The sequence below is a fragment of the Rhinolophus sinicus genome, linkage group LG02, assembly GCF_036562045.2.
Source record: "Rhinolophus sinicus isolate RSC01 linkage group LG02, ASM3656204v1, whole genome shotgun sequence".
Classification (NCBI taxonomy): Eukaryota; Metazoa; Chordata; class Mammalia; order Chiroptera; family Rhinolophidae; genus Rhinolophus; species Rhinolophus sinicus.
This window is the reverse complement of record NC_133752.1, coordinates 191,198,701-191,259,648: the sequence shown is the minus strand read 5'-3', so window position 1 is coordinate 191,259,648 and position 60,948 is coordinate 191,198,701. Positions and strand designations below refer to the sequence as shown.

Here is a 60,948-nt window from a genome sequence, read left to right as displayed (position 1 = left end):
ACACTGCTCACTCAGCATTGTGTCAGTTTGCGGGGGCTGCGTAACAAAGTACCAGAAATGGAGCGGCTTCAACAGCAGAAATGTATGGTCCCATAGTTCAGGAGGTGAGAAGTCCAAGATTCAAGGTGTGAGCAGAGTTGGTTCTTTCTGAGGGCTGTGAGGAAGAATCTATTCCACGCCTCTTTCCTACGTTCGGGTGATTTGCGGGCAATCTTTGGCTTTTCTTGGCTGGTAGAAACATTACCCCGAATTCTGTCTTTACCTTCACGTGGGGTTCTCCCTGTGTGTGTCTGTCTCCAAGTTTCCCCTTTTTATAACGACTTCGGTCATGTTGGATCAGGGCCTATCCTACTCCAGTACGACCTCATCTTAACTAATTATATCCGTAGCAAACTGATTTCCAAATAAGATCACATCCGGAGGGACGGGGGTTAGAACTTCCACATATGAATTTGAGGTGACACTGTTCAACACATCACAACAGCTTTTTTGTTCTGCCAGGAAGGCAGGCAGCCCTTGTCCCTTTGGGAGACACCCGGGCTAGTGCCAGCCCAGTGGCCTCCCTCTGAGTGTCACCTCATTTTGAAAATGCCTTAAGAAGTGGGATGTTGAATAGCTATTTTCTTTCCAAACGAAGGACTTCTGTACAATGTCCAGGTCTGTGAGGCAGACGTCAGACATGTCTTCTTTATGTGCCTTTGCCCACTGCCCAGCAATAGGCCTAGACAGAACATTGTAGGTGTTTAACACAGGTTTGTGTAATGAATAAACCAGGAGTCCCGAGTTCAAATTTCATCAGGGCCTTGGTTTCCGCAAATTGGGCCTACAAAGGGCATTGACGAAAGGGTTGTTGTGAGAAGTGAACGAAATAACCCGTCAAGCACTGGGCATAGCACTGAGCCCATAGTAAGAGCTCTTTGCAGCATCAGCCAGGGCCTGGAAGGCCATTATCCTAAGGCCACTGTGACGTGTGAGGAGGACACAGCTGCCCGCCCCCACCCCCAGCTCCATCCAAACCTTAAATTAAAGAGAGGCAGCTAACATTTTGTAAGTGGGTCCCGTGGACCAGGCACAGCATCTGCAATTTATATCTGTTCCATCTTTTCACCTCCAACAGCCAAGCTTTATCATCCACGTTCCACAGATGGCACGGTGGTAGCTTGGGGACGTGACGCATCTTGCCAGATCACCATCAAATGCAGAGACTGGGATTCTGGCCATATCCTCTGACTCTCCAAGCCCTGGCTGGATCCTTGTCACCTGAGTGTGGTGGGTACACTGAGGCCCGGCCTTCAAGCCTCACCGGCCAGGCCTCCAGGGAGCTTCTCTGTCCCTGGAGAACGAAGGGGCCCAGCGTTGGTATAAAATGCTGATTGCCAGAGAGCATCGAGGCCTTCATCCTGTGTGTGTGAATGTGTCCCTTTGCTGCAGGGACAAGGGTATCCAGGCCACCTGATTGCCTAGTTGATAGAAGGAAGTCTTCTCTCAGTGGCTGGCTGTCCCCCACCCATGGCTCTCTGAGCTCTTGGGGTGATGGCCCTCTTGCCCATGCTTTCAAATGCCTCCCTTTGCATTTTGCTGCCTCCTCATGCCAGCCCCTCCCCTCTGACTGTGGCTGATAGATCGATGACTGGCCAGGCGACAAGTACAGAGGACGTTGATTGTGCAAGAGCTTCTGCATTTCAGACTGTCCAGCTATCAGCCTGCCTGGTCCGGGGGCCTGGGCCGTTTGCCTTTCAAAGGACAGGGAGGGTACAGAGGCAGGGCTTGGGGTGTCTTTGCCCCTGGCCCGCCTGCCATTCCCGCTCCCAACCTAAGCACCTCTTCCTTGGAAAGTTTGCAATGGGGTGTGGGCCAGGGCCTGGGAAAGGGGGAGGTTGGAGGAAGGAGGAAAATTATCTGGGTCTGGGGTGAAGGGGAGTGGGACTAGGTGGGGGTTCTCAGTCCCAGGTTGGGGTAATGCACTTGGGCAGGGGGCAGGGTCCTGGACGGGACTGACCAACAGGGACGTGAAGGAAGATGGTCCCCACCCAGAATCCCTAACCAGCCCACGGGGCACCCTCCTGCCCGGACCCAGCCCTTTTCAGGTCTGGAGATGGCACACACTGTATGTACAGAGCTCGTACCCAGCGCCTCTGTGCATGGACTCTTATTCCTGATGGACACCCCTCAGGACACATGTGGACCCCATATGCCCCCAACACTTGCATACAGCAGCCCCCGTACAAAACATACACAGGAGTATGCACATGAGTGTGTGTGACACACGTGAGGTGATGTCGCACAGGCAGCCTTCCTCACCTTCACTGGCAACTCCGTACACATGCTGACCTAGCCCAGACACATGGCACACACACCTCACACTCCACACACACACACACACACACACACACACACACGTCACAGCACTTGGAGTCTCAGATGTGAAACTTCGGGCCTAATTGTGACAAACACCAATCGGCCTGTGCACAACCAGGAAACCCAACACGTGCTTTGGAGCACGATGGGGTCAGACCCACCGTCTCTACCGCAGCTCTGCTCACTAGCACCGCAATTCACATTTGTGAATTTCCATGTTCTACTTGTTGCCACACTTGTGATTTCCATGTTCTAGTAGTCACATGAAAGAATATGAAACTAAGCAGGTGAAATGAATTTTAACAGTATATTTTATTTAACGCAATCTAGCCAATATGTTACCATTTTAACATGTCACCAACGTAAAAAAATTCTTACTGAGGTATTTGACATTCTTTGTTGGCACCACCTGGGGTGTATCTCAGCCATGCAGCGATACGTCTCAATTCAGACAGACCCCGCCCCAGAGGCTCCAGAGACATGTGGGGCCAGTGGCCATCAAAATGGGCTGCATAGCTCTATAGAATCACGTGGAAATTCAAATAATTTCCAGCTAAACAGAAAATAGCACTCTGCACTCCACTCTCTTCTCTCCTGTCCCCAGAGCACATGACCCAGTCTCCTTTTCTCTCGGGCCACTGGCTGCCCAGGTCTCACCTGTCCAGGTAAGGAGACCCGTGTGAGACCCTGCAGGTACCACACAGGCCCCTCAGCACAGCCCCCAGTCCTTGGCCCCCCACCTCATGCTCTAGAGGACCAGGGGTTGTAACTAGGCAGGAATGTCACCAGGCAACGGGCCTCGGGGGACAGCTCAGATCTCCTGCACCTGCCCGCCAGCCTCCAGGGTACCCACGGGGCAGGGCGGGGAGGGGCCGGCACTGCGTGTCTCTTGCCTCCGGACTGTTTACCTGAGCACAGTCACAGTGCTGTCCTGAAGCGAGCAGCAGGCCCATGGAGCCTGGGGCCACAGGCCACAGAGGACAAGGGCCAGACACTCCCGCCATGGCTCTGGGCCATTGATCCAGCCCCAGCTGGCCGGGTGGAGGTGGGGAGACCTTGTCCTGGACAAACAGAGGCCGTGAGGTCTGCGTGCAGGCCCGGCACCCACTTGCCACTCCCAAAGGTAAGTGGGGGCCTCCAGGACAGGGGAGCAGGATCTATGAATGACCCGGTAACAGTGTCCTCTGAGAACTGGGCCTGGCTCCTTGGAACTTGAGCCGTGTGCCCTGCTCTGAGGCCAGGTCTGCAGGGCCGCCTCTGCCAGAAAGTAACCAGGTGAGCAGGAGGGTCCACGGAGCTGGGGCTGGGGCAGGACAGGGCGGAGTGAGGCCAAGTGTATGGGGAGGTGCGGGGCAGTGGAGGAGCTGTGGGTTCTGAGTGCTGGGAGGCCTGGGTTTAGGTGGGGCCGGTGGACTCTGGGGCAGGGACAAGGCAGGAAAGAAGCCTGATTTGCTGGCCGAGTACCTCCCAGCACTCTGCAGGACTGGACATGCTGCCCCCTCCGTACCCAGGACACGACCTGGGTAGTGTGGTCTGGGAGACAGGCCCAGAGCCCCACACCACACTAAACAGGGGACCTTTAGCTCCCAGGCTCAGAGTTGAATGCAGCTGGCAGTGTGTGTGTGTGGTGTGTATGTGCACAAGTGTTTATGAAGGGGGAGTGTGGATCTATGAATCTGTGTCGCAGATAGGTGTGTGTACCTCTGTAGGTTTCTATCTGTATACATCTGTGTGTGAGTTTGAGTGTGTTTGTGTGTGTAGAAGGGATGCTCACCCCTTCCCCACACCTGGGAACACACAGTCACAGCAGCTCATAGCAAGGATTCACTGTAGGCCCGAATGGCCTCGCTGGAAGCTCCTAGAACAGAGTCCCAGCTCTGCCTACTCTGCCCTGCCCCGGCTGGGTGACCTTGAGTGAGCCATTTCATCTCCCTGGACCTCAGTTTCTCCAATCATTAGGTAGAGACAGCAAGGTAAACATCCCAGACTGATGGAGGCTGAGATGGAATGAGGTTTTCAGTGTTGCCCAGCAGAGGGCTAGCATGGAGGAAGAGGTATAGCCTGGCCCCAGCGAGCTCAGTCCCCAGTGGGCAGCTTGAGACCCCTCCATTGGTCAGAAGAGCAGGAGGGAGTGAGGAACAGGTGCCAGGGTGGGGTCTAAGTGCTCAGATCAGAGGAGAAGCCTCAGGCCCCTATGGCAATTGGGGTCGACCCTTGCAGGGGCTCACTGTCATGGGGACAGAGAAAATGCCTCCAAGGTGAGCTATGCATCGATGGAGATGGCCCAGGAGAGTTCAGGGGCAGTTGCCCCTCCTGGGGCTCTCTGAGAGAGCTTCAGGAGGAGGTGAGAGCTGAGCTGAGGTGTGAGTGGGCCATCTAAAAGCTGGCCAGGTCAGGAGGTAGGCAGCCTAGGAAGAAAGAAGGGCATGGTGGGAAAGCCAAGTGGTAAGCAAGAACTTTCAAGAACCAATCTGCGTAATGATCTTCACCCCAGAGCTGGCAAAGAGCCCTTGATCCATAACAGTTTTCTACCATCTCCGTTATTAGACTTGCTAACTGATAAGTCCAATGTCACTGGGGTGCAACAGGAAGAAGAGGGCGTGGGGAGAAAGGAGGCAGGAGAAGTTGGCCCCGCCACACATGCACACAGCTTGGAGCTGTGTGGGAAGGATCTAGGATCCTAGCATTCATTCATTCAACACGGAGGGAGTACCAGGTCTGCTCTTGGAGCAGGGTACACAGTGGTGAGCAGAATAAAGCTCCTGCTCCTGAGCAGCTTACAACCAGTGAGGAGGTTGGACACGTAAGCATCTCATGCAATTGAGGTCTCAAGAAGTGCTGTGAAAAAAATGGAGAGAAAAAGGGGGTGGTCAGGGAAGGTCTTGCTGCAGAGGTGACATTCAAGCAAAGACTGGGAGGCAGTAAAGGAGCAGATCATGAAGCAAACTGAAGGAAAAGCATTTTGGGAAAGGGAACAGCAGATGCAAAAGGCTATACTTGATATGTTGATAGTCTGGCAAGGAGCTGAGTGGGGGCTGCAGCAGAGGGAGGGAGAGAACAGAAAGATGCGAAAGGACCAAATGACCTAGGCCTTTGTGGGCTGTGAGATGGACTTTGGGCCCTGTTCTAGGTGGATGGGGGCCATGCGAGGCTTGTGAGCAGGGCACGTGGTGAAAAGACTACTCTGACGGTTGTGTAGGAAGGAATCCGATGCTGAGGGTGGCCAGATGGATGACTGGCTATTGCAGGGGTCAAGTTCACAGATGATGTTGACTTAGATGATGGTGGTTAGCCATGGCGGTACCAAGAAAGACTTGGGTTCTGGGGGCATTCGGAAAGTAGAGCCACAGACTTTTCCGATGGACGGGGCCCTTGAAACAATGGGGACACCCTTGTATAACAGTAAAAGATGGAGTAGTGTGGTCATCTTCACACCTGTCAATTGTCACAGTTAGCCATCTCCTGCTGGGCTGTCCACCCCAAGAGGATGGGAAAGGGGTCTCTTATATTCACCAATGTGCCCCCTATGCCCAGCACACAGCCTGGCACAAAGCAAGTGTTCAACACAAATACGGTGGCTGGGTAAGTGAATCTAAGATCCACGGCTCAAGCCTCGTATGTCCTGCTTCCCAGAGGCAGCAAGACGTAGGAGAGAGCACTGCACTGAGAGTCTGGAGACCTAGGGTTCTGTGCATTCATTCCTTCATCAGGCATTCGTTCATGTGGCAAGCCCTGTGGTGGGTCCTACAGGGAATCTGGAGTGATAAAGATACAGGCCTATTTTCTTGTGAGGGAGAGAAATGAAGGCCAAACCAGGAATATTGTTGATCTGACCAAGGGCTGCCCAGGAGAGGAGGTGACTTACTACTTAGGGCCTGGGGACCCATCGCCAGGCAGGTGGCCTTGGAGCCCCCTTTAAGGGTCCCCGCAGTTATTCAAGCAGAGGGTGTGGCTGCACAAAGGTGGAGTCTTGTGGGCCTGCAGGGTGCTACGCATGATGGAAGTTAGGGCTACAGAAGGGGTGGGTAGCAGCCAGGTCAGGGAGGGTCTTGGTGCCATGGTGAGGAGTCAGAGGTGGCTGGTAGCTATTAGCGGATTCTGAGCGGTGACTGGGTGGAGGTGGGCAGGGGGAATGCACTGGGGATAACGTGGAGGTTGTGCCAAAGCAGGAGCTAGGAACCCAGGTAAGAGGCTGCCCTAGGAATCCAGGTGGGAGGCAATGGGGACCCCAGGTGAACAGCACTCCCCATTTGGGCTGTGTCTAACTTGGGTTTCTACACAGTGGGTTTTCTGAAAATGGGCTCCTCTGTGATGCTCAAAGTCCTCACAGATGGATGTGAGGGGCATTTATGAGGGAGGCGAAATCCACGGGGAGCAGGCCTAGTCCTGGGGAGGGAGAAAGGAGGGGAGAGGCCTATTGAGTGGCCTGCCCTGGACTGCTCTTCTCGATGCCTCCTGTAATGGACCTATAACCTTCTCTGAGCCTCAGTTTCCCCCTTAGTACCCTGCTGATGTGTGAGGCAGTAGAGCAGAGAAGGCAGGACATTACTCTGCAGACAAACTGCTTGGCTTTGCAGCCTGGATCTGCTGCTAATCAACTGTGTGACTTTGGCCAAACTGCTCAACCTCTCTGTGCCTCAACTTTTTCACCTGTAAAACGGGGATAACAAATAAGAGAGCTTCCCTCCACAGGGTCTGTATAAGCTTACACGAGACAGTGCATATGCAAAGCACTGGAAATAGTTGAAATAAATGTCAACTATCGTCATTTCCAGTGCCCTTGAGTCCCCAGGACTGTATGAGTCATCTCAAAATAGATCCTTGGTAAGCCAGGTTTAAGGGTAAAACAAGGGTGTGGCCACCTCTGGAGGAGGGAGGGGACTTGGGGGCTGAGAGTGGGTGAGGGGCTGGGCCATCGCTGGGCTTTCCCCAATCTAGCCACCTGCTCAGCTTTCAGAGGACAGCCAGTTTCTCACCAGGGGTTCTGTGGGTACTTTGGGCAGTGGGAGGGCTGTACCACCCCTTGCAGCATATTTACCATCCTTGGCCTGGCCCCACATGTCTGGATGTCCTCTGGAAAGGGGCGTAGGGGAGTTCCATACCCAGTTGAAAATCACCAGCCATCCCTCCCTTCCTTGCATCAGGTGGGGGCCACTCAAGGTGGTTACCAAGGCCGGATGCCAGAGCCCCTTGCCTGGGAACAATGCCAAAGAGTGGCAGGAAGTGAGGAAGCAGGAGGAGGGCAGGGAGCCCCTTGAATCCAGCTGAGATGACTTTGCACATCACTGAGGAGCCCCATTTTGGGAAAATCCACTCTGTGAAAACCCAAGACACAGCCCAAAGGACCCCCCCACACCCACACATCTGGGGATGCATTTCAAAGCCACAGTGGCATTTATGCACTTGGTAAGAGGAGACTACCTTCTCAGTGTTCTGGGATCCTTGCTCAGCTACTGGGTAGGTGGATGGAGGGCCTTCTCTATACGGTGGGAAAACCTGCCTGAGAAGCCAGATAACATTCAAAAGTTGGTTTGGAGGGGTCTGATGCTAGAGCTGCAGACCTGGGGCACGAGAGATAGGTCAATCAGCTATTATGAAATCATGATTTGTTCATTAACAGCTCATTTCCAGGAAGCCGCCCAGAGGAGTGGAAGGAGCCGAGTCAGACACTTGAACAAAACTCCCATGTATCTGCTGTGTGACCTCCAGCGAGTGGCTTAGCCTCTCAGGGCTTTCGTTTTTCTCATCTGTAACATGGGGCTGGTAGTGAGTGCCAGATAGTCAAATCATACTGGAAAAATAAAGCTAGGAAAACCGTGGAGTGAGTTGTTGCTAAAACACTCTGGGCCTCAGTTTCCTCATCTGTACAATGGGTAAAGAAACTTGAACTGTGGTTGGAGATTTTAGAAGATAATATATGTAAAGTGTCCACACCTAGTGGGCCTGAGGAAGAATAACACACAGGGACAATGGTCCCCACATCCCTGGGTGACCAGAGGACTAAATGAATGAGGCGTTAGCTTGTGTAGACCCTAAATGAATATTCGTTTTTGCCTCCTTCCTCTGCCCCGTGAGGCTTTGGGCAGAAGGGGAGATGAGAGAGACAGCAGCCCTTCAACGGCAGGCCCTGGTCCAGCACAGCACTGGCTCAGGTGCTTCTGGGGGAGGGCAGAGCAAGTTGACTGCATCCGTGTTTCCGGAAACTCTGCTATTGGGAACCAGGAGGAACAGAGAGCGTCCCTCAAATGAAGGGAAGCTGAAAGCAAGAGGAGCTAGTTTACAGAGATTGACACCCCATGTTTTCGATTTCCATCTGTGGATACAGTCTCTGGGGTGGGGTTCGGGCACTGAAACCTCCATCTGTCCTCTGACCACAGACAGGCTGGTATGAGGGCAAAGGTAAGGGTTCCAGAGCCACACCAGTCCAGCTCTGCCGCTCGCCCTCCGTGAGCGGCTCAGGGCCCACTTTCAATCACTGCTTATCACCTGGTGGTATGATACTCTTAGTCCAAAAGGCAGGCTGTCTTACTTCTATGCACCGTTGGCATAGGTTCACCGTTCAGCAAAGGCTCCTTTGCAAATGCCAGGCTGTTTCCAACCCTGGTCTGTTTCCCTGCCAGGATGCCTGTGGCTGAGGCCCCGCAGGACACTGGCGGGCTGGGTGACGGAGGTGATGGCGAGGAGGCCGAACCGGAGGGGATGTTCAAGGCCCCTAAGGACTCCAAGAGAAAAGTCCGAGGCTACCTTCGCCTGGCGCCCCTGTGGCTGGCCCTGGTCGTGCTGGCTTCAGGGGGTGTCCTGCTCTGGTATTTCCTAGGTAAACATGGGGGCCTGCCAGAGAGAGCCACCTAGGAAGGACTTGGGGTGGTTGTGGGGGGGGGGGGGCACAGCAGGACAGACCAGGATTGCAGGCTCAGCAATGCCTAGCAACTCACCGTGCGACCTTACGCAAGCACCTCCTTTCTCTCAGTCTCCCTTCCTGTCCTGTGAGAGGGGAGTGCTGCTTCACCTATATTCTAGGTCCTGGGGCTCAGGCCAAGTGCTCCCAGCTGGGGAAGCAGTGTTCTTCCATCACGCACATAAACAAACAAGCCAAAGGAATGTAAACATTGCTTCCACTTGCCTGCAGCCCTCCAGGGTTGCCCCTGGGGATTGGAGCCAGTTGGCTTTGCAGGAGAAGGCCGCATAGTGCTGGTGGCTCTGGCACAATCAGTGCCTCTGCTCACTTGAGCCCCATTTGGGAGCTCTTCTAGGATGGAGACCACAGCTCCATCACCTCTGGGTTTCCAGGGCCCAGCATGAATGGGAATGAAGGGTAGGCAGGACACAGGACTCAGGCATCCAGGGGTATCTACGCTCACAGAGGGCTTTCATACCCCAGGGCACACATGGAATTCAACACACAGTGAAAAGGGGGCCTGGAGTTTCCAGAGCAGCTCAGAGCTTCTGTCTCTGGTCTCACAGTCCTTGATCAGTCCCCGGGAACCCCAGAAGCAACTGACCCACGTTCTGGGTCCATTTGTCCATCGTTCTGGGCATTCATTCATTCATTCAATAAACACGCTTGAGCACCTACTATGTCTTTCTCTAAACTCCATGTACATTGTAGAAGACTCATTCATTCATGACCAAGCACCTCCTCTACGCCAGCTCTGTGTCAGGCTCTGAAGGTAGTCCTGCGTCACCATAAAGCATGGCATGTGCCAAGACAGAGAAAGCTGAGGGGTGGGGGAGGCTTAGCAGGGACAAGTGATCAGAAACTTTCCATGAAACATCTGCAAAAGTTAGATAGTATTCTTGCTGGCTAAATCTCATGGTGGAATTTCAGGCCGATTGAAAGGAACCGGGGACGTACTATGGAGCTGTCATCGGGAGATCCGCCTCGGCTCAGCTCCAGAGGGGGCCCAGGTCGGGTAGTCTGGAACCAGCCTCCAGACAGATGCTGTTAGGAAGCCCATGTCTGACGCAGATCCGCCCGCCATGACTCAGAGTGGATGCTGATTCCGCTCAGAACTGAGCAGCACTGGCGGGTATGGAAGCTGTGCGCATTTCACCACCAGCAGGAAGCTAGTGCCCCAACTAGCATGGGGCGGCCACGGCCTCCTTCAGCTGTGGGATAATTAGTCTTCAGGGTAAACCACAGAGCGTCAGCCTGGAGAGCCAGGAACTCACCTGCCAATTGTCTTTCTTTGCAGATGAGTCTAATTTCTCCTGGTTACGCTCCAGGAGTAAATCACCCCCCAGGGTGTGAGTCCTCCATGGGGCTGAGGACCCAGAGGGTGAGTGCCCCCAAGCCTCAGCTGGGGGAAGCCAATCCCCGCCCCACGAAGGGATTAGGGTAGAGGAGACACTTCAGATGTTTGAACCATTCCTCCCAGCCTGGCCAGGCTGTGCTCTCGGTACCCGGTACTGGGGGAGGAGGTGAATCAGAGATGTGGCCTGCCCAGTCCGAAAGGGGAAATGGACAAGGCTCCGATGATGCTGGAGCAGGATAAACCCAAAGTGAGTGGCAGCATGACCCAGAAAGCGGCCCTGGAGAGGAGAGGGCAGTAACTGGCTTCCCCGAGGCAAATGGGCCCTGGGCACAGGGTCTATTCTTATAGTGGAGTCTTGATGCTGCCCAACTGTATTTCTCTGGCCCTTCCCCTCGCCTGCTTTCCTGGGTGACACTGTTATGCTTTCTTCTCAAACCTATTGCACCCCACCCATTTTGCCACCTGTTTCAATGAGAAACTAGTACTACTCAGAAGAGAAGCCCCACAGATAGTGGCACCACACCCTCCCAGCTGCACCCATGCGCTCTGCCTTCCCAGCCTCCCCAAGGCGAACCATTGCTGCCTCATCTAAAGCCAGCTCTCCCGGGTCCCACCTGGTGGCCGGGCTCCAGCCACGCTCCTTCTATCTTCCAGCGCCATTGTCTGTCAGGTGCGTTCTCATTGCTCCCGCACCCAGTCCCTCTGGGGCCCCCGTTTCTCTGCTCCCCTTTGCAGCAAACTCCTTGAAAGGGCTGTCTCGACATGCTGCTGCCCCCACTTGTGCACCCCTTGTCTCTCTGAAACCCTTTCCAAGCTGGATCCCTGCCCGTCTCCCAGCTCCAGGAGCGCTTGTCAAGGTCACCAATCCTCACTCAGGGGCCAGTTCTCGTCCGCATGGCATTTGACCCATAAGCAGCTCTTGACCCGGTGCTGCACCCACTCTTCCTTGAAACCTTTTCCTCACTTGGCTTCCAGGCGCCCCACTTCACAGTGGCGTCTCCTCCGTGTCCTTTGCCGGTGGAAGACCTCTCCTCTCTCCCTCGGCCCACTTCTCTCAGGGTCTCAGCCAGTACCCTTGACTTTAAATGCCCTCTACAGCCTGATGACTCCCACTTTTGTACTTTTAACCTTGAGCTCCACTTGGTCACGGAGCTGCCCCCACCCCTCCCAGGATGTCTAAGGGTCACCTCAGACCCCCCTGGTTCAACAAGCAACTCTCCACCATTCCCTCCAAACCTGAGCCCCCGCAGCCCAGCGGGGCCATTTCATGCCTCCAATGGCTCCCCCTCATTCCTCTCTTTCTTTTACCCCCCAGCCCCAATTTGCCAGCACACCCGGTCATCTCTGACTCCACAATGTAGCCTGACTCCAACCTCTCCATCACACAGCCTGGTCCCGGCTCCAACGCCTCTCGCCTGGACCACAGCTGGGGCCTCCCGCAGGTTTCCTTGCTTCCGCCCTGGCCTCCTTAGAACCTGTTTTCAATACAGCAGCAAATGAAATCATTTAACTTCTCTGCTTAAAACCCCCACTGCTCCCATCTCACTCAGGTAACACTAAAGTTCTCCCAGGGTCGTGAGGCCCTCCAGGACCTTATCCTCCATCTCATCTCCTGCTTTCCCCTCACTCACTCTTTGCTGTTCCTCAGACACACCAGACAAGCTCCTGCCTCAGGTCAGGGCCTTTGCAGCTGCTACTCCCGCTGCCTGGAGGGCTTTTGCTACAGATTCGTATCCGCATGGCTCATGCCATCACCTTCTCTGGCCTCCATGTTGCAGCCCACCCTCAGGCCTGATTTCCACAGCCCTTACACCTCTGACATGTTGTGTAGAATGTTTGTTATTTATTGTCTGTCTTCCTTGCTAGACTATAAAAACTTAAGGGCAGAGTTATTTCTTTTCCCTCATTGTTTTTATTCTTTATCGTTCATTGTTATACTGGTATATTTCCAAGTGCTCTAGGTCAGTCCCTACACATAGTAGGTTCTCAACAAATATTTTTGAATGAATGAATAAAAGAACGAATGGGGTATAAACCCAGGGCTGTGAATCTATTGCCTTCACATCAGTCAAAACAGTCTTTGCCAAACGGAAATCTGATGACATCATCCTCAATTTTAAACCTTTCGTGGTTTCCCTTGTTCATTGGGGAAAGACCAAAATCCTGTCCTGCTGACGTTCCAGCCTCTTGCTGCCCCTCTTCCTACCTGATTGCTCCTGCCAAGCAGACTTTTAGCCCTGGTCCTCACCACGATCTCTCTGCCTCAGGGCCTTGTGCCCTTCCTTCTGTCCTTAAGGTATTTTCCTCTTTCGAATTTATTCTCTAGTTCGCTTATCTCCATTGGAGGGTCACCTGGCCCAGGCCTATTTCCTTTGTCTTGTCTCCTCAATAGGCCTGGTGCCTGTCCTTGAAAGCCCTCCTCATAGATGGGTCCTACTTTTTTAGTGGTCACTGGAAGAATGCCTGTCTCACCCACCGCTGTCAGTTCCTCATGGGGAGGCACATCTGTCTTGGTTTACGAGTGTAGCCCACATAGTAGGTACTACCTGGACAGCCTGGTGAGTGCAAGGATGCCCACAGGTGCTGACCCATGAACTTGACCTTCTGGGCCACATGGGGGTCCTGGCCTTCATGTCATCAGTGTCCCGGATTGATCACTATGTCAGCTTCTGATTGGAAGCCTCTGGGACGCCATCCATCTGTGGGCCTCTCTCCTCACTAAAATCTTTGGATGATGAGGATAATGATGGCGGCATCTTGAAGGCCCAAGATGCCGGAAGCTGAGCTGAGGGTTTGGGTGGAGGAGAAGGTATGGGGAAGACAGGCGCCTTCGCCATCTGCTCCCTCGTTTAACCTGCTGGTTTCTTCCTGGCCAGGGTACAAGGTAGAGGTGACGGTCAGCCAGGTGTACTCAGGCAGCCTCCGTGTGCTCAATCGCCACTTCTCCCAGGACCTGGCCCACCGGGAGTCCAGTGCCTTCCGCAGTGAAACTGCCAAAGCCCAGAAGATGGTAGGGAAGGATTGCCAAGATGGGAGGGAAGGATTGCCAAGATGGGAGGGAAGGAACGTGGGATGAGAAGGGAGAGGGAGGGGCCTGATGATGTCAAGCCTGGTGGTCAGTCCATCTGGAGGACAAAGTGGGGCCAGAGGCCTGCTCTAGGCACGATGGGCATGGCGTGGTATAGGGTGGTGGGGAAGTTAGCGGACTCTAGCATTCTATGTACTTGGGTTAAATCCTGGTTGTGCCACTTACTAGGAGCCTGCCCTGAGAAAGTTAGGGCCGTGCAAGGATCTGTCAGGGCCCCCCCACATCCCCTCTTCTCCAGGGGAATGCTCACTACACTAGAATGGTCTCCCACGCCAGCACCTCTACCCTCAGGCCACAGGACCGCACCAAACCCCCAGGGCAGGCTGGAAGTGCTGGGAGGTTATCCCCAGGAGCAATGCTCAGCCACGAGAAAGAGAGTGGGTGGATAAACACCCACTGGCCCTTGGGGGGGGCAATTGTGAGGGTGTCCCCATCGTCTCCCAGAGTTGCCTGCTGGGCTGTGCCTCAGTGGCCCACAGCTCTATTCTGCTCCTTCACAGCCGTGTCAGCTGCCCTTTTCCAGTCTGCCTCCCCCCCCCCCCTCCCGTGTTCCCCAGAATCACTTCCACATAAACCACTTGCTTCCCATCCTTGACTCAGGATCTGCTTCAGGGGGACCACCCAAGGCTCCCTTCCCTCCTCTGTAAAGTGGGGTGATGATAACAGTGCCTGTCCACAGGGTTGTTGTGGGCTTGGAATGAGACAGTGTGGACATTATGCTGTTCCAAGTGCTTTACGAAATACAACGCCGCCGTTCCATCCTGCCATCAGCACAATGGTTGACCATGTGCAACCAGCCCGCTGAGCTCCCGTGGCTGGTGGCTATGGGTCAGGTGGGGACTCAGGAGCCGTGTGGGGCTTCTCAGAGTTGAGGAGTGACTTTTGATGAGGAGGACAGAGGTCATGGGTGATCTGATGGAGGCCAGAGCTGGTGGATGAGGTGGGGTTGGGGGACAGTGCCTGAGTGTAGGGGGAGGGGAAAAAGTAGGCGGGGTATGAGGCTTGTTTCCTGGTGAGGCCACTGCCCGCAATGTGACTTCCAGCAAGACTCTACCCCATAGGCTCCTCTGCCTGGAGAAGCTAAAGGCCTCTCAAGGTAGGAGAGGCTTGTGCAGAGTGTCACTGGGGGCTCTCATTTCTCCTCTTTTAGATCAAGGCACTCATCGCCAGCACCAGCCTGGGCACTTACTACAACTCCAGCTCTGTCTACTCCTTTGGGTGAGTCACCTGGTCCCCCCAACCCACCCCTGCTACAACCTCAGACTCAGGGAAGGGGACGGGACACTGTCGGCTTCTGATGCCCACGTTTCTTTTTCTTAATGAGGAAACTGAGGTGTGGAGAGGCAACTTGGCTTCTGCATGTGATTTCTCTTCACTGCGCCTTGTTTCCTCATCTATAGAGTGGGCACAGACGTGTGGTAGGGATTACCTAGACAATGGCTGTGACGTGCTTATCGAGGGCCTGGCACGGCTTAGGTGAAGCCACAGAGGGTTGTTAGTGGAGGGTGGCCCAGCTGTCCCACTCAGGTCTGGTTCTGCCACTTTTGACATTGTCTGTGGCATACAATTTAACCTCTTGTGTCTCAGTTTCCTCACCTGTAAAATGGGCATGATGATAGCACCTGCCTCAGAGGTAGTTAGGTGGCTTTCCTGCGAAGGTGGAGAGCAATGCCTGGGAGGTAGTAAGCACTCAATATGCATGAGCCACAGTGGTTCTCCTCACCATGAAGCAGGGGGCTGGGTAGGGGAGACTGCAGGCCCCGTTCCCAGCCCCTCTCTCTTCTGCCTGCCTTAGGGAAGGCCCTCTCACCTGCTTCTTCTGGTTCATCCTCCAAATCCCTGAGCACCGCCAGCCAGTGCTGAGCCCCGAGGTGGTGCGGGCATTGCTGGTGGAGGAGCTGCTTTCCACAGCCAACAGCTCGGCCCCTGTTCCCTACAGGGCCGAGTATGAGCTGGACCCTGAGGGCCTGGTCATCCTGGGTCAGTACTGGGAAGGGGTAACGTGGGATGGTCTGGCGAGGCCTGGGAATGCTGCCCATCAGGGCTGGGAGGCTCTCAGGGTGGGCCCCCAGGGACCCAGGAGCCAAGACTGGGGGTGGGCCGGGGTGGCGGTGGTGTCAGCATTCAGGGTAAATATCAGACAGGCTGGTTCTGATAGTGTCTTCTATTTTTATTTTCATTTCATTTCATTTTATGTATTTATTTTTTGTCTTCATTTGTTCATTTCCTTTTAACAGAAGCCAGCGTGAAAGACATAGTTGCACTGAATTCCACGCTGGGTACGCTATTTTTGTTTTTTCCTCTCTACTTTTGAGTTGGTCTTTTTCTTGGCCTGGTCAAGTGTCAGGGGGCTACATGGCTTCTCTGGTGGGTGCAGGGAGCACTTTCCTGGAGCCATCCAGGGGGTGCCGTGGGGGACTCCACGAGGGGTCCCGAGCCTTTTTGGGACTTGTGGGGGGAGGGGAGGAGGTGTTGTACATATGTGAACATGTGTATGTGTGTCTTGTGCATAAGTGTGGATGTGTTGCCTGTATGGGGTGTGAGAGTATGACTCTAATTTTCTATCATTGGATTCAATTTGCCCACAAGTTACTGTTTGCACTGATGGTGGGAAATAATCTTGCCAGTTTGAGGTGCATCAGTTACTTTGAATTTAAAACATGGTCTTTGGGAGATATTTCTGTCACATTCAGGGATACCCCGTCCACCTTTTCCTTCCCTTTCTCAGCCAGCCAGGCTAATCTGCCCTCTGCCCCCCACCCCATCCCTTTGCCATATTGCTAGAGTCACCTTGCTTTTCCCCAAGAGGCTCACCTCTGCCTGCTGAGCCCTGGGAAGCAAGGCAGCATCAGGACCACCGTGCTGCAGAATGCCAGGGTGCTTTCCACATCATCTGTGTGACTGGCAGCTCGGAGTTGTGCAGTGCACTACTTGTGCTACTGTACTGTACCCTGCGGTCCTGATCACAAGCCCCGAAATTCTCAGATTCTTCCTATACTACCTAGAATTTCTACCCAGTGATGAGGCTGGGCTGAGGACCTCAGCCCCCTCTCAGTGTGCGAGGCAGTTTAAATGCTGGTTATACCTTCGCTGACCTTCCTCTCCTCCCACCTGGCTGGTCAAATGCTTACTTCCTTGGTGGATGGAGGTCATCGGGTCAAAGTACAATTTTCAAAGAGTTAAAATCATGATTCTCATACACAGACAAAGTGAGCACATGTCAGAGATTTATTTAATTCTAATGAGAGAACCAGTAAGATAGTAAAGCTGGTCCAAAGAGGAACACAAGAAACTGATTTATCTGTCAGCTATCATATCACATCTATCATCTATCTGTCTATCCATCCCTCCACCTTACACTGCATTGGTACACGAGTTGCCCTGACCCTTGGTCTGGGATAGGCCTTTCTTTTGCCCTTGCCTGTGCCTGATGTCCACTTGTCCCCAAGTTTCTGGCAGTTGCTTTGTAATTACACTTATTTTGTTCCATGAATGTCTGAAAACTTTGCTCTCTAGAGCACAGTTTCTAATAAGGCAGGGGTGACAACTCAAATCCTTTAAATAGGCTTTTTGAGCACTTCCTCCATGCCAAGCCCCACCCTGGCGCTGGGGACATCAGATGACTATGTCCCCATCCCTGACCTTGGAGGAGCTCGAGTCCCACGAGGGAGACAGACTCATAAACAGATCTCCCAACACCAAGGACCGGTGCTAGAATAGAGGACCTGGAGGCTGTGGAGACAGAATGGTTCTGCCCCGGGGACAGGGGCTGCAATCCAAAGCAGAGGAAGAAACATGCCTTTAGAAGGAGGAAGGAGGTCTTCCTGACTTGAGTCCTGGAGGCCTTCACGGAGAAGGGGGCAGCAGACTCAGGCATGGGGATTGGTAGGAGTCTGTCAGGTTGAAAAGGGGGAAATGCGTTCTGGGCAGAAGGAACGTCATGAGCAAGGCCAGGTGAGGAGAATGCCCAGGCAGGTTCATTTACTTTCTCCCTGAGACCAGAGCTACCTGGCTTCCCAAAGTTGTTTCTGATTATCAACAGACACCAGCAATGCCTATCCATTTAATTAGACCCCCCCACCCTCCGCCAAAAGTAATGATGAAAATGGCAAAAGCAAAGCATTAGCTTGGTGCAAGATTTAAAAAATACAAATACCTAGAAACAGCCAGGCACCTTTCCCCAGCTGCTGGCCAAGGCAGATATCACAGGCTCGGTCCCTTCCCCTTGCAGATGTCAGAGGTCTCTTCCTGGGGGAGGTCAGCTCCCCACTGGAGTCAGGATGACCAGGGGTCAGGAGGAGGTAGCTGAGCAACAAGCAGCAGTAGCAGAACAGAGCATGTTCATCGCCAGTCCCTTCTGGGTCCACAGACCCAGCCAGAGAAGGAGGTGGGACAGGGATTATTGCGTCCGTTGGCAGAACTGAGTGGCTAAGTGACCGGCCCAGCATCACACAGCTGCTGAGAGATGGTGCTGAGGCTATACAGTGGAGTGTGGACTCCCCGCACACCAGGCTGCCTCCCTCATCTGAGCCTCACTCTCGCATCCCTTCTGCTTCCTGGCAGAACACCCATCCTCCCTGCTTCCTTGTCTTATGATGAGATTTAGATGAGATATTCATGTTCCGTGGGAGAGATTTGTTTGTTCACTTCTGGTCCTTGGTTTTTAAATCCAACACATAGTAGGTGCCCAATAACTATGTTGAATGAGTGAATGAATGAATGAATGAATGAATGGTGTAGGTGGTATTGCTCTGTAAAGCTTATGGATTACATCTAGGAGAGGAGGCAAAGCCTCTGTGGTGTGGTTGCGGGTGGGTATGTTTGTGTGATAGAGGAGGTGTGAAGTAAAGGCAGCCAATGAGATTGGTACAGCTGAGCCTCAAGTGCGGCCAGCTGAAGGGTAACAACTCAGAGGACTTTCACTCCAGCTTCATCTTTTCATCTCTCCTACACCCACCTAAAGAAAAACAGCCATTACATACTGTGTTTCCCCCAAAATAAGACCTAGCCGGACAATCAGCTCTAATATGTCTTTTGGAGCAAAAATTAATATAAGATTAGTATTATATTATATTATACCCAGTCTTATATTATAGTAAAATATAATATTTTATATTTTAATGTCTGCTCCAAAAGACGCATTAGAGCTGATTGTCTGACTAGGTCTTATTTTCAGGGAAACAGGGTATATTGAGCACCTATTGTGTGCAAGGCACTATGCTGAGCACTCAAACGTGCATCACCCCTAAGCTTTGTGACAACCCTGCAAGGGTGGGTTCATTGTCCCCATTCTACAGAGGAGAAAACCAAGGCCCAGAAAAGAGGAGGTGAACTGTCTGTCCCAGGTCTGTAAAATGGGGACAATAGAAACTATTTCATGGAAGCATTAAATGAGACACTGAGTGTACAGCCTTTAGCTCAATTCCAGAATGTCTCAAACACTTGCTAAGTGCAATTGGTTTCATTCTCCTTGTTGTATTATTAGCTAGAGCTCCCTTTTTCTACTTAGGGCTGTCCCCAGGTCCCGCGGGAATACATTCCCTTCTCTCTCCCTGAAATGAACCCTTCCCTCTGCTGCTGGTGTGGCTCAGCTGTCTCACTGGTCTCCAGCGTCCTCAGGGTTGCTCCCAGCAGCCAGAGGAGTGTGACCCAAGCCTGCCCCTGTCCCTGCCCCTGCCCCAGGCCTGCCTAACCTCCCATGGTTCCACAGTTCCCATGGCCACAGGAGAAGGCAGGTCCCCTCCTGGGTGTGACCTCAGCTCTGCCTCCCTTCTGCAGGTTGCCCTCCTGCCTCTATGTACCCTGCCCACCTTGGCCTCCAGTGCTTTGCTCACACTGTGACCCACCCCCCACCCCCACTGGCACTTCTCTGCCCCACAGACCAGGCTTGGAGCCTTCACATCTGAGCTATTACTGAGGGGCTTTGTATCTGTCCATACTGTTCTCAGCACTCCCAGGCAGCAGCTGGACTTTTCTCTGGCACTCGCTTGGCATGGAGAACTCAGTGAGTGCTAAGTGAACAAATGAATGAACCAATGAATGAATGCATGCATGAGGAGATGAGATGAAACGCACAAGAAAACAGACAGATGGGACATAGCACATCTGGGCTGACCCGCATCCAGCTGCTTTCCGCACCCCACCCCTGCCTGGGCGAGGACCTGGTGGGGCTGGCTCCCTCAGATCTATCCCCGCACCTAATAGAGATCAGGGGGCATGTCCCTCTCCCCCCTCCAGGCTGCTACCGTTACAGCTATGTGGGCCAGGACCAGGTCCTCCAGCTGAAGGGGCCCGACTACCTGGCCTCCAGCTGCCTGTGGCACCTGCAGGGCCCAAAGGATCTCATGCTCAAACTCCGGCTCGAGTGGATGCTGGCTGACTGCCGGGACCGGCTGGCCATGTACGATGTGGCCGGGCCCCTGGAGAGGAGGCTCATCACCTCGTGAGTCCCTGGGAAAGTTGGGGGTGGAGGTGGGGGCTTTGGGAAAGGAATGGTGGTGTGGGGTCAAAGGTCACACTCAGCACTCTGAGACCAGGGGCTGTGTGAGGGGCCAGATGTCTGGGAGAGAGTGAGGTTAGCCCAGAGGGAACGGGGGAGGGAAAGCTGGAAATGACTGTGGACTATGGGCAGTCCTGTCTCTTCCCTGAGCCTCAGTTTCCCCATTTGTAACAAAACAGCTGTATTAGATGACCCCTAAGTTCAGCTCTGGAAGGTGCATGACTTGTTAGAAGAATGCTTCAGAGTCAACTTCTAACCCTCACTCTGTTGCTTTCTAGCTGTGTGCCCTAAGGCAAGTCACTTTGCCTCTCACCACCTCAGTTTCCTCACCTATAAAATGGGTACACAATCATGCTTACCTTGCAGGGTTATTGTGAGGATTTAAATCAGGCCCCTCTGTGCCAAGATCCTCACACACAGCAATGCCATTTAGTTGAGGCTGGGTCACAAAGGGCATTGAGTTGCTGAGCAGAGCAATAGGGCTTTAGGGCAAGGGGTATGATGTGGAATGCAGAAGTGACCAGATCAGAGGGCAGGTGGTAGGGCACGGGGAGACCATGCAGGCGTTAGAAATGGCCTTGGTCTCCAGGTCCACAGGGTAGGGAAGGGGTATTGGGCCTACCAGACTCTGTGGGGGGTGGAGGAAGATACTGGGGTCACCAGCCTGCTGCCCTCTCTGTTGTGCTTGGGCTGGGCCAGCTTCCAGGCAGGGGTGGGGATGGGGCCTTCATGTTCAGATCAAGGGCAATCCTCGAGAGTGAGCTGGGGGAAGCTTCTCCCCAGCCCCCTCCCCCAGGGCCTCTCTGAGTCTCCAGGTTGTGAGGCTGCATGCCCTTTGCACACACCCCTGCTGCCCTGTCATGTGGTGACCTTAACCTGGGTGTGTGTGGGCTGGGTTCCTGGAGGGCTCTGGGAAGTGCAGAGAAGCCAGACACTATCTGATTACCGGGCCAAGGAGGGTGGAGACACGTACGGGCTTCCCCTGGGGCTTCTCTGAGTGCCCTCGCCACCCGCACCTCCCTGCTATTGGTGGGGGCCTGGCTGCTGGATCCCTACTCACTGTGGCCCCTGGCCAGGCAGCTCGCTCCACCTCGGACCCAAGGAGAAGGCCTCAAGTGACAGACAAGATTGCACCCCAGAGCGTGAGAGGGAGCTTTAGTGGCGGTGGGAAGACAGAGCAGACCCTTGCCCATCCCTAGCTAACCTCCTGGGCACGATCTGGGCCCTCTGGTTTGTTTCCACGTGTTCCTGGGAGACTGGAGACATTTTAGTTCCAACAAAGCTTTGCTGCCAAGTAAATAAAAGCAAAGAAACCCCCACCATTAAAAGCTGAAGCCCCCATTAAAGGGGACCTCCAGGTGCCTTTTAACCGTACTGTATTATCTCCCACCTCCTGGGGAGATGGGCAGGTGAGGCTGAGGAGGGCGTGGTGTGGAGGGGGAGGTAAAAGCAGGAGGGACAAGACTGGGGAAGCAGTGCCATCTCCCTCCCTGGCAAGAGCCTAGGCCAGAGGCCACAGGAAACACCCCTTTCCAGGACACTTCAGCCCCAGGACCCTCCTAGGGAACTGCCTTGGGATTACTCACTCCACTCTGGTTTTTGAGGCTGTGTTTGGATTTCATGTATGCACTTGCTGGGATGCCTGCTGTGCCCCCATCAGCTTCCACTCCCTCTGGTCAAGTCCATGGCCGATACATTGTAGGTCGGCAGTACCTCACTGCTGGATGGTGGCGTGCCCACTGTGGGAGCAGGGCTATTAGCTTCCCAGCAATTGGTCTACTCATTAGCAAGGGCTCGGAAGATTCTGTCAGAGACAAGGGGTTGTTTGATGGTTAGTGAGAGGTGAGGGGAAGCTGGGAGCACCCCTACCTGAGATGGGTAGACCAGGGGCACCTCCTGGGAGGGGGCACCAGTTGTTGTCACAGGCAGTGCCCAGTGAACTTCTATCTCTGCTGTGAACCTGTAGTGGAGCCTCGGCATGGTTCTGACCCTCAGTTTCCCCACTTAGAAACCAAGCAGTTGACTTTGACAAACTCCTGAGAGCCTTTGCAGGGCTGACATTCCAGACCTCTAAGAGCTGAGAATTCAAAGATACTGTTATTTACTCTGTGCATCCCAGGCACCAAGCCCTGGGTAGAAAACTGGGGTGCCAGACCACACTCCTGCCTTTTGTCTGTCTCAGCCCAGAAAAACCCAGGAGTCAGTGTGTGTCCAGCCAGAGGGTGTGGTCCCCACAGATGCCAGTCAGGTCTCCCTGTGGGCAAGGCTGGGCACTCAGAGGTCACGGGGATTCTGAGGGAGTAGAGGGTTTCTATGGGACTGGAGTCAGCTGGCGTAGTCGAATTGTAAGCGTTAGAAGTCTTGGCAACCTCCTGAGATGCTGGTTTGACCCTTACAAAGCCTCTAGGCAATCCCGTGGGCCAGAGAGGGTCAGAAATTTGTCTGTGAACACACAGCAGGCTGGCAGCACACCTGGATGTACAGATTTCCAGTCCATCCTCTTCTGTTCCTCCCAGATGCCCACCCTTGCCACCTTTCTCTGTCCCCCTAGGGTCTATGGCTGCAGCCGCCAGGAGCCCGTGGTGGAGGTCCTGGCCTCAGGCTCCGTCATGGCAGTGGTCTGGAAGAAGGGCCTGTACAGCTACTACGACCCCTTCGTGCTCTCTGTGCAGTCCGTGGCCTTCCAGGGTGAGGGGGTCGGGAGTCCCTGGGGAGGGGGAGAGCATCGTGGCAGAAACTGAGGGTGCTCCCCTTCAGGCATGCCCTTCACCTTCTTGGCTCTAGTTATGGTGGGATGGGGGAGAGGGAAGGTTCTAGAAGCGCCTCTACATTCCGTTTCCCCCGCCCCACCCCCAACACACACACATTCTTCCTTCCTTTATTCTCAGTCCATTTCCCTCATCTTCTCCTTCGCTCTCCCACATTCCCCATCTCTCCACTCCCTGGCTTGTCTCTCCCTCAATTCTCACTCCTCTCTCTCCTTCATCTCTCTCCTGCCTTCTTTGGTTTTCTTTCCTGGGTTTATTGGTTTTCTTTCCTGAGTTTATTGTTTTCTCCCTCCTCTCATTCTCTTCCCGACCTGGCTCTGTGTCTCCTCTGTGGGCCCCTCCCCACCCCTTTTCCCTCTGTATTGACCCGAGGCTGAGCCTGGAGGGTGGGGTCTGTGGTCAGCAGGCCTGAGAACCTGGGATTCACCCCAGACAATCTTCTCAAACTGAACGTGAACCCACAGATCTCTGTGGAGATGGGTAGGGCGCTCAGGGGAGGCCAATTATACAGCATTTCATGGGAAAGGCTCTCCCCAGGGTGTCCACTGACCCTTCCCCGCCACCACTCTCCTCCAGCTCTGGAACCCCTCCACCACCCCCTCTCTCAGGAAGAGCACACACCTTCACACCCACTGGTTGTCCTCTGGCCTGCTTCCAGAGCTCTGGGTAGGGAGGGTTGTAAACAGGCTGCTATACCCCTTTCCACTCAGTTTCCTCTCCTTCTCCTGGTGTCAACCCCCAAGGTCTCCTGACAGTGGCCCAGGTCCACAGGTGAACCTGCTGGGGTACTGGCTGCCCTCTGGGGGTCCCTGGGGCTAAGAAAGTGACAGAGCTGGCTCAGTTCCATGGGAGTCTCTGACACAGCTCCAGGAGGAAGGGAACAAGAGGTTTTAGGGAACTTGACTCCATGGGGAGGTGGCAGGGCAGCTGGGGACAGCTCCAAATCACTCGCCCTCTCACTTTGTGATTTTAGCTAAGTCACTCCGCTTCTCTGAACCTCATCTTTGAAAAGGGGACTGATTCTCCCTCCCCAACCCCCATAACTAAGGTTGTCACAGTAGTGAAAACACCCAGTAAATGGTCCAGTGCTCTACAGCAAGTGTTAATAGCTAATATTTATTGAGCACTTACTACATGTCAGGCTGTTTGAGTTTAAGCTGCTGTTTAATCTGCTCAACTTCCTATGAGGTATGTAATATTATTGTCCCCATTTTACAGACCAGGTAGCTGAGGCCCAAGGTCACACAGTCACACTCAACCACTAGACTTTACTGCTTAGTAAAGGGTTGGTGGGGTTACACTGCCTCCCTGCTGCTGAGAGGTGCAGTGGGGCGGGGCTGAGGGACCCTATGTAACGGCTGTTCTCTGGGCCCAGCCTGCGAGGTGAACCTGACCCTGGAGAGCCAGCTGGAGCCACAGGGCGTCCTCAGCACACCGTACTTCCCCAGCTACTACTCACCCAGCACCCACTGCTCCTGGCACTTCACGGTGAGCCCTGCACCCTACCCGCCTACCTGCTCTCAGCCCAGAGCACCTCTGGGGACCCTGGCTGGGAGGGGTGCACTGGCCTGCCTCTGCTGAAGCACCCACAAGCTTAGCCTTGCTTCAGATCCCTCCAGGAGGGGGAAGGTGGGTGTGGCCACAGCAATGCCTGTTTGTCAAGTGACTGACAAACTTCAGCCCTGTGTTGGCAGACCTCTTTCTCCCTTTGTTATCCTGGGAGGTGGGGTCAGCAGACCAGCCACAGCCCACGGGCTACCTGGTGACCAGCTCCTCTGTCACAGGTGCCCTCCCTAGACTATGGTTTGGCCCTCTGGTTTGACGCCTACGCACTGCGGAGGCAGAAATACGACCTGCCGTGCACCCAGGGCCAGTGGATGATCCAGAACCGGAGGTACCCACCCTGGAACCCCTTCCTCTCCCCGCAGGTACTCCCCCTGGAAGTCCAAGTCCTGGACCTCAGAGGAGCAGCACAGGAGGAGGGCAGAGGCAGAGCTGCTCAGGCCTGTGGCCCCGCCCTTTGATCTTGTCCCTGTCACCCTCCCATCCTGGCCCCAGCCTCCTTTCCTGCTCCCCATGGGCTCACACTTTTGTCATCAGACACTTTGGATGTTGATTCTAGTTAGAGTGAAATGGTTTCATTTCCTTGGGTGCTGTCATCCCATCTGGTTCCTAATTCTTAAATGAGGTGGTGCGGGAGCCACAGGACCCGGCAGTGCCTTTCCCTAAACCACCCAAGTAGAACTGGAGGCCCCGCTTCCTTTATCCCGCTCTCTGCTCTTGGTCAAAATCAGGTGGCCTCCTGGCTGGAAAACTGCACAGCCAGGGCCAATGATGCTTCTGTTACCCGAATGCTTTTCTTGCCCTTAACCCGACCGGTGACGTTTCTGAGGAAGAAGTGAGTCCCTTGGGGAGATGGGCAGAACACAGTGGGGCCGTGGCTGCAGTTTGATCAGTAGGTCAATGCCCACTGGGGCGGGCAACCTGGGGCTGCTGGGGGTCCCAACAACTGCAAAGGAGTGGGCTGGGCAGGGAGGCAGGGTGATGGAGATGGTGCAGATATGCTGTCCTTTGCCTGGGGAGAGGATACTTGCAAAGGGGGGCAGTGCTCCATGTCTAAGTGCTGAGCAGGAACTCCGGTAGAGAAAGAGAGAAGATGGCGGAGATTCAGGCACAGACAATAACGGTTGGAGGGGAAGGCCGGGAGGGGAGGGGCTGGCATGGAGGAAGAGCCCCCTAAGCCTCCACTGTTGGGGGCAGCAGCTTGGGGAGAGAAAAGGGATCTCGAAGTAGCCTTGCCAAGCCAGGGAGACCCCACCCCACGTGGGGTCCAAGGATGGTGAAGAGAAGATTCTATATCTAATAACAGATTAGGTCTCTGCCCTCCCTTCCAATGCTGGGGTCTAAGAGGCTGGGATTCTAATATGCAAGGTCTGACTTCTTGGCTTCACAGATTTGAGTATCCAAGATTCCAGTAAACTAGAGCTGGAAAGTTCTAGAACTCTGGAATGTTTGGATTCTGGAGTTGGTGTTCACATTCACTGACACTTATAGGTTGATCCTATTCAAAAGCATCAGCCAGACCAAGGTGACAGGGATTAACATGCTCATTGACCCATCACCATCCTTTCTAGGCCTTTTGCAATGTATCAGGGACTGTGATTAAAACGAAAAAGAAGAAATGCCAATGGCCCGTCATGCTATTGCAGGGTGTGGTCGGGTGGTGACACCAGATGCTGGCCCTGTGCTGTTTGGGGAGCAGACGTCATTTTGTCCCACCAGCCCCAGCACGCTTGTGGGTGGCATTTTGGGCATGTCTGCCTTGATCCTTTATGGAGTTCCCTTCGGGATCCCTCTCCCCCTGCCTGGGGCCTGACCAGACTGAGGAAAGTTGGGCTCAGCTTCAGGAGCCCCCCCAGGGACCCTGAGAGTGGCCCATGGGTTACAGCTCTTTGAATGATGACTGTGTTTTCCTACCATCCTCTCCACCGCAGAGCTGAATCTGATGTCTGCGAGAGGGGCTAGGAAGGAGTGAGAAGGGCCGTGGGTCTGCTGTTCCTGCCCTTACCCCCGGCCCCCCACCCCACGCATGGCTCTTCCACCAGCCAGGAGCCGGGCCCTGGCACCAGGCGCACGCACAGCGGCACCCAGCCTGGTGCTCAGCACTGACATTCACTTCATGGGCCCAATGGCCTGTGACATCCACAGTGTCATTATTCCATTTCCCAGAGAAGGGGCCTGAGGCTCCATGGGATTAGGGGTGTCTGATGGGTCCACAGTCAGGGCCTCTCTCATGCCCGCCGCCAGGAACAGTAGGACACATGACGGCCCACGCTATGCTCCCCATGGAGAGCCTTCTTCTTCCCTCCCCCATGCAGCCAGGAGGGGTCAGGCTAGGGGACAGGAACTGGGTGCTAGGGACTTCTCGAGGACCACAGATGGGGACAGTCTTAATCCAAAGGAATGATACTGCGATGGTGGAATTTCAGGCACTGTGACAGATTCTAATGATGTTGGCTGGTGGGGGGGGGGTTACCCCTCCCAATGTCTCAAAGCATCACTGAGCTATAGAAAATGCGAGCTGAACTGGCCCTCGAGCCTAACCCTCACCCATTGTACAGGTGGGGAAACTGAGGCCTAGAGAGGATTAAGAACTTGGCCTCTTGTCCTTGTCTTTTTGCCTTGAAATGGCAGCCAGGTGGTGGGTGGGTAAGGGAGGGTAAGGCCTGGTGGGTCCAGCACCCCCACCCCTCTCCTCTCTTCCCACGCCTCCTCCAGCCTCATAGGGGTGAAGACTTGCCAGGGGAGTCTGGCCATCTGGCTTCTGCGTATAACTTTGAGGACACCATCTTCCTCATCTGTAAAATAAGGGGGCTAGGCCAGCCCAAGTTCCCAACTTTTAATTATTTGCCCATCAGAGAAATGTCACCCTATATATTGTGTTTATTAGTTCCTAGTGAAATGTCATGGTGGAAAGAGCTTAGGTGTGGAAACCAGACAGAACAGTGTTCAAATCCTGGCTCCTCTTCTTCCCACTTGGCAAGGACTCACCTCTCCCAGCCTCAGGTACCTCATCTGGAAAATGGGCATGAAATAGACCCAGGGAAGACTAAATGAGATAATGGATGGAGGACACAGGCTTCCGCAGGCCTGGAGAAAGTGCAGCTCCAGAAGGCAGCAACTATGAATGAATCACTGGCTCTCGATACTTGGTGCCAGGCCGGCACCAAGCTAAGGGGTTTGAGGTGCCATTTCCTTCATCCTCAACAAGCTAGTGAGGAAGCAGGCCCCCGTACTGCCTTCATGGACCACTGAGGAACCTGAGGCACAGAGAGGAGGCGTCATTTGCAGAAAGTCACCCAATGCGTAACTGGAGGAGCCAGAGTTGAGTAAGGCAGTGTGAGTGTAATACGTGTGCCTGCGTGCATGCATCCTTGCATGTATGTGTGCACACGTAAGTGCTCACACTTGTGCAGATTAAGAACCTCTGAGCAGCTGTGCCAGCTCTTCACTCTCTTGGCCAAGGCATTCCCGACCAATCTATTGGCACCCAGGTTAGAGGACTGACAGTTTCTGTGTCTCTCATCAGTTCAGAGCCCAGTCTGGAAAGTCCCATTTCTATCTCCTGAATCTTTTGTTAAGTGTCCAGGGTCTCCAGGTGGAGACTCATGTCCCTCTGCCCCCGGCTCCTGCCCGAGTCTGAGTGTGCCGGGGAAGGCAGAGGCGTACCTCCAAACTAGAAGCGCTGGACGGACTGTTTCCTCTAGTTATGATCTTTTTTGATAGTGATCATCCTATGTAGATGCCGGGAAATTCTTTGAATGAGCATTTGTTGGAAAATCTGCTTGTGTGGGTGGCAAAGACATGAGAGACCTGGGGAAGGGTGTAAATTTCCAGGCACAGGGTTTGTACGGAAGGAGAATCACAGTCTCTGGGCCCAGAGTGACAAGGAGCAACAGAGGGTGGGTCAGGGACAGGGTGTCTTACCCCTTAGGTGCCAGCGTAGTGAGGAGGAAAGGCTGGTCTGGGCTCCCTTCACTGGCTGGGCATTCTTGGGCACGCCGCCTCACTCCTCTGAGCCCTTTCTGCCTCCCCCCACCTCCCTGCTTTCTACCTCGCTTCTCCCGGTGCCCACCTGACCCTGGCTAAGGCCTTATGCCCTTTGAGTGCCAGGAGGCAGGGGAGGGACTTGGCCTTGTGAGATTCAGCACCAGCTGCTTGGTTTCGCAGAACCCACTCTGGCTGGGCGTCACCGCAGCAAGGCTTCCCCCTTTCTGGGAACCTGCCTCTCGCCAGCTTCCTCTCCTGTGATGTCACGTTTCTTGTGATCTACCCAACCATTTCCACCTACTTCTCGCCAATGGGGACAGGCAGAACCACTGGCTTTTTCGGCCTGCTTGAGCCCCCGTTGGCCTGGCCTGGCCCAGCTGCGGGGAGGCCCTTCTGCTCCCCTGAGCCCCGGGGTGGTCAGTGCTGCCCACAACTACCAAGGCTCGCTAGGCATTGCTGAGTGTCTGACCCTATGCTGGGTGCTGGAAACGAGGAAGGCAGAGCTCCAGCTGCTGCCCTAGATACACTCACAGCCTGATAACGTCAGCAGCTTGCTTTCAAAGAAGTCATTTTCTCATATATTCCTTAAAACGTCCTACAAGGGAGGTACTATCACCCCCATTTTACAGATGTGCAAACCGAAGTTTACTAAGGTTGAGCCACATGCCCAGGATCACACAGCTGCTTCATGTGGCAAAGCTGGGCCTCAAGTGCAGCTCTGCAGCTCCAGGTCCAGCTTCTGGCCACCATGTCAGATGCTTCTGTCCTCCCTTCTTTAGTGTTTGCCTTCTCTGGCCCTTCTTCCCATTTAAACTGTCCTTAGGGAAGGGAATGCATGCATGCGTGCATGAATCCATCCATCCATCTGCTGGCCTTCCTTCCTTCCTTTCATCCACCACCTTTGCATGCATCCGTCCATCATCCATCCACCTGTGCTTCCATCCATCCATCCATCCATCCATCCATCCATCCATCCATCCATCCATACTTTCTTCCTTCTATCCATCCATCCATCCACCCACTCTTCCTTTCTTCCATCTGCCCATCCGTCCATCCACCCACCGACCCTTCTTCTATCCATCCGCCCAGCCAGCCACCCATCCAGTCTCTCTTGAATTCCTCCCTGTGTGGTGCTGCTTATATGTAAGGCTGACAGGTCCATCTGAGGCAAGCAGGAAAAATCTCTAAATCTAGAGAGGTGAGAAAGCAAGGCAGACCACAGTGCAAAAATGTGCCTTCAGCACTTGGTAGATGAGGTGAGGTGGGCTCCACCGCCTTCAGACTTCTGGTGCTTCTTGGAGAGGGCTTGGGGGGGAGGGGAGGTGGCATTTGGTGGGTGGGGAGGAGGGGGAGAACCAGAGGATGTGTACCCCCTCCCAGAGGCTCTGCAGCAGGAACAGGAACACAGATGTACCAAGCAGCCAGGCTTGTGTGTAGGTCCATGAGGCAAGCTGCTTGGGAGACAGTGGGGCAGGTAGAGACCTGGTGTAGCAGGGCCACGTGTGCCTTGCCTAACTCAGGTGGCCTCAAATACCAGCCAATGTTTCGGGGGCTTATTTTTCAGGAGAAGCAAGAATCTAAATTATTATGTGAAATTAGCTGGCCACTAAACTTGAAAAATGTTTAACACTTCATGGACTAAACAGATCATCTTTCAGTTGAGTCACAACCTGCGTCACTAGATTGCAGCTTCCGCCTTGAATTCTTGTCTGGCTCCTACTAACCAAGGAACATGCCCCAGAAATTCTGCTACCCCGCCCCTGGCCCAAGCCTCCAAGGTGAGAACCAAATGCTGCCCAGACTGAGCAGGTTCCTGGGGTACTGGACTGAGCCATAGGCTGATTCTGGAATTTTCTCTCGGACACCAGTACCGAAGACATCCTGTCCTCGTTAGGCGCTGGTGCCTTTCAGCCCCTGGCCAAGGCTTTGGGGGACCATGTAGGTCTCAAATTCTTCTAGATTGAAATGTTGTACTCCCCTCCAACTGGCTCTGGTTCCTTCCCGTTTTTTTACAATTTTCAGGGGCTGTGTGGAGATTGCACCCCATGTTCCGGAACTTTAAGATGTTTAGAGATGCACTTGGCTCTTCATTCCCCCTGCCAGTATTTCCCAGCCCCTAGCTGCCCCCAATGCAGTTCTCTGGGGATAATAATCCATGATAACATTTGTTTATTCGCTTTAAAACCGAACAAATGACAAAACCCCCTTGTTTCCTCAGTTTTAAAAGGACCAGGCTTGCTCGGGGATGCCCCCTGGTGGTGTCTCTGGCAGCCTGGGCTGTGGGAGTTGGTGTAGAGCAGTGGTTCTCAAAATTTTCCACCTCAGGACTCCTTGACATTTTGTAAAATTATTGATCACCCAAAAGAGTTTTTTTTTTTTTAAGATTTTATTGGGGGAGGAGAACAGGACTTTATTGGGGAACAGTGTGTACTTCCAGGCCTTTTGTCCAAGTCAAGTTGCTGTCCCTTCAATCTCAGTTGTGGAGGGTGCTGTTCAGCTTCAAGTTGTCCTTTCAGTCTTAGTTGTGGAGGGTGCAGCTCAGCTCCAGGTCCAGTTGCCGTTTCTAGTTGCAGGGGGCACAGCCCACCATCCCTTGTGGGAGTCGAGGAATCAAACTGGCAACCTTGTGGTTGAGAGGATGCGCTCCAACCAACTGAGCCATCCAGGAGCTCAGCGGCAGCTCAGCTCAAGGTGCCATGTTCAATCTTAGTTGCAGGGGGCGGAGCCCACCATCCCTTGCGGGACTCGAGGAGTTGAACTGGCAACCTTGTGGTTGAGAGCCCACTGGCCCATGTGGGAATCGAACCAGCAGCCTTCAGAGTTAGGAGCATGGAGCTCTAACCGCCTGAGCCACCGGGCCGGCCCCCAAAAGAGTTTTTATATAGGTTATATAATCTATATTTAAGTATTAGAAATGAAAGCTGAGAAAACTTAAAAATATTTATCAATGCGTTTAAAATAATAAGCCCATAACGTTTTAACATAAATAACACATTTTATTTAAAAATTATATTTTCCAAAATCAAAAACATGTAGTGAGAAAAATGTTATAATTTAAAATTTTTTGCAACTTTCTTTAATAGCTGGATTAATAGACCATAACTGGATACCCACATTTGCTTCTGCATTCATTTGGTTACCGTATCATGCATCATGTAGCTTCTGGAAAATTCCACTGTATCCTTGTGAGAGAGTGAGAGGTAAAAAGGCAAATGATAGCTGAGTATTATTATGAGCATAATTTTTACTTTAGCTCCCCAGGGATCCCCGGACTGCACTTTGAGAACTATTTGTTGGTATGGGGACAAGAATATGGTCACTGCAGCCAGACAGAATAAGGAGGCTATTTAGGCCAGGTTTGTGGGGGGACGTGGGGAACATGAGGGCTCAGCCCCCCTGAAGCTCATGTTGCAGTGAGAGTCAAGGTTGCCCACCTCCCCCCTGAGCAGGCACCCGGGGTGGGTCTTCCTGGACCCTCAGCAGACTGGATTCTGGCCCTGGGTGGACTTGCTTCAAGAACCTCAAAATCCTTGTACAATGAAGCCTTTCCAAGCTGTTGCCAATGAAGGAGGGTCGGCTGAGAAAGTCCAACTGTGCCCAGCCCCCAGCCCCACACTTTGAGGTGTTGACATAGCCCCAAAGCTCATCCTCAGTTTTCACTGATTAACTCACTGATTAATTAATGGAACTAAGTGCTTAACATGTTTTAAAATTTCTGAGGAACTACCTGGCCCCTGGCAATCAGGCGACCTGCTCTGTGGGATATTCCCAGCATGGAGCATTCCCACCTGCTCTCTTCACTTCCTCCAACCTTATCTGCTGGGCATTTTTGCCTCTCTCTCTGGAGATCTTTCGAACCATATTCTGTAAAGACGTTCATGTTTGCTCTATGAGTGTACACCCTTCCCTGTGGGGGCAATCTGTGAGCCTGGGGGGCTGACCCATTTGTTCTGTGAGAGTGTCCCACCTGGGAGGGCAGGGAACCCCATACTGCTCTTTGTGGAAGGTCCTGCTGCTCTGGGGTTGTGGCTGCGCCTGCTCCATGAAAGCTTGCCCATTTGCTCTGTGAGGCAAGATCCACCCAGACTCCATGTGGGACGAGTGCCCTGTGCCCCCCACCCTGGCGATGGGAGGATGCCTACCTGTTTTCTGGGGAGAATTCTGTCTCTCTGCCGAGGTCTTCCCACCTACTCTGTGGGAACAAAAGCATCTTCTTGGGAGGGAGGGGGTCCAGCAAGGATTTAGGGGTGTTACCAAGGCTGGGGGATGGTCTCACCACGTGTGGCCATGCTTGGAGAGAGAGCTGCCCATCAGTACTACGCAACAGGTCCTGGAGCAGAACTGATGCCCCCTTCATGCCCACAGGTCATAGGGTGACCACCACGGCTGTGGAGGTGTCTCGGTGGGAGGGACTGAGTGGGGGCACTGCTGCCCTCTCACTGGGCACAAAGAGGACGTCCTCGCCTGTCTACAGAGAGCAGACAAGTCAAGTCTTCTGCCTCTGCTGATACATGGAAGCCTTTTTCTCAGATCTCAGGTCAACAGAAATCAAATTTCCCTTATTTTATAGTGGAGGAAAGTAGGGTCAGAGAAGGACACTGACTTGCTAGGTGACGGGACTAGAATCCAGACTGAATTTTATCCTTCAGGCAGTGGGGAGCCATTGAACGTTTGTCAGCAGTGCAGTGACATAGCCAAGCTGCTTTCTAGAAGATGACCTGGGGGTGAGCGGTCCCCCAAGGGAAAAAGCAAGACAGAGGAGGTGGGGGTGGAAGTGCGGCTTCCCCTTCCTCCCTGGCTGCCCTGTCCCTGCCCTGTCTGCACGGGGCCCAGGCAGTCCTTCCCTCGGACAGGCCCAGGTGGCCCTGAGTCTGTCTCTGGTCACCCCCAGGCTGTGTGGCCTGCGCACCCTGCAGCCCTATGCCGAGAGGATCCCCGTCGTGGCCACCGCCGGCATCACCATCAACTTCACGTCCCAGATCTCTCTCACTGGGCCCGGCGTGCAGGTGCACTACAGCTTGTACAACCAGTCAGACCGTGAGTGTGGGCTGGCGGGGAGCAAGGCGGGCACCCCCAGCCCCACAGCTTCTCCCGGATGCTTTGCCATCCCTGGAAGCACCAAGAGGCTGGACAAAGGGAGTGTGTGTGTGTGTGTGTGTGTGTGTGTGTGTATGTGTGCCCACGTGAACATGTATGAGCATGCACACAAATGTATGCAGCTTTGTGTGTCTATATGTGCAAGGCAGTCACGTGCTCACTAAGTGTGCACACACATATCCACATGTATGCTGCATGCGTGTGCCTAGACACAGACGTCCACAGGGACCATGTGCACAAGTGTGTGTTCATGTGGGTACGTACATGTGTAGCACACAGGTGCTACATCTACAGGTGTTTTCATGATGATACATCCTAACAGTGCCCTCCCTCCCCCAGCCTGCCCTGGAGAGTTTCTCTGCTCTGTGAATGGACTCTGTGTGCCGACCTGTGACGGGGTCAGGGACTGCCCCAACGGCCTGGATGAGAGAAACTGTGGTGAGCAGCCCACCCATCCCAGGCCTCCTCTCTCCTCACCTTCTCTGTGCTGAGCTGAGCCTACCCTTTTGAGTAGAGACCCCCACCACGTGCAATTTCCAGCTATTAGCATCCAGGAAGTGAGGCTCTCTCTCAGTGCTGAGTGGCAAGATGGAAGCACTGAGTGGGAAAGTGGCTTTAAGTTCTGGCTGAGCCAACTGACTTTGGACAAGTCACTTCATTTCAGTTTCCACCAATGAAATAGGGTATCTCCCTGAGCTGCTGTGAAGCTCAGGTATAAAGTAGCTGAGAAGGAGATTTGTGACTATGACATGCAATACATGTTCTGCAGGCATCTCGAAGTCCCAGCTGGGTTCCTCTGACTCCCTCCTACCTGCCCCTTTTCTGTGTGCCCACACAGTTTGCAGAGCCACATTCCAGTGCCAAGAGGACAGCACATGCATCTCACTGTCCAGGGTCTGTGATGGGCAGCCTGACTGTCTCAACGGAAGTGACGAAGAGCAGTGCCAGGAAGGTAGGGTGGGGCGTGACCATGGAAACCAAAGAATGGGTCTCAGCCACACAGCTTGGCCCTTCTGCATGCTTCTTTGGCAAAGGTTTCTGCCCACTTGTCCAAATACTTACCAATTTATCTGTATGTATGTCTCTATGTCCATATGTCTGTCCAGCCAGCCAGCCAGCCAGCCATCTTCTGGCCTCTCCAACCAGAACTTGATTGTTTCATCACTTATTCATCCATCCATTGGCCTGTCTAACCATCTATCTCCCTATCCACTAAACTGTCAATCTCCCCATTTATTGGGTTACCCAACTACTTGTCTGTGTGTCCATTGTTCCACCCTCCATCCATCCATGAATGCAGGTATGCATGCATCCATCCATTGATCTCTCTAACTACCTTTTTGTCCATGATCTTTACATCCACTCAGTTATCCATCCTTCTAGTTGTTTGTCAGTCTCCCTACTGGACCATCAATCCACCCATTTGTCGGTCTGCCCAATCGCCTATCTGTGTCCATTTTTTAACCATCCATCTATCCATCCATCCATTCATTCATCCATCCATCCATCCATCCATCCCACTAACTGACCAACCAACCAACACTTGCAGACTACCCAGTGATAGGCAAGGCAGAGGGAGGAGGTGGGAGTAAAAGACACCAGAAATGTGGTCCCAGCCCTTTGGGGATGATCTGTTAGTAGGAAGACATGAGGGTGACTCTGTCTGCCCAAAGCCTTCTGGACATTATGTCCAGTAGCACGTGAAGACTGGAGGGGGGGAGGAGATTAGACAAGGAAAGGTTCCGAGAGGAGGCAGGCTTGGAACTGGGCCTTGAAGAGAGGTAACATTCAAATAGGCAGGAAGAAAGGAGACCAGGCGAAGACCAGGTGTTGGATGAGAAAGTTCTTCACAGTGAAGACAGTGAGGAGCAGGTGGGTGGCTTGGTATGGCCAGGACCTGAGGACTGCCTGGCTAAGAGGGGAGCCTTAGTCCACTGGGAGAGACACAGCTCTGCTCTTGTGAGCCTCGTCTGAAAGTGGAGGCAGGACCCTATGGTCAGGAGCCCCTGTGTGAGAGGGGAGACATAGCCTTGCTCTCAACAGAATAGCCTGAGGTGGGTGGGGGAGTGGGTCGTGGGCTTGGGGAAGGGACCCCCTGCCTTTAGGAGACACTGAAGGAGGCTTAGGGGACCCTTCATGATGATCAAGAGACCCTTTACCAGTTTCTTCCTGGCCTCTTCCAGGCTCCACCTTCCCTGGGCCTTGCTTTGGAGGCTCTCTCAGGCTCAGGGACCCACCCTCTGTGCCCTGCCCCCACCCCCTCTATCCCAGGGGTGCCCTGTGGGACATTCACCTTCCAGTGTGAGGATCGCAGCTGTGTGAAGAAGCCCAACCCGCAGTGTGACGGGCAGCCTGACTGTAGGGATGGCTCGGATGAGCAGCACTGTGGTGAGCCTGCCCTGCCCGGCCTGCCCTGCCCGGCTGCGGGGGTCTCCCCCAGGGTGGGGTGGGCAGAAGACCCACGGGGCCCTAGCGCGTGGGAGGGAAAGAAGTGGTGCGCACCCCGGGGAGCTGGAGGGGAAGCCCACCGTTTGCTCATGTCTCTATCCTACCTTTGCTCCCTCTTCTTGGTCCTACCTACCTCTTTCCCTCCCTCTGTCCTCATTCTTTCCCTCCACGTCTTTCCTTTTCTCTCCCTCATCCCTCCCCCTTCTCTGTCTCTGTGTCTCACTGACCTCTCTCCTGCCCCTCTACCTCTGTCCATCCTTGCCCTCTCTCACCCCCACCCCCACCCCAGACTGTGGCCTCCAGGGACCCTCCGGCCGCATTGTGGGCGGGGCCATGTCCTCGGAGGGGGAGTGGCCATGGCAGGCCAGCCTCCAGGTTCGAGGCCGACACATCTGTGGGGGGGCCCTCATCGCTGACCGCTGGGTGATAACAGCTGCCCACTGCTTCCAGGAGGACAGGTGAGGGGGAGGGTGCGGGGACAGAGACCATGAGGGATGGGGTAGGGAAGGCCGTGGCAGGACAGTATGGTGTCTGAGCTCTCAGCAGACAGAGGGAAGGATGGTGAAGAGCCCCCTAAACTGGCTGTTCCCACACTTGGGTTGTCCTGGTTCTACCATGAACAACATACTCTGTGGCCCTGGACAGGTTGTTCAGCCTCTCCGTGCTCTGCATTTGGTATCTTGTTTTAAGTTGGGTCAGTGATTCATTCATTCATTCACTCATTCATCCATCCGGCAATATCCGTTGTGCTCCTGCTATGTGCCAGGGGCTGTGCTAGACACTGGGGTACAGCAGAGAGCAAAACTGCTGGACTTGTCGCAGGCCATAACCCCTCCTCCCGGTGTGCCTCCAAGAGGGGACATCCCACCCAGCCTATGAGGTCTTCCCCATCTGCATGGTGGTGGGCTTACAATGCCCCTCTCCACCCCCAGCCCCTGGACTCTTCTCCCCACACCTTGTCCTCTGCCCTGGGTCTCTATAGTCCCAAGCCAAGGGCCTGGAGCCACCAGGGCACCCTCTCCTCACATCCAGAATCAGACATCAAGTCCTCTCAGTGCTCGAGACGAATCCTCAACCATCACCCCTCGGTCACCCTGGCTGCCCAGAGCCAATCTCCCTTTTGCACCCTCTGCCCAGATAGCAGGGGGTATTTCTGAGTGTGGTCTGACCACCTCGCTCTCTTTCACTCCACCCCGGTTCTCCTCTGCCCACAAGGTAAAGAAAGACCTGAAGGCTCACCTGACATCCAGGGGTCTTCGAGGTCTAATCTCTGCTGATTCCTCCACATTCAACTCCCACCCCCTCCTGGTGAGGACTAACGAGTTTCAGTGAGTTCACAGCAGCCTAGTCAATAAAATGTGCAGATAAAAAGGAGGAAAATACTTGTAATTGCCTGGCACTGTGCTCCTTTTTTACAGTCTTATTGAATTAAGAACACGGGAGTAGCAGACACCATTCCCATTTCACAGATAAGAAAACTGAGGCTCAGAGAGGCACACACATATCTAGGAATGGTTGCAGCTGGGGCCAGAACCCAGGCAGACACTGAACACTACCTTTTGCCGCCTACCCCGCCTTCCAGAGCAGGAGGGGGATGTGGGGGGACGGTGTCCCAGGCGGGGAAGCTGGCTACCCTAAGGGTCTGGAATGGGTGAGGCTGCTGCTGCATAGCACACCCTCCTCATCCCCAGCATGGCCTCCCCGGCGCTGTGGACGGTGTTTCTGGGCAAGGTGTGGCAGAGCTCGCGCTGGCCGGGGGAGGTGTCTTTCAAGGTGAGCCGCCTGTTCCTGCACCCATACCACGAGGACGACAGCCATGACTACGATGTGGCCCTGCTGCAGCTGGACCACCCGGTGCTGCGCTCACCCGCCATTCAACCGGTCTGCCTGCCTGCGCGCTCCCACCTCTTTGAGCCAGGCCTGCACTGCTGGATCACAGGCTGGGGTGCCCTGCGTGAGGGTGGTGAGCAGGCCTGCGGGGAGTGCAGATGAGGGCGGTGGGCCTCCCCCAACATCTAGTCTGGAGGGGACAGGGCGAGGCTCCACTCCTGAGGCCTGCTGGTCCTGGGCTTAGGTTGGGTTGGATTTCACAGAAGGAAACAATCTTTTACCACCTGTGGGCCCCTGCCCTCCTGGCTCTTCCCTTCCAATCTGAAGGGCATTTAAGGAGAACTGAAGTCATGGAACGTTATCTTGGGGGATACGTGTGGGGTGAAGGGGCAGGTCAGGGACCCCACAGCCCACAGGCAAGCTCCAACCCTCTGCTCCTTGGATGTAGGGGGAAGGGGGATAGAGATATGTGTGTGTGTGTGGTGGGGGTGGCAGGAGAGACTCTTAATTAAGGTTGGATTTTAGAGGGACATGATTTCGTTTAATCTACCTAATAACCTTAGGAGTGGCTATTATGGCCCCATTTTATGGATTGGGAAATGGAGATTGAGACATTTAGCCGTTGCTCAAATTTACATAGCCAGAGGGAGTTGGAGCAGAGACTAGAACCCAGGACTGCCTGCCCGAGCCCTTGCTGTTCCTGCTACTGCCTCTCAGAAATAGGGATTCTCCCCTTCCTACCTAAACTGACCACAGCTGGCCATACCTAGAGGCCACCTCTCTGTATTCTGTGAATATAGGCCTGGGTTGGCAGAATTATGGCCATGCCCTGCACCCTTGGTGGTGGTGGTGGCTTTAAAAATGTGTAGTGATTTACAATCTGGAAGCAGGCAGGACTGTAGAGCTCATTTAAAGGCGGGGAAACTGAGGCTCAGATGAATGAATGACTTGTCCAAGAGGATGATGGAGAAGAGTGGGAAAGCAAGGATTGGTTCATTCACTCATTCATTCATTCGTTCAATGACACATGTTGAGCACCTACTATATTCCAGCCATCGAGTTGGGCTAACGGGATACAAAGACGAAAAGAGAACATTCTTCAGGGAGACAGACAGTGCTAAGAACTGACCTGGAAGGACAGGTACAGGCAGCCTAGAGATGCCTACCTAGGCGGGGTCAGGGAGGCTTTCAGGGGAGGGGCAGGCTAAGCTGAGGCTTGGAGGATGAGTGGGCAGTGTCCTGAAGAAAGGGGAAAGGCATGCCCGTAAGGGACAAGTGGCCACCCAGGGAGCCCTGAGAACACCCAGCACCAGAGGAAAGCCTGGGGCAGATGGATCTGGGTGATGATTGGCAGGAAAGACAGGCAGGGCCTCTTGGGCCACATAAGGATTGTGCGTGAGCCAGGGGTTCTCTTCTGACCTGTGCTTTAGAACCACCTGAGGGCTTTAAGAAAAACACCCATGCCCCACCCCCACCCCAGGCAAACAGACCATCTCCAGGTGGGACCAGGCGCAGTGTATACTGAAGCTCCCCAGGGGTTCTACACTCATCCCTCATGGGGAAACACTGTGCTGGACAGTGAGGAGATGCTGACGAGTTTTAGGGGGAGAGTGAGGGGTCAGAGGTAGTCCTGGAAAATTCCCCTGGGGCAGTCACAGAGCAGAGGAAAAGCAGCCAAGAGGCCTCAAGCAGGAGGAAGGAGGGGAGGAGACTCTAGTACAGACAGGCTTTGGGTGGCGCTCTGTCCCATGGACCACTCAGAGGCATTGCCAGAACAGTGACCATGAAGTGGAGTGGCAGGGGCTGGGCAGGGTAGGAGAGAGAAAGGGTCTCCTGAGAAGCGAGGGAATAGTAGAAGGCAGAGTGGGGGCTCCCGGGTACCTCAGATCTTCTCACCTCTGCCCTTGACCCCACGTGGCAGGTCCCACCAGCAACGGTCTGCAGAAGGTGGACGTGCAGCTGATCCCACAGGACCTGTGCAGCGAGGCCTACCACTACCAGGTGACCCCCCGCATGCTGTGCGCCGGCTACCACAAGGGCAAGAAGGATGCCTGCCAGGTGACTCCCATGGGGCTGGGCAAGAGGGAGAGGGGGACGCTTACATCACCCAGGGCCTGGCCTTTCTCTCACATCAGCTTGCTGAAGCCACAGGCTCCCAGCAAGGTGGGGATGGCTGTCCCCACTTTACAGATGATGCAACTGAGGCTCGAGGTGGTTGAGAGACTTGCCCCAAATTGCAGGCCACCAATCAGAAGAGACCTGTGGCGGGCAGGTCTGAGGCTCAAACCCAGTTCTTCTCCTTGTTCCTTGCCCACCGCAAGGCACTTTGCTCAGGGTGACACAGTAGAAAGGACTAGAAGGAGCCCACAGAACGCGGCAGAGGTGGATGGAGCATGGGGACACATATCCTCAGTTCCACGACGGCCAGGACCCACTGGAGGCCCGGCCAAGTTGCAGGGGAAGCAGAGGCTTCAAAAAGCGATGTGACTTTCTTGCTGTCACTCAGAAAGCCCCTAGCAGTCAGAAGCCTCGCCTGGAAGGGGAGTCCCCTTCCCCTGATGCGGCCTTGTCCCTCCTCTCCTTTTCAGGGCGACTCAGGCGGTCCACTGGTGTGCAGGGAGCGCAGCGGCCGCTGGTTCCTGGCGGGCCTGGTCAGCTGGGGCCTGGGCTGCGGCCGGCCCAACTACTTCGGCGTCTACACCCGCATCACCGGTGTGATTGGCTGGATCCAGCAGGTGCTGACCTGAGGCATTCCCACCAGCGGACTAGGGCCCACCTCCCAGACTCAGAGTGCTCAGGGCAGCCACCAGGCGGGGGAACAAGGATTCTGGGGCGGGAGGGCCCTTTGGAGGCAGGAGGTGGCGTCCCCTCCCCCAGCCTGCTCCCTGACACCACCGGAGAGGCACAAGGCGGGAGGAGGGCCCTTAGCTGGTGGTCCAGACTTCCTTGGAGGACCCGGGATGGTCACCAGGCCCAGCTGGGGGGTTCATACCCAGCCTGTCACCTCCTCATTCCCGCCCCTCTTTCCCTTTCCTCCACTGCTGACTTTGGGGGGAAATGGTTCAGCAGCAAAAGTGCACTTCCAGGTCCAGCAGGAGTGTCTGAGTCCCTCACGCCCACCCCTCATGCAGTGTGGGCTTTCCGGGCAGCACCCTCTCCACAGGGCAGATTCCAGCCTGTGAAGCCCCCAGCCTAACTTGAAGGGGGTGGGGTAGGTGCTCAGAACACTGGAGATAGCCAAGTGGGCCAGCTGCCACCATGAGCCAAAGGGTGGGGTGCTCGGGGGTCCAGGGTCCTCACCCCACCCCTCCCTGCCGCCCAGGCCTCTCTCACCTGGAGGTGAGCTCAGCTACCCTGTGGAATAAAGCCGTCTGATCCAAGACCCTGCTCTGGGGATTGAATGGGGCCCTGGGCACCAACCCTAGTCTCAGGAGCAACCCCAGGAAGGCAGTGGTTTGGTGACCCTCAGGTCAGAGTGAGGGAGGGGACAAGTGATGGGCTCCTTCTGGAACCCTGGGAGGAAACGGGAGCTCATAAAGGCTCACAAACACCCCCATGAACACAGCAGGGGTTAGGACAGGAGCCTCTGCAGGCCTGTCCCCTGGCTCCAGTGACCACTTCCCCCACCAGCGTGACACTCACTCCCTTTGCCCTCTTGGAGTCATTCATTCAGCATCTCCCTTCTGTGTGCCAGATACTGTGCTGGGGCCACAGACACCCATGGAATTTGGTTCCTGATCTCAGGGGGCGGGGATGACGATCCAGTGTGAAGAGGCTTTGGGGTGGCCTCTAACTTGGGAAGTCAGAGGAGGCTGCCTGGAGGAGATGAGACTTGAGCTGGGCCTCCATGGTAGCCAAGGTCATTCCAGCCAGGGGCACAGCATGTGCCAAGGTATAGAGTTCCAAAAGAATGTGGCATATTAGGGAAGAGTAAGCTGTTTTTAGTTAAAGAGAGGTTGAGTGGGGGAGGATTAAAGAGGAACTGGAGGACAAACTGAGCTCAGATGACAAAGAGCTTGGAGTTGAGCTAAGGACTTGACCTCGGAGCCCTGGGGAGCCATGGAAGGTTCTATAGCAGGGGAGTGACATCGAGTGGATGCACATTTATTTTATTTTATTTTATTGGGGAAGGGGAACAGGACTTTATTGGGGAACAGTGTGTACTTCCAGGACTTTTTTTCCAAGTCAAGTTGTTGTCCTTTCAGTCTTAGTTGTGGAGGGCGCAGCTCAGCTCCAGGTCCAGTTGCCGTTGCTAGTTGCAGGGGACACTGCCCACCATCCCTTGTGGGACTCAAGGAGTCGAACTGGCAACCTTGTGGTTGAGAGCCTACGCTCCAAACAACTGAGCCATCCGGGAGGCAGCTCAGCTCAAGGTGCCGTGTTCAATTTTAGTTGCAGGGGGCACAGCCCACCATCCCTTGGGGGACTCGAGGAGTTGAACCAGCAAGCTTGTGGTTGAGAGCCCACTGGCCCATGTGGGAATCAAACCGGCAGCCTTCGGCGTTAGGAGCATGGAGCTCCAACTGCCTGAGCCACCGGGCCGGCCCTGGATGCACATTTTCAAACCACCACTGGCACCAGTGTGGAGGGAGTGGGAAGCAGCGAGGCTGGTGAGGAGGTCACTGCACAACTCCAGGGAGGAGGACGGGGCCTGCCCTGAGAAGAGCAGTGGGGATGGACGTGAGATGGAAGGACCTTCATTATCCACCAAGTGCCTCGGTGGATGGGGTGGGGTGAGGGAGTCACCCAGGACCACTCCCAGGGGTCTGGCCTGAGCAGCTGGCCAGTGGAGGACCTACTGCCTGAGCTGGGGCACCTGGGGAGGGAAAGGCTGTGGGAAGGTGTCGTGAACTTGGGGTGCCTGTCGTGAACTTGGAGGGAGGTGTCCAGGAGGCAGGTGGCACTTGAGAGAGGCTTGGAGGGGTTTCAGAGCCACCACCCATGGAAGGCGACAGAGGAGGTTGGGGAGACAGAGACACCGCAGACTGGCCCAGAGTAGGAGGCTGGAGGGGAACTGAGAGGGGTGCAGTCTTAGCACCCAAAGCGATGGCCTGAGTCGGGAGCCATGGGCCAGGCCCTGGGTCACTGGCGCAGAGGTGACAAAGAGGGGAGTCAAGTGTGGACAAGCCTTTCTTGAAGCCTAACTGAGAGGAAAGGAAAGGGAAGCCTCAGAGACCAAGACTTGAGGGAGTTTTAAAGATGGAGCTGCTACATGTCCACGGGTGGATGAGGCAGCTCGGGCAGAGGTGAGGAGCAGAGCCAGGGAGCACAGTCACCTTCTAGGACCTATCCGTGGGAGGGAGGCGACAGCAGGTAGAGGGACTCCTTTGGGGTGGGGGTAGGCTCTTAGGGTTCTCAGAGGCGCGGGCAGAACACTGCGTTGGGTGCTTTGCTAAAATACAAGATTGGGTGTGGTGGTGGGTCATCTTTAACAAATCTCCTGGGCTCTTGCAAGCAAAGTGGGACACAAAAAGTGAGGTCAGCTTCAGCAAGCAGAGTAACCTGAGGGGAAGTAGTGAGGCCCCCAGACTGCTGAGTGGGTGGGGGAGCCTCGCCTGGCCCTGGGGAGGGCCTCTGCCTAGGGGATCACTGCTTTGCAGGGGTGTCCCCCAGCAGTGCTAAGCTAAGCAAGGTGGACAGTCAGCAGGACTAGGGAGGGGAAGGAACTGGCCAGGTGGGGTGGAGACAGAGTCCTGGCTGGGTAGGAAAGAGAAGCCCGGGTCCAGGACACTCTGACAGAAGGTGGCGTGGGTACCTGGGTGTTCCTATTTCCTGGGACTTGGGGCAGAGGGTGGAGCAACAGGGAGGGGTGGAGGTGACTAAAGGTATCACGGCAGGAAGCAGAGGTGTCCTGGGGGGTTAGGATGGAGCAGCAGCGGCCTGGGGCAGTACAGGATGAAGCCAGCAAACAGAGAACAGTCTGAACAGTGGGCTGAGTCTGGGAAGTGGGATGACAGAGAGCCGGGCTTGTGAGGACCTGGTTTCGGGGCCCAACTCCCAGAGGGCTGCCTAGAGGCAGGAAGAGACTTGTATGACTCTAAGGGCTGGGCCTTGGACGTCAACCAGTCCAACCCTTCACTTTATAGATGAAACTGAGGCTCAGAGAGGGGTAGGCACTTGCCCAAATTCCCCCAGCAAGGCAAAACTGGTATCTTCAGTGTCTGGCCACTGGGCAGAGGCTCCAGCCATGACCCCTCCCCCCTACACACTTAGGAGAGTGACAACAGGGCAGGGTCCCCGGGCTTTAGGAAAAGGCCATTACCTTTGAGTCATCTACCCCGCCTTGAGTTTAGCCCCTATCCTCAAAAGTGACCCAGAGAAAGAGAGGGAGACGGCCAGCTCGGCTGTTTCTTCGTTTTATTACGCGGTGGGGTCATGGGGTCGGACACAGCTGAGAAGTACCCAGCCAGGAAGTCATATGCGCAGGAGGTCCCCTGGGCAGAGGAGGTGTCCCCCTCTCCCTCATCACGTTCCTGAGTAGCCCCACTGTCCCTGCTGGGCCCGTGCCTGCCTCCTTCTGGCCAGGGCACTCTGCCCCAGCAGTCCAGGAAGGGTGGGAGCAGCCCAGGTGAAGACCCAGTACCCCCCCTCCTTCTGACAGAGCCAACCCCACCCCTTCACCCCCCACCCATACTTGAATCTCATCTGGAGCTAAGCAGGTCCCTCCCCCTTGAGGGGAGGGTGAAGGGGGGTGCCCAGACTCTGGCGCTTACACTCCCTGAGGGAGGGCTTTCTGAGACCCTGCTCCTCTTAGGTGGAACCTCACAACAACCCTGTGAGGTAGGTGAGGGGAAGAGCGAACCCACTGGGCACAGAGGGACACTAAGGCTCAAGGAGGCGTTGTGACAGGGTCAGGAGGGGTTGTATCCGCCATGCAGCTCGGGGTCTCGGGGGAGGGGACATAGGGGCCGGGAAGACAAAGCTGGACAGAGCCACACTTTGGCCACAGGCAGGTGGCTCTGCCCAGGGGTCCCAGGGCCCACCCCGGAGGCAGAGGCAGGTCACAGCCCCGCAGGTGTAGACAGAGGTGGCAGCGGGAAGAGCGCTTCCTCCACCTTGAGGTGGGGGCCCACCCCGTGGTACAAAAATAAAGGACTTCAGATCGGAACCCCAAGTCCCTGGAGGTGATCTGGGGCCTCACATCCGGGTGCCTCTGGCTTGTAACAGCTAGAAAATAAGAGAGGAAGGGGCAGGGGGACGGGGTGGGGTGGTCAAAACACCGGGAGGGGGGTGAGGGGGGCGGGGCCGGTGAGGGGGGGTGATGTGGGGCCAGGAGAGGGCAGAGAGGAGATTGAAATGGAGGAAGGGAAGGGTGGGGGAGACAGGGAGAGAGAAAGAGGTAGGTGAGTCACAGGGTCCCTTCTGGGAGGAGGGAGAGGGGCTGAGGCCCAGAGAAGGTGGACTCAGAACCCAGGAGGAAGGGGAGCAGGAAGGAGACCCAGCTTGCCTGTCACAGAGCCCGTTGCCCCATCCTGGGTCGGGAGGTGGCTGCCTAGTAGGCCAGATTCTGTCAAGACTCTGGCCTGGAGACAGGGGTGGGGGTCAAGGCCAAGAGAGGCAGGTCACAGACAGCAGCTATCTGTTCCCATTTAAGAGGCAACTAACATTTTAGAAAGGGACAGTGACTTGCCCAAGGTCACACAGCAGGCAGACAAATGGAGTGGGTTGTAGGCACCCAGCCAGGGCTTTTTCTGCCCCACCCCCATCCTTAGCTGGCTCCAGCCCACTCTTATAGACCAAAGGAATCCAAGTATGGCCTGTCCTTTCCACCCCCACAGAAACAGGGAACCCAGTGCCATGAGGCTGTGATGCAGGAACTCCTATGTGCCAGGGTGAGGCCAAGATATATGGCTCATCTCCCTCCCCTCCTTCCCAGCCCAGCTCTGGTGCTGACGGGCAGGTAGGAGTTTCCGCCCCCCAACTTTCTTCCCCTCTCAGAGCCCCACACCCAAGGCCAAGATAGGCTGAGAAACTGGTGAGGGGAGAAAATCGGCCGAAAGTTTGGTCCAAGTCCAAGGAACAAGAGATGAGTACCCTCCTGGCTTCCGCCCCTCCCTCCAGCTCTGCCAAGCTACAAACCAGGGATGGCAGCTCTGGGGGCGAGCGAGGGGCCGAGGAGAGGCCCTCATTGTAAGCGCAGCCTCAGGTCTGAGGGGTGCAGACAGGAACCTGCAAGGAGGAAACGTGAGGAGGAGGCGAGGAGGTGAGGTGCCAGGGCGGGGTGGCCCAGCCTCAGAGGTGCCCGGTGGGGCCGGTGGGCCCCGAGGAGGTGCAGGGACACCCCTCCTCCCCAGGCTGGGAGGCAGGAGCTGCCAGAAGGGGTGCAGGAGGCGGCAGGCAGGATGCTCTGAGATGCAGGGCCGGGGCGCCCAGGTGGAGGGCACGGGGGACTGGGACCAGGGTGGCCCCGGGATGGAGGTGTGAGCAGGCAGAGAGAAAGCCCGGACAGGGGCAGAGAGGGAAGAGGCAGGGTGCAGATGAGATCCAGGAGGAAGAAGAGGTGCATGAAGATGAGGCAGGACCTCCAGCGGGAAGCGGAGGAGGAGCAGGCGGTGGTGGGAGGGAGAAAAGGTTAGCGGGATCCTGAGATGACTGGGCTGCAAAGAGAAAGTGAGAGAAGGGATGGTTATGCAGGTGAGGCGCCAGGCAGGCGGCTGAGCTGACCCTGGCGGCCCGCCCCCCAGCAGCCCCGGCCCCCCGGGTTCTGCAGCTGGCTCCAGCAGGGTCTCCGGCTGGTATGAGCAATCAGTCTCCTTGGGGGTTGGCTGCACCTTTCTCCTGTGTATCTGCCTCCACCTGCACCTGTTCCACCTCCACCTCCTCCTGCTCCTGTTGCTGCTCCTCCTCCAGCTGCTCCTCCGTGCTCTGTGAACCAGCGGCGGACCCAGGGAAGAAAGAGTGGAGAACTAACGAGGGGCCTGCGGGCGGCTGTCCCCACGGGCCCCAGCTCCGGGCGGGCGGGTGGCCTAGATGAAGAGGGGCCTAGCAGATGGGAGGGCTACCGCCAAAGTCCCTTGGGAAGCCTGGGATGGGCCTGGAGAAACCAGCAGGATGGGCCCTGCTGGGATGCTCATGGGGCAGGCTGGGGAGGGATAGAAGGGGACCGGGGTGGGTAGGTGGCTGGGTCCCTTGAGGGGCACCTGGGAAGGCCTCATTTTAGGAGGGCTAACGAGAGTGGAAATGAGGTCAGGGAAGATGCCACTCAGATCTGGGATGCCAGCCACAGGTTCTGGCACGCCAGGTCCTGAGGCTTTGGTCCAGAGAGGCAGAAGCAGCAGGTTTACTCTCCACCCTTCCAAGGCAGTGCCAGGCACTGGCCCCGATGGGGGTGGGTGGGCAGGGGAAGTCACAGGACATGGAGGCAGACAGACAGGAAGCCAGAGTTTGTATGTTTCCAATGCACAGGGATAGGCCCCAGAAGAAATGGTCTCCCTTCTTCCCAGCCTGGCTTGCTGCCTGTTCCATTGGCCCTAGAGAAGGCCCTGGAGGCTTCCAAACAGCTCTGGGTCCAGGGTGGACCTCTGCTCAGGCCCCTCCCCACTGCCAGCTGAAGCTGCCTCACAGGCCAGGGTGGAAACCCAGGGCTGGACCCCACAGGGCTCCTGACCCCTCTCCTGTGGAGTGCTGGAGAAGGGGGCCTGGAAAAGGCGCAGGATTACCACATCTGACTTCCCCGCCCCAGCCCAGGCCCACTAGGGACATTTGCCCGCCCCTGGGAATAAAATGGCAATTTGGATCCCAGAAGTTCCAAGCCCGACGGCACCTGAGAGGACACGGTACATCCTGCTCACTTCTCAGAGAACACCATGAAAGAGGGGACGGGACTTATCCAGGGTCACACAGAGCAGGCACACTGTGCCCAGACTCCTAGTCCAGAGCACCCGCCTCGTGCCACGCTGCTCTGTGGCCACCATGTGACTACCATTCAAGTGGCATCTAAGTCACTGTTGCTGCTCTCTCGGGATGGTCCTATCTCACTGCTCCCCCAGCCTGGGCCTGGGTAACTGGCGTGAGCAGACAGGACCTTGGGTGGCATGGGATGGATGGCATTGGCTATGACCAGGAGTTATGGGTGTGCAGCAGGAGGGAGAGAGAAGAAGCAGGGATGGCTAGGCGGATGGCAGGGAGGAAAGAGGAAAAGGGGGAAGGCTGAGGTTGGGGGCTCACCTTGGTTTTGCGGCTCGAGTCGGAGCTCAGCCCGTGTGGGGAGCTGTGGAGCTCCTTAGACACCACGCACAGGAACTCCGCCTGGTCCTCGCTGCCGTAGTTATAGGAGGAGCCAATATTCACCAGCTGGAGGGACGGCGCACGGGGAGAAAGATGATAGGTCGGGGTTGGGGGACGGTGGGGAGGGAAGAGGTGGACATCAGTGCTTGTCAAGATACCAGCTTGTGTCCTGATCTGGCCCTTCGCTGGGTTTCTAGAGGATACGACTCGGGGGCTGAGAGTCAGTCTCCTCCCCTTCCCCTACTGACACCTCTGGGGTTATTTCCAGAGCAGCTTCCACACCTGCCTTGGCTGGGCCTGTTCCCTGGAGGAAGGCGGCAGTATCACTACTGCTCTTCTCAACCCTCACCCCCACCCCAGCCCAGATCTAGCAGGCCACTTCCTAAAAGCAGGAGGCCTGTAATGGGCAGGCTGTCACCTTCTGTCCCAGAGGTGCTTGAAGCAACCCTAGAACCAGGTTGGCATGGTGGAGCCCCAGAGAATATTCTGTTCATTCTTAAAAGCAGAAGTAGAACAGGTCACCCACTTCTCAGGCCAGAGGGCTAATGACTAGTGGCCCCTGACCTACTGGCTAGGCCTCAGAGAATCCATGCAATTGCCAGACTCTCGGGTAGGCTCTCAAAGGTGGCCCCACCTATGTTCTGAGGTCCCTAGAATAACCACACCCACAGGAGGACCCCCTGTGGCTGATAAAGGCCCTGCACAGGACGATTTTCACTCAGCCCTCAGGGACCCTCATTCAGCAGCAGAGAGAAAAACATCAGCCACTTTGGCAGATGAGGCTTGAGAGGTGGTGACCTCTTGGAAGTCCCACAGCCAGGAAGAATGGGATAGGAGTTAGAATCTGGGATCCAGAGGCGTCTCTGGGGTCTCATAGACTTAAATACTTCTAATTATTTGCATGATGTCAGCTCATTCCGATGTCTAGAGTCCTGCCCTGAGCTAGAGACCTTATCAGTGATTCTTCTAATCTTCCTGACAGTCCCGCATCAGATAAGGAAACTGAGGCCCACAGCAGAGATGTGACTTGCTCAGGGTCACACGGCATGTCACTGTGAGGCCTAGATGTGAACTGGGCCTCTGGCTCCTGGACAGGGGCCCCTTGCTCCACACTGCCCGGCCTTCTCCCTGCTTCAACCTCCACGTGCAAGGGAACGTGGGTGGGTGTGGATAGAGGCCTAGCCAAACCCTTCTCCTCCTCTAAGGGCAAATTTGGCCTCAGGTTAACTCGCTGGCTCTGTTCCTCTGGAAACCTGAGACAGGTGAGACATCAGCCGTATTACTAGGGCAACAGCGCTTACACTAAAAACTCCTCCTGAGGGGTAACCTGCATCTGGATTGGGAGGAACTAGAGGTCACTACAAGGGAAGTCCCTACTCTGGGCTTCCCTGAATGTGGCAATGTCTGTAACCGGACATGTGCCTTGCGAGGACCCTGGAAGCTGTGCCTGTGGAATTGTTCCAGGAGCTGTTGACCCACGGTGGACTCCACTCACCTGTGTGGATCTCGACTCCTTGCACCTGAGTGGTCACTTGGGGGCCAAAGACTCGCTCACACTACTGTCTAGACCGCCACCCGGATACTGTGAGGACGCCCACCGAGGAGGACGCCCAGAGCTGCCCTGTGGCAAACAGGGCTTCTATCCTCCCTCCATCTTGGTCAGTCAGTCTGCCGCCAAGCGTGGCCTTGCCCAACCCTGTTCAGTTTGACTTAAGAAGACCCCCTGGGTGGGGGCGGCAGTGGGGAAGGGAGGGGCTGGGGCTGCAGGAAGGGAGAGGCCTGCTTTGCACGGAGACTGGGAGGTCCCAGGTGTGGCCCCCCAGGACCCCCGCCCACCTGCTCAAAGCGCCAGCCGTCAGACATGGTGGAGACCATCTGCGTGAGCTCTTCCTCCTGACACTGCAGCACACGGTACACGTGCTTGGGCGGGACCTGCGGGCAGACGGGAGGTGTGGAGGGCACCTGTGGGAGCCACGGGCACCCCAGCAGGGGGACAAGCACCTGCCTTCCCCCCAGCTTCTTCTGTCTCCCCATGCCATATACCCCTAAAAGGAGAGAGGGAGGGGAGCGGGCAGGGTGGGAAGACAGGAGTCATGTTCTGAGACGGGAGCTACGTGCCGAGCACTTGACAGTCACGATCTCACTTACTCTCCCCACTCTGAGTTACGCGATTTTCACGGAGGCTCAGAGGGGGTTAGGTACTTGCCCAAGGTCACCCAGCTAAAGAGTGGCAGAACCAGAACTGAAACACAGATGACACAAGAGGGAAGGGAGCGGCTTGGGGGACATGCTGGGTCACTAACTGAGGCAGGCCCTCCAGGAGACATGGAGCCTCCCCACTTCAATCTGGGGCTAGGAGATGGTGCCTCACTATCTGTCCCTTACCCACCACATCTCCCCAGTGGTAAGCTGAAAATCATTCCAGCTCTTCCTACAGACTGGTCACGGAGGCCCAGGGTCCAAGCTCAGGAATGCCAGCTCCAGCAACTTGTGCTGTGCCCGCCAGCGGACTGCCTGATCCCACAAAACAGACAATTCACTAACCCTGCATTGCCCCTGGCAGGCCCCCCTATACCCCCACATGGACCCCATTTTGCCTGTGAGGAAGGGAAGGGTGGGCCATTCTCAGCACCTCTGTATTCCACAAGGAGAAATCAAGATCCAGAGAGCAACGTGCGTGGCCCAAGTTCACACAGTGAACAGATCCAAGGCAGGGATAGAAGCAGTGTCCATCTCCAGGCTGGGCTTTGCTGGGCGGTCTGGGGGCTGGACAACCACCCCTCCCCTTATAGGACAGCTCAGCCTCCCCAAGGAAAACACTGTTCCACTTCTGCCAACTTTCTCCCACCTCCCGCACTCTCCGCCCTCCTCCCTCTCCCCACCACCCCCTGCTCTGGCCACGGGTGCTGCCCTGCTGCTCCCCTGCCCCCTGCCCCCTGCCCCCCGCCCCCCGCCCCCGCCCCCTGACCCCTGCCCCCTGCCCCCCGCCCCTGACCCCTGCCCCCTGCCCCCCGCCCCCTGACCCCTGACCCCTGCTCCCTGACCTGCGTGACGGTGTAGTCCTTCTCCTCCATCCGGTCTTTGATGATGCGGATCAGGGGGCCGATGTTGTAGAACTCCGCTTCTTCCAGGACCCCTGGCAGACAGAGCCGCCCCCAGGTCACTCCCACTGCCCTCAGGCCTTGTCCTCCCCTTATCCCCTCCACCTCCAAACCTGCCTTCCTGCTCCAGTCACACAAGGGTAACAAGCATCTTTGAGCTCAGGGGTCAAGCAAAAGGGGATATTTCTTTCCTTGGATCCCATACTCTTTGTGGAAGGGGCGAGATGCGGCCACTCGGTGGTCCGACATTCTGCTGTACGGAGTATGGTGACCAAGGGGCGCCTGCCTCTCCCCTAATCGGGGGCTGCTTTAGGGCCCGTTGGGACTGGGCCCTAGGACGCCACAATGAGAAGGGCCCTGGTTGACCCCCTATTTCATGTTCCCATTTGTGAAGCACATGCCAAGTGCCAGGCACTGTGCTAGGCATTTTCCATTCTGTATTGCAGTGAATTCTCAGAAATAAAAGTAGGTACTTCGTTGCCCCCAATGAACAAAGGGGGAAACTGAGGGCCAGAAAGAGAAGCAGCTTGTCCAAGACCCCACAGCCAACAAGCAGCAGAGCCTGGGATTCAAACTCAAGGTCCTGACTTCACAGCCCACTGGAAAAGCATAACCCTTGTGCATGAGCATATCCCTAATGCCCACGCTTTCCAGTTTGCAAACCCCTCCTGTGCTCAGCACAAGCCCCGAGGACATGGGGCAAGCAGGCGTCATCATCCCCATACAGTTAAGGGAACTGAGTCTTAGACACTAAGCGAGCTACCTCTCCAGTGAAGTGGAATGACCCAGACCTGTGGACACCCCGAAGCTCCTTCAGGGCAAGGACGCTTCTGATCATTTCTAGAATTGGCCTCTGGGCTCCCTGGGGACAGGGCCCATGTCTGATCTACCCTGTTGTCCCTGGTGCCCACACAAAGTAGGCAGTCAGTACTGCTGCTGCCTGAGTGTCCCTTGTGGAGCCCTGCAGATGACAAACAACTAACATTGCGTCACTGGTCCTCGATGCCAGGTACTGCACTAAGTGACACCGGTGTATTAGCTCCTTTATCCACACAGCAGCTCAGCAAGGTGGGTGCTATGGGAACCCCATCTCACAGATGTGGGCCTGAAGGCACAGAGGGATAAGTTACTAGTTCCCGGTATCACACAGCTATATAGTAAGTCTCCTCCCAGGTCCCCCAAGCCCCCTGAACGAGGGCCCTAGCCTTGTCTGAAGGTGCTAGGAGTGGCAGGCATGGAGAAACCCAGAACCTGTAAACAGTTATTGTCTGTGATGCAACTGAAGTGTTTACCTCCCCTCCCCAAGGGACCTGCTTGGGGTACCTGTGCCCTCGGAGGGGCTGCCAGAGAAGTTGTGGGCCCTGCTGAGCCGGTACCTATAATGGGCTCTGATTTTGAAGTCCTGGCCCACTGGGGACCCACTAGGGAGACTTTAGGACCCAGTGAGAGGAGGGATGGGCTATGCTAGACATCCACAGGGTACAAGCGTTGGGACTTAAGACATGTGTTGTCGCAAAATATGCTTTCCCCAGTGTACATTACATACATGACGAGACTCAGAAAGGAAAAGTGCTATATTCAAGCTGGCCTGGCCAAGTCAGCTGACCCAGGCCCAGACCCACACCCTGTGCCCCAAGGAAGAGTTGATTTGGCACTAACTGAAGTCCTTGCCCGGGCTGGTGTTCTGACAAGAGGCCACACCCCCAGGCATGGCTTCCCCACCATCTGCTGGGCCCAGATGTGGGCATCTACAGAACCTCAGCCACCCAGGCCTGGGAGAATGGAAACCCTCTCTGGGGAGCAGGCTCCCTCCTTCCCCACCTCCACCCACAACCAGCACTGTACCGCAGAGGCTGCTGGATTTCGAAGACCCACCCGTTCCACCCACCTAGCTGACTGCATCTGAGATACTGGATAACTCTGCCCAGCTCTACCCCATTCACACCTGGCTTCCCAGGAGGCCAGGAGAAAGGGCATCGCTGCCCACAATGGAGGCTGCCGGTCTCCCTGGCTCCCTCTAACCTCTGCCTGTGGATTTCTGTCACCTTCCCAATAGCACCCAGTGAAAGCTTGAGCCAGTCAGCTTGGCAGAGTCCCTAGGCTCAATCTGGGCAGAGGCTTTGGGATTCAGCCCTGTCAGGGATGAGAAGAGGCCCCTCCTGGCTGGGAGAAATGGCTTTAGACCTGCACAGAAAGCCTGGCAGGCTGCAGAAGGCAGGGCTAGGATGTGGGCCCGGCCAGCCCCCTGGACCAACTCACCCTCCTCAGCCATGTCCTTGTCCAGCACCAGCTTGCCGTGCCGCAGGAAGTTCAGGATAGGCCCGAAGTAGGTGGGGTCACGGTCAATGAGGTAGGCCCCAGTCTCATCCTGCGGAGGTGAGGGGAACAGGCTATGAGAGGAGAAGAGGCCTTCTCCCGCCCACCCTTCATTTCAGGCCAGGTAAAGGATTGGAGGGAGGGAGGATAGAGTCTGTTCTTCCCTGGAATGAAGTGGCATGATGGAGCAAAAGGGCTTTGGGGTCAGATACACCTAGGTTCGAATCCCGCCTCTGCCTTTTCCTGACTGTGTAAACGTAGGCCAGTGATTTGGCCTGTCTGAGCCTCACTCCTCTCCCCTATAACCAGGGGGTCACTGTAGCATCCAGAGAGGTCTCAGTGGCACCTGACGCAAAGCAGGGCTCAGTGATTGCTCCTCTTCGAGGTTGTTCCCCTAAAGCCAGCCCTACACTGTCTCCACCAGCTCCCCAGTCATTCTGGGGGTTTTCAAAGGAGCCGCTCTCATTGGACACCCTCAGCCTGCAGGGAGGCAGGGCGGGCAGCTGCACAGCTCTACAGAGAGAAAACGGAGCATCGAGAGGTGAGGGGACTTGCCCAAGGTCACGGCATCAGATGGTCAGGGAATGAAGGGAAGAGGGCTTTGGAAGTCATGTCCAGACCAGACTCCTCTAGTTACAGACAGGAGGCTGAGCCTGGGGCAGGGAAGAGTCGGACCTAAGGTCATGCCTGCGGTTTTCAGCAGAGCCGGGATGGGACCCCAGACCTGGCGCCTGCCAGGCCAGCACTCCTCCCAGATGAAGCGCAGCTCAGAAGGCACCCTGGGCTTTCTCCACCCAGCTCCCTGCACAGCTAGGCCACCTACACCCCAAAGGGCAGGAAGCAGCAGCCTCAGCCCCTCCTTCCCCAGTGCAGGAGTCCCGTTTGGGAAGGACTGAAGATCCTACATGTCTGTCTGTCCCCACAGCCCCAAAGGAAGTGGGAAGAGTCCGATCTGACCCACCAGCCTCCTGGGGTGGGAGCCCAGGGCAGCACTCAGAAGCTCCAAATGGCTGCGGCCTGGCGTTGTCCCGTTGCCAAGGCAATGGTCACATTCCTCACTCTCAGATTCACTTCCTCCTCCCCTCCCGCAGCCAGTTCTTCCCGCCTCCGGTTGTTTGGAAATAAAAGCAGCTGCGTTCCCAGCCCGGAGCGCGGGCCAGGTCGAACAGCCCCGATCCCAGAGAACTGAAGCCCCCCCCCACCCCCCCCAGGCCGCCCACCCCGCGGGCCTCACCCGGTCGGACTGCAGCTCTTCCCCCTGGCACAGGCGGCTGAGGAAGGACTTCTGCTCCCGGCACAGCGTCTGCCGGGTGGTCAGGAACACCGTACCCCCCACGTTGAGCCGCACCCACTTGCCCCAGCTGCCCGCAGCGCGGCCGCCCGCCCCCGCCGGCGGCGCTCCCTCACCGGCCTCCATCCTCATAGCTGGCCCGGGCGTTTGCATCCTCTGGGATCCCGGCGGCTGGAGGCGGGCAGGTACTGTGCGCGGGGCATGCCGGGAGCTGTAGTCCGTGCCGCCCGGGGCTGGAATGACCGGCGAGGGTCCCCGGATGCCAGCAATCCGCTTTCCCCAGCCCCGCCCTACTTTGCCCTTCCCGGGAGGAGGCGCGCAGGTCGGGGTGTCTTGAAGAAGCCCGTTTGCCAAATGACTGTGTGTTTGGGGAAGGTCAAGTTCCGGTCATGGGGAAAATAGTGAGTTGATAACCCCAATCAACAATCCTCTTATTTGTTCTCCACTTTATTACTTCCCCTTTGTCCAGGCTAGATTATCAAACAGCTGATAAATATGAAAAGAAACGTTTCCCTTCCAGAATGCCATAGCATTTATCTGTTATCTGTTTTCTAATATTCTTTCGTTCTGCCCTTTGTGTCGGGGAGGGTTGAAGGGAGAGCAGCTGGGTTCCTTGCCCACATCAGTTCTTTGAGGGCAACCGTAGTTGGGCTTCCAGTCGTCGGAGCACCCACTGTATTCCAGATGCTTCGTGTATCTATATTATTCACTGAGGCTCTCAGCAGGTCTGTGAGGCTACTGTGACTGTACTGCTGTACAGATAAGGATTCAAATGAAGTGACCTTCCTGACTCACGCTGGTGAGTCGCGGGCTGGCACAGACCCAGGTGGGTTCCAAGTGCATTTCTACCACCAAGGCCCCTTTCCTGCTCCCCTGTGGGTTGTCAGTGCTCCTTGGGAAATATTTCTAGGGAGGAATAGTGGCGAGGGCACTAAATTAAAGTTAGGAGAACCGGGTTTTCATTCTGATTTTTGTAGGATGAGGTGTGGGCAGAGATCTCAGTTTTCCCATCTGTAATTGGAGAGGAGGAGGAGGGATTGGTTGTGTGGGTTCCCTTCTGAGCCAGGTAACTTGGAGGTGGGACTGACAGTGCATACTGCAGGATGGGGGGAAAGGGGCAGCTCCTGTCGTCTGGGACCAGGGAGGGACTCGGGCTGAAGGGGAAGCTGTCCTCCTTAACTTCCTCTCCTTTTCAATGTTTCAGTCCTGGTCCTGGATTAAGAGGGAGGGGGTCTGAGGCTCCCCTCATTGATCCCAGTGTCACACACACTGGGCAGCCTGCCCCTGTGCTGGGGAAGGTTCTCGGTTACCACCCAGGTCTCTGTTTTCGCTGTAAAACCTTTCCTCTTGGCAAAGATTAGGTCACAGAGGCTAGAGTCTTGTTCCCAAGAACTCACCAGTACATTCTTGAGCAGCTTCCTCTCTGAGTCTCAGTTTTCTCTTTTGGAAAATGGGAATTACAGTAGTCTTAGAACACTGCTGTGAAGATTAAATTATATACTATCTGTAAAACACTTGGCATAGTCCCTGGCTTGTAGTATATTGATTGAATGTAGTGGAGTACGAACTAGTCTTGAAAGCTCAGCAGCATTCCTGGCGCTCAGTGAGTTCTCCACCATTGTTAGCTAAAACAAAACTAGAGCAGGAAATACTTCTTTATCCACTTACGGGTTGTAGGCAGGGCATGATGTGGTCAGATTTACAACTCAGATCCCTCTGGGGGCCAAGCCCAGGGCCAGGGCTCATTGCTGCCCTGTGGGCTGGGGCCTGGAGGTGTCAGTGGAGGCTGGGCCTGCACCTTTGGTTTCAAAGTGGAGGGGAGGCTTTGACTGAGCCACTCTCACCCTGCTCCTTCCTCAGAGCCCCCCACCTCCCCTGGAGACCTGCGTCCTCTCAGCAAGCACCTAAAATGTTCCCACCTGAAGCAACAACCTCATTGATGAGGGCCACAGCTAAGAGCTATATGGCAGGGCCCAAGGCTCTTAAATGGAGCTGACAGATGCCACCCCATCCTCGTCTGTGTCTGGGCTTTGCCTGGAGGAGGCCATGTTTAGGTGACAGAGCATGAGGGGGAGGGGCACACCCACCGCTGGAAAAGGACTCCGACCCCTCCCTCCCACCAGCCATCTTCAGTGCATTCAGTGCTATCACTGTTTGTTGAGCGCCAACTATGTGCCAGACACAGAGAGGAATATGTCAGGGGTGGTCCCTGGCCTAGAGGGGGCTTCAGTTTGGGGAAGCGGGTGCAAGAGGCTTTGACAAAGCACGGAATCCCAGACAGTCCTGTTTGTAAACACAGACTGGTACTCTTCATAGTTTTTTTGGCCAACTTCCCCATTTGGAAAGTAAAACCAAACATTCTTTAGATTCTTTCTGGGACGATGGTTATTCTGGAAGAGGGCCAGACTTCAAATGCCTGCCCATCACATTGCCCCTTGCTTTTTAATATGGTCCTGAATTTGACTAGATAGTGAACAGGACAGAGGTAGTTAAGGGGTACAGGCTTCCAGACAAGGATGCCAGCCCAGCCTTTGTGGCTTGCTAGCTGGGTGACCTTGGCAAAGTCACTTAACCTCTCTGAACCTCAGCTGCCCAGTTTCTAAGTTGGGAATTATAATAGTCCCTAGGCTCATGCAGTTGTTATGAGGATTCAGTGAGCTGACATGTGCAGCCATGTGAATAGCACTCAGCACACTGCCTGAGCAAAGCTGCCATGAAGACTGGCTTCCTGAAACCAGTCCTGCCGCCCTCTCTATTGCTGGTTGGATCCAAGATCAATGCCTGAGCCAAAGGCTGCCCTTTAAGATCCACTCCCATCGGCCAGGGATGAACCACCTGACCATATCCTTTCTGCTGGGGTTGGAGGGAGAGGAAGAGAGAAAGACCACAAATGACCCAGCCTCCAGAGCAGAGGGATTGCCATTTCCTCACCCTAAACCCCCAGGACCTAAAGGGACCCGGGAGGCTTTCTACTACTAGACAGAGCTAAAGGAACATAAAATATATCCCCGAGTTAACAACTGAGCCCGTTAACTATTTTGACCCTCTCGTCTTCTTAGCAGCAGCCTCCATATTGAGCAGTTCCGTTCACATCTGCTGTCCGTTTCATGACTAAGATGTCATTTCATCCCTGCTGGGTGTTTTGGATTCAGTTCTCTTTCTCCCCAAGTTTGGAATGTCAGAACATTCTAAATAGATGTTGACTTTTTTTTGATTGTTGTTCTTTATATCCAATCCAATCCTATCACTGCCTTAGTCATCAGTTCTGCCTCTTACCTTGTAGAGGGGGTTGTTGCTTCTAGAGCAGCACCTTTTCAGGTCACCCGTGGAGAGAAATAGACATATCCGGTCAAAGAGTGTGTTCCAACCAGCCAGAAATATTCCAGAGGCCTGTGGTGTAGTGTTTGGATCTCTGCCGCACGGCTCCCTGGCTGTGAGACATCTGGCTAGTTACATAACCTCTGTAGTTGGGGTGGCAGTGACGCTGCCCCAGCCCGGGTCTGTGCTGGTCCACATCAGCCTGGCCCCTGTTCTATTTAACCAGGGGGTCGGGGCTCTGGATTCCCAGGCCACTCCTGACCCTACAGGAGTGTAGCCAGCGATTCGGCTCCAGCAGCAGGGGAAGCACCAGCCTGGCGGGTGCCTTGGGGAGCCTCCTGCGCCGCACCCTTGCCCAGGTGGTCCATCTGCTCCTGTTGGTTCCCCTTTCAGAAGCTTATCTCCGGGGGACTGATGTCCTGACAGTCAGCTCTTACGAGCCTCCTCCAGGTACCCCACTCTTCCAGGCAGACGTCCCTCTGGCTCCTGTGGATGTCATTCCATAGCCTAAATTAGGGATCCATGATCAAGCTTCAACCAAAAATCTACTGCCAGACCCCTGGGGCACCTTGGACCCCTGCCCTTGCTGCCAGAGATTTACGAGCACGTCCATGGGCCTGGCTCTGCGCCAAGCACTTCCATGGGTTACTTCTGTTGATCCTAACCCAACAGAGAGATGTGACCATAACTTTCATTTTACAGAGGAGGAATCCTGGGGGTGGTCTGTGTGCTTTCCCGGCCCCCAGATTTCCCTCCTGCGCCTCCACACACCCTCACCTGGGTTGCTCCATGGCCAGCGGGGGATGAGGGTGGGAAAAGAAAGGAAGGATTTTCTTTGCCTGGTGCCCATGTCGTCTGGTGTAACTTTGCTCTGGCCAGAGCAATGATCCAGGCTGGCTTGGTTTTTCCCCTGGAGAATTGTTTTGAGGGTTCTTTGGAGCCCCTGTTGCTTGGAGTAGCTCACACTGCAGTTTCCTTCCTGGCCAAGGCCCCTTCTGGTTGGCTGCCTGGGACACCCCCTCAATGACCACCTCTATTGGGTCTCACTGCCCACCCTCCTCCCACCCCACCACACAGCCCTCATGCATTAACCCTTCCGGACAGCTCCAAGTCATTTCTCTTCACCCAGGTCCTCAGCTGGTCTTCCAGAAGCCACGTGCTCCCCACTGACAGGTTCACCTTGCACAGCCGTATCTGCTGATTCCACTAACATAAAATTTACATTGAAGTGGTCCAGAATACACCACTGTGCATAAAAAAATATTTTGAGCTGAAGGCATATGAGAATAGATTCCCCCCCCCCCCCAACTCCTTTATCAGCCTAAAAGCAGACTCCTAAAAGAATTCAAAAGAACTTTATTGTCATAAGTCTCTCCAGGAGCCACCAGGAGAGACTGATTCTTATCATTGGGGCCTGGAAGTCTGAACCACATCTAAAGAAATATTGTCACAAAATTATCATATCTCCCATCTAGTCTCCTAAGGACCCATTTAGTTTTCCTAAAAGTATTATAATTTGTTTTCCCATAAGTGCCCTTTCCCTCTTCCCCTATTAGGAAGTCGTTTGTTTTCCTCTAAGTGCTCTTCTCCCCTCCCTGTCCCTTACTAAAATGGTATATAAGCCCAAATTCCCTCCTTGAGTCACATTTCTTTGTGAACTCCCATATGTATGTATGTATACGTATATGTATGTATGTTTGTATTAGGTTGGTGCAAAAGTCATTGTGGGTTTTGTGGCAATTATTTTAATCTTTTAAACTGCAATGACTTGCACCAACCGTATGTACACACACACACACACACACACACACATATGAAATGTCAAACTTGGCTTTTCTCTGGCTGATTTCTTTTTTCAGTTTAATTTGCAGGCCCCCAAGCACGAACCTGAGAGGACAAGATTATTTTTCTTGACACCATCTTAAGCATTTTAAGTGTATAGTTCAGTGGCATTAAGTACCTTCACACTGTTGTGATACCATCACCCCTGTCCCTTTTCATCTTGAAAAACTGAAACCTGTATCCGTTACATAATAATTTCTGACTCCCCCCTTCCTGGCTCCTGTATCCTTTCGACACGTCCCCATCACTCCTGGAGCACTTCCTTAGTTTCTGGCACAAAAAAGATCCAGGCTCACATTATATTTTCCCTGCCCAGCAGCTCCAGTTCCTTTTGATGGATAATGGTATGTAGAAGCAAGATCTGAACAGTAGGGCATTTCATTGCACTAGGGGACATTGCTTCTAGGTCCTCTCAGGAAATAGAGCTCGAGCTAAGAGACATGCACGGCTGCATGTGTGTACACACACACACACACACACACACACACACACACACAGTATTTATTTCTATATCTATCTTAGAAATCCTGAGCTCACATTGGTACCTCCCATTCCAACCCAGCACCACAAATTTCTTTCTCGCTTTCTCCCTTTCCATCTTTGTTTTTCCTCTCTCCAATAGGGAGAATGTCGGTTTCCTATCTGCAATATATTTTAAGTCCTAGTTTTGTCATTAGCAACGCAGAACACTGAAAAACAAACTAATAACAAGAGTTCAGTATTTATTTCCAGGGCTTTTGTTGTTTTATTTTGTCTTTTGACTGAGGCTATATAGTCAAAATAGCCCAAATTTCATGTACAAGAGTTACTTGGGTAGGTGGGAGAAGTTACCCATTAGTTAGTTCTCCCCTGTTCAGTGTGGTTATGTACTGGAAAGACACATCAGTTGGGGCCATTTAGTTCAGGGGCAAACAGCCTCTTAAGGTATCACTGTGTAAAAAGGTGGTGAAACAAACCCAT

General features: G+C 54.9%; 2 protein-coding genes across 10 annotated transcripts; one reads left to right on the top strand and one right to left on the bottom strand.

Moving 5' to 3' along the window:
* Positions 1–3,263: 3,263 nt before the first annotated feature.
* Positions 3,264–41,275, top strand: TMPRSS6 (transmembrane serine protease 6). 2 transcript variants are annotated; one of them, XM_019719657.2, is made up of 18 exons: positions 3,264–3,481; positions 8,979–9,175; positions 13,490–13,623; positions 14,852–14,919; positions 15,497–15,681; positions 15,939–15,980; positions 19,939–20,143; positions 22,752–22,888; positions 24,344–24,456; positions 24,753–24,862; positions 33,410–33,555; positions 33,955–34,053; positions 34,454–34,567; positions 35,887–36,003; positions 36,353–36,521; positions 37,755–38,026; positions 39,815–39,951; positions 40,482–41,275. In XM_019719657.2, the coding sequence occupies exons 2-18, from the start codon at positions 8,980–8,982 to the stop codon at positions 40,638–40,640; spliced, it is 2,403 nt and encodes an 800-aa protein (XP_019575216.2). In that variant the 5' UTR covers positions 3,264–3,481; position 8,979; the 3' UTR covers positions 40,641–41,275. The 2 variants fall into 2 exon arrangements, with proteins under 2 accessions (XP_019575216.2, XP_019575217.2); XM_019719658.2 differs by lacking the exon at positions 3,264–3,481 and adding an exon at positions 3,489–3,633.
* A 2,961-nt stretch (positions 41,276–44,236) lies between these two features.
* On the bottom strand, positions 44,237–55,083 carry KCTD17 (potassium channel tetramerization domain containing 17). Of its 8 annotated transcripts, none has more exons than XM_074326340.1 (9): positions 54,772–55,082; positions 53,481–53,589; positions 51,165–51,256; positions 49,957–50,052; positions 48,061–48,186; positions 46,665–46,758; positions 46,404–46,490; positions 45,973–46,051; positions 44,845–45,060 (listed from the first exon to the last, which is right to left on the bottom strand). In XM_074326340.1, the coding sequence occupies exons 1-9, from the start codon at positions 54,979–54,981 to the stop codon at positions 44,991–44,993; spliced, it is 963 nt and encodes a 320-aa protein (XP_074182441.1). In that variant the 5' UTR covers positions 54,982–55,082; the 3' UTR covers positions 44,845–44,990. The 8 variants fall into 8 exon arrangements, 7 of the variants coding, with proteins under 7 accessions (XP_074182439.1, XP_074182436.1, XP_074182440.1 ...); XM_074326336.1 differs by having other exon boundaries at positions 44,923–45,060; positions 45,973–46,062; positions 46,416–46,490; positions 54,772–55,079; XM_074326338.1 differs by lacking the exon at positions 46,404–46,490 and having other exon boundaries at positions 44,237–45,060; positions 45,973–46,062; positions 54,772–55,075.
* Positions 55,084–60,948: the final 5,865 nt, after the last annotated feature.

Excerpts from the sequence above, each read along its gene's own strand:
- KCTD17 (XM_074326334.1), bottom strand. The coding sequence starts at position 54,981 with ATGCAAACGCCCGGGCCAGCTATGAGGATGGAGGCCGGTGAGGGAGCG. Across the intron at positions 46,759-48,060 it reads ACTCGAGCCGCAAAACCAAG|AGCACGGAGGAGCAGCTGGA; the intron begins GTGAGCCCCCAA and ends GCTGGTTCACAG. Across the intron at positions 46,491-46,664 it reads GGCAGATACACAGGAGAAAG|CCCAGTCATCTCAGGATCCC; the intron begins GTGCAGCCAACC and ends TTCTCTTTGCAG.
- TMPRSS6 (XM_019719657.2), top strand. The coding sequence starts at position 8,980 with ATGCCTGTGGCTGAGGCCCCGCAGGACACTGGCGGGCTGGGTGACGGA. Across the intron at positions 9,176-13,489 it reads CCTGCTCTGGTATTTCCTAG|GGTACAAGGTAGAGGTGACG; the intron begins GTAAACATGGGG and ends CTTCCTGGCCAG. Across the intron at positions 36,004-36,352 it reads CTCGGATGAGCAGCACTGTG|ACTGTGGCCTCCAGGGACCC; the intron begins GTGAGCCTGCCC and ends CCCCCACCCCAG.